Below are 72,089 nucleotides of genomic sequence, written 5' to 3' on the forward strand. Positions count from 1 at the left end.
TCAATAGAGAAAAAGGCAATGAAAACTTCCCAGATTTTGGGAGGAATCAACTATAGGATCTATATGTAACAGGACCCGACCTAAGGGGTTGTATGAATACTCGGTCCTAATAGGCAGTTAGATAGTGAGAGTTTTCTCAACCTTCGGCTAATAATATAGTCATACAGAGACTCGGTTAGGAAGTAAAGAGGAAGAAATAACTGGGTTTTCAAATTAATCTCTGAGGGAGAGGTGGGATAATAAACTATCTATGTTAGATCCCCATTTCTCAATGTCTGCTCTATATCAACCTTCACCTTGTAGTTAGTATAACCACAAAAAGTAAGTCCCTTTGAGGAGTACTCGCACCCTAAAATCATTTCTAGGCTAGCTTAGAACAACCAGGTTACGCAGCTAAGGCTGTTCCTGGACCTAGAGGGCTAGGACCACGTTAGCTAAGCTAAATAGTAGATGGAAGCATAACACCTGGCTGTATGAAGCTTAAGTTCTTGTGTAGTGGCACAGCATATGCTTTCCTGCCCCCTCCATGAATATCATATTTGCTATGTCTAATGTTGATGTACTGTGCAAAAACTGTCAAGTCATCGTGCTATGTGTATTGCGCAGCTGCAGCACGTGATGGGTTAACTGTTTGCATGAGACTGGGATATGACTGTCCCTTAAAAGTAGCAATTTATGTCCTGTCACATGGTGTGTCTGAGATTATAAATGTGTGTGATTGCGAGCGGGAAAGTTAGTTCCATTCAGGGTTCATCTTCCTAGTCTAGGAGAGGAATGCACAGAGCAACATGGGGGTACCTTTAACCCTAATGTGGTGAAGATGGAAGAGGAGGAGAGGTTTCCCATTGTGAAAGGACCATGAATGCTAGAGGAGTGATCCCCAAAGAGAGAGAAAGCATGAGCTGAACATGAGACTAATTGTCCAAGGCCCAGTGCAGAGGTACTCTAGTTATTTCTGAACTTCCTACATGAGCCTCCTAAAGTCTGGGATCACCACGTAGAGCTACTCTTCTTCAATTGTTCACACCTGAGCGTCCTGAAGTCTGGGACCACTGGGTGGAGGTACACATCTTCAATTGTTAACACACAGGTGTTCTGAAGTCTGGGATCGCTGTGTGGAGGTACTTCTACTCAAGTCTGTCTTAATGCTTGCACTTGGAATATTTTTTTTTGCCTTGTACTGATGGAAGTTCATTTCAAGTAAAGTTTCGTCAAGCCCTGACTGTTCCCATGGACCTGAGGTACATTATATCTGTCTGTGGCTCATTTATTCTCTGCCAAACGTCATTCCAGTGTGTAACGGAAAAGTAGTGTCATCCATGACAACACCTCAATCACTGTTCGCTATGTTTATTGGGCATCCCTTCCCAAGGAGTGTCCGGAAGAAGCCCAGCAGTGCCCTGGCTGTGGCTACATGCAGTCCTCTGGAAGGGAGCGTGGTAAGTGCCGCCGTGACAGGCCAGCACCTTGTCGTCTCAACTCCTTAACGTATGCCCTGTGTCCAGGATCTAGATAAATATGATTTAAAAATAATAAAAGATGAGACGTGACCTGTAGCCCTGATGGTGGACTATAGGCAGGGGCATAACTATAGGGGATGCAGTTGCACCTAGGCCAAGGAGCATTAGGGGGCCATAAGGCAATATAGAAAGCCCAATACTATAAATAAAGCATTATAGTTATGGGGCCCTGTTACAGTTTCTCGTGCGGACGGTGCGCTGAATACATGAAACACATGCTTCTTTAGGCACTCAGTGCATACTCCCATCCTCTGTGTGCCTCGACAGAAATGTATGCCTGTTCCCAACAGGCCCACATTTCTGGCATAACTTAGGCCAGTGTCTGGGATAAATTATTCATAAGTTTCTTGGTACACCCTCCAAACAAGCTGCACCCACTTTTCAAAGAAGGTTGCAGGGCTGACGCAGAAGGCTTAAAAGTCACGACATTTTTGTGCAAACGGCCCTTGCAGAAAATGTTCCCCATTGTGTCTGGCTATAATTGTAACTTAGATACAACCAGACCACATTTTATAATCAGTGCAGAAATGTATGGGCTTCATTTACTGTTTCTTCCATCTGTAGTTAGGGTCCAAGAGCGGAGGTTCTGCCCTATGTGTGGGCTAGGCTGCTATTTCATACCATCAATCATTTCTATTTCTTTTGGTTTTCCATTAGATTCTAGGCTATTTATTTGGCATTAATACTTGTTTTATATCATTACTCTTTATAGATCAGTTATGGGGCAACAAGTTCTGTTTTAAATGATCGACATCGCTACCCAACTTTTTACAGGACCAGTCAAAGTGCCCAGATCAGTTGTTTGGTGTTATCCAAGATAATGAAGTTCTTTAGATGGACATGGGTTGGGATTGTATCTTCAGACGATGACAGCGGTAATGAGGAGATTCGGATTTTGACACAATATCTGACCATGAATGAAATCTGTGTGGCCTACACCATAAAAGTAAAGCGTGTGAGCTTAAATGCTATACATGAGATAGAAAGAAAAAACATGGAGATCATCAGCAAGTCATCAGCCCAGGTTATCATACTCTGTGGGACGTATTCTGTATACCTTGCAGATTGGTTACACGCATTACGAATTGTGTTGCGGGATAAGACTCTGGTCTTCGGTCCTCCATTTGCTTTAATGGCAGCTCTTATAGAACATCACAAAGAAGCATTAAATGGGAGTTTGGCTATTGAACCTTCTCGGCTGCCTCTTCCAGATATGAGCAGCTTCTATGAAAGTTTCCAGACTGTAAATCATCCAGAAGACATGTTACTGGTTCATATTTGGCTGGTAAATGTCCACTGTCTATCAAGACATCCCCGAATGAATGAATTACATCAGTTTGCATACAATAAATCTCTTCATAACTGTACAGGGACAGAAAGGGTCACAGACTTTTATAACTTCCAAGACCCTGGTCTCTCCGACCGAGTCTATAAAGCTGTGTACATATTGGCTCAGGCTCTACATGATCTACGCCTCACCAGGAACTGTCAATCTGCAGAGATAAATTATAAGTACAGTCACCTGGTAAGTGCAAAATGCGAGTGCCCATAAACATCTTATGGTATAACTGATATGTATGCCCAACTGTACTGTGAATAGTTGATCGTTGGCACATTCGCCGGCGTTGTGTACCTACTGCCATTATATTGCACTGCTAATGATGTTCTCCCTCTCCTAACATTCACTTTATTCACAAGCTGTTGGCAGAGATATATGTACGATGTACATACTCCGTGATGGTAGTAATTGTACACAGTAAAGGCTCTCATACACATTAGTGTTTAGTCATCCAATCCACCTATTACAGCTGGGCCAGACAAATCTCTAATTTCTATGTGGGATGCTCAACTTCCTCTGACAGATGAGTTTGGAGAAAAAAAGTATCAGGGACCTTGATGTCTGAGCCTTGTGTGGTGCAGAGTGTAAGCTCTCACCTACAATTAGAAGGTTGCAAGTTCAATCCTTGTGTGGTTCAGGTGGCTGGCTCAAGGTTGACTCAGCCTTCCATCCTTCTGGGGTCTGTAAAATAAATAAATAATTACCTGAAAGTGCTGCAGAATACGTTGGTGCTATATAAATAGCAAGATTTTTTTATTTTAATGCTTGATCCTTTTGTTCTCTTGAAGAAAGTTTGTATGGCTGTGACCTATCCCCCCTAAAGATGTAAACACCCAGCCAAGCCCAACAGAGCTGAGGGACACAATGATCATTCAGCCAACAGCTGTTGAAGGTGTGTGGGCACCTTTAATTTAACCCCTTGGTAACCAAGCCTACTTGTACCTTAATGACCAGGCAAATTTTTGGAAACCTAACATGTGTAACTGTAACATAGAATAACTCCGTAAAGGTTTTGCATATCCAAGTGATTCTGACATTACTTTTTCGCCACATATTGTGCTTCACTTTGGTCGTAAAAATAGACTGATATAACTTGTGTACATTTGTTAAAAGCAACACAATTGGGAAAATTGGGGAAAAATTGTCTTTTTTTTTTAATTGCAATATCTCAAATATGTGCAAACATACTGTCCAGATTTTTGATAAGATATATACTCCATGTGTTTAACTTTATTCTGGAAGCGCATTTACAAAACTTTAGTTTATTTTTTTTTAGCATTTAAAGGTGAATATCCACTAGCGTTTTTCCACTCGCGAATTCGCTGCGTTGTTTTTTTTTCCAGATGTCAATGGGACTTTGTAATGTTAAAATCTCAATGCAGTTGACGTTTTTGCTGCGTTACCATTTTAACATTAGAAAGTCCCATTGATATTTGAAAAAAAACAAAAACGCAGTGAATTAACAGCGGGAAAAAAATGCTAGTGGGTAGTCACCCTTAGAGACATACAGATTTAACATTCATTATTAAAATTTTGAGGAACATTTTGTTTTCCTGCACGAAGCCAAGTTTGCAAACGCTCAGAGGTGTCAGAATGATAGATACCCACACAAATGACCCTATTTTGAAAAATACACCCCTTAACGACCGCCAATATGCCTTTTGACGGCCTCCCAAGCTGGCTCTCTCCTAAACCCCCTGCCCCTCCCCTGCACCCCCTGCCCCTCCCCTGCACCCCAAAGCAAAAAGTTTTAGTGCACCTGGAAATATAGAAAGCTGCCAAATCCATATTTTGTAAATAGAAACTACCAGGGACCCTTGTGATTGGTCCATGGAGACATGGATGGCTGTGATAGTCATATCACAGCCATAGATGGCATGTGTTTTGAGAATTATGCACAAGATTAGTGCTGTATGATGCTCTGCCCTCTCAGAGCGTTTTCTGGGAGGAGAGAGAGAACACGTTCTTCTTGCGCTGTGACGTGCCGTGCTAAGCTAACCCACGAGAAAAGGTTAGCAGAGGCAGGCGAGGGCCCCCGCCTCTACCTTGCCCAGCTTCTCGGAGGGGGTGCCCAGGCTTGGGGCAGTCACCTCATTCTCACACCACTGCATGGGAGAGGGGATCACAGAGAGTCAGACGGTGGAGACGGGCAGGCCCCCGCCTCTACTTTGCCCAGCTTCTCGAAGGGGGTGTCTAGGCTTGGGGCGGCCGCCTCATCCTTGCACCGCAGTGTGGGAGAGGGGCTCGCAGGGGCTCACATGGCAGAGGTGGGCGAGGGCCACCGCCTCTACCTTGCCCGGCTTCTCAGAGGTTGTGTCTGGGCTTGCGGCGGTCACCTCATCCTCGCACCACTGCGTGCGAGAGGGGCTCACATGGGGGTCACACGGCGGAGACGGGCAGGCGCCCACATCCACCTTGCCCTGCTTCTCAGTGGGGATGCCCAGGCTTGGAGCGGTCGCCTCATCTTCGCACCGATTGCGTGGGAGAGGGGCTCACAAGGGGTCACATGGCAGATATGGGCAGGCGCCCACCTCAGCCTTGCCCGACTTCTCGGAGGGGGAGCCCAGGCTTAAAATGGCCACACGTTGGCCCCACGGCCAGACAAGCAGAGTGGGGACTTGGCAGGGAAGAGGGGGACTCAGTCGCTCTGCCCCAAGGGAGGCAGCGGTGGGGGAAGGCTGTGGTGCATTGACTGAGTGCGTCCCCACTCCTCAGCACTTTGAGAAAATGTGTCAAAGACCACAGCTCTTTCCCATTGGCCCCGACAAGGTGCTCGTTGTGACATTTTGCGAGTCCTTACTTTACCGACGTCGGCTCTATCAGGGGAAACTCGCCTGCTCCTTCCGCTTTCTGGGAAACGCTGCTCGGCCCGGAGCGCCCAGGATTTTCCTCATTCCACGTTACCATCATTAGCGTTACCATCCCACTGCTTTGCCTTCTGAGAAGTTTGCTGCTAAGCATAAAGGCCAACGCTTTGTGGTTGGAACAGGAGACGGGGATGACAGTATGTCGCTTAATAGCCAGACCACCCTCATGTCTATATTTCAGTGCGGTTTGGAGGAGGAGGGGGAGGAGGAGAAGGAGGAGGGGTAAGAGCCTGCTGGCCACACTGCAGAGGGTACCCATGCTGCTTGCCTCTCATCTGTTCAGCACGTATGGGCTAGTGAGGACAGCGATGTGTTGCGTACTGGTACCCTGGCACACATGGCTGACTTCATGTTAGGCTGCCTTTCCCGTGACCCTCGCGTTAGACGCATTCTGGCCAAACATGGATTACTGGGTGTACACCCTTCTAGACCCACGTTATAAGGAGAACCTTTCCATTTTCATTCCCGAAGAGGAAAGGGGTACGAGAGTGATGCAATACCACAGGGCCCTGGTGGAAAAAGTGATGCTAAAGTTTCCATCTGACAGCGCTAGTGGCAGAAGACGCAGTTCCGAGGGCCAAGTGGCAGGGGAAGCGCGGGGATCAGGCAGCATGTCCAGCACAGGCAGGGGAACACTCTCCAAGGCCTTTGCCAGTTTTATGTCTCCCCAGCAAGACTGTGTCACCACTCCCCAGTCAAGGCTGAGTCGGAGGGAGCAATGTAAAAAGATGATGAGGGAGTACATAGCCGATCGTACCACCATCCTCCATGATCCCTCTGCTCTATACAACTATTGGGTGTCAAAGCTGGACATGTGGCACAAACTTGCACTGTACACCTTGGAGGTGCTGGCCTGCCCTGCCGCTAGCGTCTTGTCAGAGAGGGTGTTTAGTGCAGCTGGGGTATCATCAGGGATAAGCATACCCGCCTGTCAACTGCCAGCGCCGACATGCTTACACTCATAAAGATGAACAAAGGCTGGATTTCTCCAGACTTCTCTTCTCCACCGGTGGAAAGCAGTGGAACCTAAAGATTCTTTTAGCTGCAACAGGAGAAATATGCATCCTCTCTCTAACCCCCAAAAAAGGAAGAAGTAACTCGGTCTATCCCTTTCGGAACTTCCTCCTCCTCCTAAAACAGCATGTCATTGTGCTGAAACGCCAATTTTACGGGGGTTAAAACAAATGTTGTCGGAGGGCTGTCTCCAGGCTCTGTTGCAAATAAAGCGACAGCTACATTAAAAAAAAAATGTTTATGGCTTTTACCTGCTTTCAGGGTTAAGCAATTTTTCAGGGGTACACTTGTACTCTTGGTACACCGATTTTTCAGGCCCTCGCCTATACTCTTACCCAACAAATTTTTCTTACCCTCGCCTATACTCTTGGCAAACAAATTTTTTCAGGTGTTCGCTGATACTCATGGTACACCAATGTTTGAGGGGTTCGCCTATGCTCATGGTACACCAATGTTTGAGGGGTTCGCCTGTACACTTGCAAAAGAAAAGTTTCAGGGGTCCGCCTATACACTTGCTACTAAGAGGTTTGGGGGGTCCGCCTATACACTTGCTACTAAGAGGTTTTGGGGGTCTGCCTATGCACTTGCTACTAAAAGGTTTGACGGGTTCGCCTATACTCTTGCAAGAGAAAATTTTCGGGGGTCCACCCATACACTTGCTGCTAAAAGGTTTGGGTGGTCCACCTATACACTTGCTACTAAAAGGTTTGAGGGGTTCTCCTATACTCTTGCAACAGAAAAGTTTCAGGGGTCCGCCTATTCACTTGCTACTAAGAAGTTTGGGGGGTCCACCTATACACTTGCTACAGAAAGGTTTGATGGTTTCGCCTATACACTTGCTACAAAAAGGTTTGAGGGGTCCGGCTATACTCTTGCAACAGAAAAGTTTCAGGGGTCGGCCTATACACTTGCTACTAAGAGGTTTGGGGGGTCTGCCTGTACACTTGCTACAGAAAGGTTTAAGGGGTTTCTGGGGTTTACCTATACATTTGCAACAGAAAAGTTTCAGGGGTCCGTCTATACATTTGCTACTAAGAGGTTTGAGGGGTTCGCCTAAACACTTGCTACTAAAAGGTTTGGTGGGTTCTCCTATACACTTGCTACTAAAAGGTTGGATGGGTCCGCCTATACTCTTGCAATGGAAAAGTTTCAGTGGTCCGGCTATACACTTGCTACTAAGAGGTTTGGGGGGGGTTCACCTATACACTTGCTACTAAAAGGTTTGAGGGGTTCGTCTATACTCTTGCAAAAAAAAAAAAATCAGGGGTTCGCCTATACACTTGCTACTAAGAGCTTTGAGGGGTTCACCTGTACACTTGCAACAGAAAATTTTCAGGGGTTCACCTATACTCTTGTTACAGAAATGTTTCTGGGATTTGCCTATACATTTGCAACAGAAATGTTTCAGGGGTCTGCCTATGCATTTGCTACGAAGCGGTTTGGGGGGGTCTGCCTATACACTTACTACTAAGAGGTTTGGGGGGTCTGCCTATACACTTGCTACTAAAAGGTTTGATGGGTTTGGCTATACTCTTGCAACAGAAAAGTTTCAGGGGTCCGCCTATACACTTGCTACTAAGAGGTTTGGGGGGGTCCGCCTATACACTTGCTACTAAAAGGTTTGAGGGGTTCGGCTATACTCTTGCAACAGAAAGGTTTCAGGGGTCCGCCTATACCCTTGCTACTAAGAGTTTTGGGGGGTCCGCCTATACACTTGCTACTAAAAGGTTTAAGGAGTTCGGCTATACTCTTGCAACAGAAAGGTTTCAGGGGTCCATCCATACATTTGCTACTAAAAGGTTTGGGGGGTCCACCTATACACTTGCTACTAAAAGGTTGGAGGGGTCTGCCTATACACTTGCTACTAAGAGGTTTGGGGGGGTCCGCCTATACACTTGCTACTAAAAGGTTTAAGGAGTTCGGCTATACTCTTGCAACAGAAAGGTTTCAGGGGTCCATCCATACATTTGCTACTAAAAGGTTTGGGGGGTCCACCTATACACTTGCTACTAAAAGGTTAGAGGGGTCTGCCTATACACTTGCTACTAAAAGGTTTGAGGGAGTCGCCTATACACTTGCTACTAAAAGGTTGAAGGGGTTCGCCTATACAATTTCTGCTTAAAGGTTTGAGGGGTTCGGCTATACTCTTGCAACAGAAAAGTTTTTCAGGGGTCTGCATATACACTTGCTACTAAGAGGTTTTGGGGGTCCGCCTGTGCACTTGTTACTAAAAGGTCTGAGCGGTTCGCCTATACCAGTGATGGCAAACTTTTTAGAGATCGAGTGCCCAAACTGCAACCTAAAGCCTACTTATTTATTGCAAAGTGGCAACACATCAGGGGGCGGGGCTTATGACGACATATGATTTTTACCTCCATCGTTCTTAAAAGAACAGGGCCGTTTGGAAATAGACCAGGTGCAGATTTTGACTTCTTTTGGATGCGGAAATGCTGTGGAATTTGCCATGGTAATTTCCGCTGAGGACATTCTGCAGCATTTTCACCTCGTGTAAACATATCCCAGCAGTGATAGTGACCCCCCAGAGCGGCCCCAGTGGTAATAGTGACCCACCCCAGTGCAGCCCCAGTAGTAATGGTGACACCCCACAGCGGCCCCCAGTAGTAATAGTGACACCCCACAGCGGCCCCCAGTAGTAATAGTGACACCCCACAGCAGCCCCCAGTAGTAATGGTGACACCCCACAGCGGCCCCCAGTAGTAATGTGAAACCCCACAGTGGCCCCCAGTAGTAATGGTGACACCCCACAGCGGCCCCCAATAGTAATGGTGACATCCCATAGCAGCCCCAGTAGTAATAGTGAGACCGAGACCTATATACTTACCCCCTCCTACTCTGCTCGGCGCTGCTGCTGGCGCCCATTCCGGGTGCACACTGTGATGACAGTGTGCTTCAGGACGCCTCAACCCCCTGCTCCCGTGGAACCTAAGAGAGACAGCAGGGGAGGGGTATCCCGGCTGCACATTGACGACACTGTGTGCGCCGGGATCAGCGCTGCTGAGTGAACGCTGGCAAGGGAGCTGCGGCCCCTGCCAGTAATCACTAACGTGGTGAGCGGCCGAAGGTGGCACGTGCCATCAGGGAGGGCTCTGCGTGCCGCCTCTGGCACACGTGCCATAGGTTCATCATCACTGGCCTATACTCTTGCAACAGAAAATTTTCAGGGGTCCATCTATACTCTTACAACAGAAAAGTTTCAGGGGTCTGGCTATACACTTGCTACTAAGAGGTTTAGGAGGTCCACCTATACACTTGCTATAGAATGGTTTGGGGGGTTCGCCTGTACACTTGCTGCTAAGAAGTTTGGGGGTCCGTGTATACACTTGCTACTAAAAGGTTTGAGGGATTCTCTTATACTCTTGCAACAGAAAAGTTTCAGGGGTCCGCTTATACACTTGCTACTAAGAGGTTTGCGGGGTCCACCTATACACTTGCTACTAAAAGGTTTGAGGGGTTCGCCTATACACTTGCTACTAAAAGTTTGGTGGGGTCCGCCTATACACTTGCTACAGAAATGTTTCAGGGGTCCGGCTATACACTTGCTAATAAAAGGTTTGAGGGATTCGCCTATACTCTTGCAACAGAAAAGTTTCAGGGGTCCGCCTATACACTTGCTACTAAGAGGTTTGAGGGGTCCGCCTATACAATTGCTACAGAAAGGTTTGAGGGGTTTGCCCCAACTGTGGGTGCACAAAGGTTTCCCATAGCTGTGTTCAGCTGTCTGGCATGAATACACAGAATGACTAGGGCAAAGGTGTGGGCCGAGATTCTGGGTGGGGTGAAACTCTGCCATGTGTGGTCACTCTGATTTCTTCATGTGTAATACTGTTTTTGAGCTTCATGGGCTCGCCTATGCTGTGGGTGCACAAAGACTTCCCATTGCGGAGTTTTACCTATTTGGCAAAAATACACTGACTGACTAGGGTAGGGTGCAGAGTGCAGATGGCTTTCCCATTGCGGTGTTTAACTATCTAACACCTACACAGAATGAATTGTGTGAGGACACATGGATTTCCCATAGCTATGTAACTCACGGCACCTTGCGTCACACAAGGTGGATGCTGGAACTGAGCCTGACCCAGGGCCCGCTCACGTGCTTCCCACACAAAGTATTGTGGCTCCTACCTCGGTCATGGTTTCTCGGGCTTATTATGCCACCTCCCCCTGCTGCTTGGGGTCTGGGGATCTGCGTTGGTCGGCATGTATTATCTCTCGTGCTACAAATTACCACAGTTATCCGAGATACTGGATTGGAGCATCCACAGGAAGCGTTAGTGATTTCATGAGACTTTCACAGGGTCACTGTATACCTGTGGTGGCTACTTTTGCGACACCTCCTGCTGCAAACCAATCTTTGGTGTTAGTATGTGCTGCTGCATTGTGGAGATGTGTAGACGTACTGGCACCTGAGTCCCCTTTATGCCCACGTTAGCGGTTCCGGACAATTTTGTGACGGAGGTGGCACGGGATTGGAATGATGATCGTACGCAATTTATCATCAATTCTCAACAGCATTGTGGGCTATCGCCCGCACTTTCGAAGAGGGTCGCTGCCTAGCCATGCCAACCCTCTGTAGTGTTAGTCTCCGGTTCCTCCTCATCCAGTACGCACTTATAAATAGACATGAGGGTGGTGTGGCTATGCAGCCAGCGTGTGGCATGAGGGCAGCTGAACGCTGCGCAGGGAAAATTTGTGTGTGCTGTGGACGCAGGGTTGTGCGGGGGGTTGGGCAGCATGTAACCCAGGAGAAGAGGCAGCGGTGTCACCCGCAGACAGTGATTGTCCTTGGTTGCAGGTAGTGTGGTGCTTAGCTGAGGTGTGCCTTGTTAATGAGGGTTTGTCCGATGTAAATTCTTAGGGGGGTGACCGCCAGACTCTTGCCCCTATTGTGGCTTAATGTGGGACCTGGGAGACTCAGATGCAGCCATGCATGCTGCCCCTGCCCTTCCCTATCCGTTTCTGTGGTGTTTCCATGACTTTCTGAGGTTTTCTGGTGTTTCACAAATCATCCCCTATGCGGAGCATCGGTCCCATACAAAAATGCTCGAGGCCCCGTTTGACTTCAATAGGGTTCGTTACTCGAAACGAGCTCTCGAGCATTACGGAAAGTTCGACTCGAGTACTGAGCACCCGAGCATTTTAGTGCTCGCTCATCTCTAGTCTTAACTGATTCAAGCTGGCTCTCCGGTATACCACTGGAACATCGGGTTACTGATATATGCGTTCTTGGATGTTGGGTGGCGGTGGGTCCCCTTGGGCAGGGTGTGTCTCATCTGGCACCTGGTAAGTCAATCTACCACCTCCTTTCTTTTTTTTCTCTTATTGGATTTCTAAACTATGGAGCACTATTTCAAGTTTTGTTTTGCCTCAAAGTTTGGATTTTATGGCTGCGGTCAAGATCTAAAGAATTGAATGACACAAAAGTCCTAAGGTGAGGCAGACTGGTCAAAGTGCGGTGCAAGAAAAAGCATGTAGGCTTATTTATATTAGATATAGGGTGATTATGAGGGCATCTCAGTGGTCCTGGGATAATTTGCTTTGTTCTTAAAGGGGTTGTCCCGCGGCGAAATGCAATTTTTTTTTCAACCTAACCCCGCATTCTGCACCGTTAAAATCAATACCGTTTGTAATTAAAAAAAAAAAAATCGCTTACCTCCTTCCCAGTTCGCGCAGCATCTTCTTTTCTTCTTTTAAAGATGGCCGCCGGTACTTTCCCAATGATGCACCGCGGTTTTCTCCCATGGTGCACCGCGGGTCTTCTCCCATGGTGCACCATGGATTGTCTTCTCCTTCCTTGCGTTCCACTGCCAATACAGCCACCTAATTGGCTGATCGGCACCACGTGATGGAGGCTGAGCTACGATGACGACGCGCAGACCAGCTCTATGGCGCGAGCGTGCCGGAGCGGCCCCATTCACCAGGCAGAAGACCGCACAGCGCAAGCGCGTCTAAAGAAGCCAGAAGACACAGAAATTAAACGGAGCCATGGAGACGGGGACGCCAGCACCGGAGGGGGTAAGTGTATAACTTCTGTATGGCCAATATTTAAAGGGGTTGTCCCGAGGCAGCAAGTGGGTCTATACACTTCTGCATGGCCATAATAATGCACTTTGTAATGTACATTGTGCATTAATTATGAGCCATACAGAAGTTATAAAAAGTTTTATACTTACCTGCTCCGTTGCTGGCGTCCTCGTCTCCATGGTGCCGACTAATTTTCGCCCTCCGATGGCCAAATTAGCCGCGCTTGCGCAGTCCGGGTCTTCTTCTTTTCTGAATGGGGCTCCGTGTAGCTCCGTGTAGCTCCGCCCCGTCACGTGCCGATTCCAGCCAATCAGGAGGCTGGAATCGGCAATGGACCGCACAGAAGCCCTGCGGTCCATGGAGACAGAGGATCCCGGCGGCCATCTTCAGCAGGTGAGTATGAAGACGCCGGACCGCCGGGATTCAGGTAAGCGCTGTGCAGGTGGTTTTTTTAACCCCTGCATCGGGGTTGTCTCGCGCCGAACGGGGGGGGGGGGGGGTTTAAAAAAAAAAAAAAACCCGTTTCGGTGCGGGACAACCCCTTTAATGCACGATGTATATTACAAAGTGCATTAATATGGCCATACAGAAGTACTTAACCCCACTTGCTTTCGCAGGACAACCCCTTTAACAGGAGACAAACAGCAGATGGACTTTAGTGTGTAACACTGAACCACCATGTACCCAAACCTCATGTGGAATTTCAGCAGTTCTTGCTGCCTTGCCACTTTTCAGCTGTTTGCTAGCCTTGATGTCTCCTCCAAGGTGGGGATCTCATTAAGTTCTGTTTCCTCTGACTGTTTTGGGATGCAATGTATTGCTGAGTCCTGTACCATGTGTTGGTGCTGACCACTGATTTAGGATAGATGTCTTGTCTTCTAGAAGTGTTAGACCATCTACACCGTGCAAGGGACTTTGAATTCTGTGTAAAAAAACCTATATATCATCTTCAGAGCCTCATAAAACACCATGCATTCATCAATCTCTGTGAGGAGCTGATTTTTCTCTGCAAGATTGGTCCACAATTCTTTTTGGATAACTCACAGTCTATACTACAAGTAATGGGAAGTGTTTGTGCACCCACAGCATATCCAAGCCCCTGGATCCCAAGAAAAGTATTACACATGAATAAATCAGAGTGCCCAAACATGGCAGAGTTTCACCCCCGCCAAGGGCCTCGGCCCACATTTCTATCCTAGTCAGTCAGTGTATTTGTGCCAGACAGGAAAAACACCGCAATGGGAAGTCTTTGTGCACTCACAGCATAGGCAAGCCCAAGGAACTCAAGCATGGTATTACACTTGAGGAAATCAGCGTGCCCAAACATGGCAGAGTTTCACCCTGTTAAGAGCCTCTGCCTACATTTCTACCCTAGTCAGTCAGTGTGTTTGTGCCAGACAGGTAATACAACGCAATGGGAAGTCTTTGTGCACCCACAGCATAGGTGAGCCCAAGGAAATTAAAGATGATATTACGCCTAAAGAAATCACAGCACCCAAATATGGCAGAGTTTCCCCCTGCTAAGGGCCTCGGCCCACATTTCTATCCTAGTCAGTCAGTGTATTTGTGTCAGACAGGAAAAACACCGCAATGGGAAGTCTTTGTGCACTCACAGCATAGGCAAGCCCAAGGAACTCAAGCATGGTATTACACTTGAGGAAATCAGCGTGCCCAAACATGGCAGAGTTTCACCCTGTTAAGAGCCTCTGCCTACATTTCTACCCTAGTCAGTCAGTGTGTTTGTGCCAGACAGGTAATACAAGCAATGGGAAGTCTTTGTGCACCCACAGCATAGGTGAGCCCAAGGAAATTAAAGATGATATTACGCCTAAAGAAATCACAGCACCCAAATATGGCAGAGTTCTCCCCTGCTAAGGGCCTCGGCCCACATTTCTACCCTAGTCAGTCAGTGTATTTGTGCCAGACAGGTAAAACACAGCAATGGGAAGTCTTTGTGCACTCACAGCATAGGCAAGCTCAAGGAACTCAAGCATAGTATTACACATGAGGAAATCAGAGTGCCCAAACATGGCAGAGTTTCACCCTGCTAAGAGCCTTGGCCTCGGCCCACATTTCTGCCATAGTCAGTCAGTGTGTTTCGGCCAGACAGGTAGTACAACTCAATGGGAAGTCTATGTGCACCCACAGCATAGACGAGCCCCTGGAAACCAAGGAAAGTATTACACATAAAGAAATCAGAGCACCCAAACAAGGAAGTTTCACCCTGCCAAGGACCTCCACCTCGGCTCACACCCTCAGTAATCGTGGTCATAAAGCGGACTCGGATGCTAGTGTAGCTGTGACCGTCTCATTAATGCAGTAACGTTCCTTTTGTTTGGCCCAAACCAGTTCCTCAGATAACTGTGGTAACACAAGGGAAAATGCATGTTGCCCAGTGCTGATCCCCTGACCCCAAGTAAGAGGAGGAGGTGGCCTTTCAAGGCCAAGACACCATGACCAAGCTAGGACCCGCAATAGTCTGTGTGGAAAGTACGTGAGTAGACCCTGGGGCAGGCTTGGTCCTAGCTTCCACCTTGTGTGACCCAAGGTGCCAGGAGTTACATAGCAATAGGAAATCCATGTGTCCACACACTATTCATTCTGTGTAGGTGTCAGATAGCTCAACACCGCAAGGGGAAGTCTTTGAGTTACTTGGGCTCGCCTATGCTTTCAGTCCACAATGATAGTATTATATAGGATGAAATCAGAGTGCCCAAACATGGCAGAGTTTCACCCCGCCAAGGACCTTGGACTCAGCCCACATTTCTGCCCTAGTCAGTCAGTGTACTTGTACCAAATAGGTAAAACACCGCAATGGGTAGTCTTTGGGCATCCACAGTATAGGCAGACCCCTGTAACATTTCTGTAGTAAAAGTGTAGGCGGACACCAGTAACATTACAGTAGCAGAAGTATAGGCAGACCCCTGTAACATTCCTGTAGCAGAAGTATAGGCAGACCCCAGTAACATTCCTGTAGCAGAAGTATAGGCAGACCCCTGTAACATTCATCTAGCAGAAATATAGGCAGACCCCTGTAAGATTTCTGTAGTAAAAGTATAGGCAGACCCCAGTAACATTCCTGTAGCAGAAGTATAGGCAGACCCCTGTAAGATTTCTGTAGTAAAAGTATAGGCAGACCCCAGTAACATTCCTGTAGCAGAAGTATAGGCAGACCCCAGTAACATTCCTGTAGCAGAAGTATAGGCAGACCCCTGTAAGATTTCTGTAGTAAAAGTATAGGCAGACCCCAGTAACATTCCTGTAGCAGAAGTATAGGCAGACCCCAGTAACATTCCTGTAGCAGAAGTATAGGCAGAGCCCAGTAACATTCCTGTAGCAGAAGTATAGGCAGACCCCAGTAACATTCCTGTAGCAGAAGTATAGGCAGACCCCTGTAACATTCCTCTAGCAAAAGTATAGGCAGACCACTGTAACATTTCTGTAATAAAAGTATAGGCAGACCCCAGTAACATACCTGTAGCAAAATTATAGGCAAACCGCTGTAACATTTCTGTAGCAAGAGTATGGGTGGACCCCAGTAACATTCCTGTAGCAGAAGTGTAGGTGGATCCGAGTAACATTCCTGTAGCAGAAGTGTAGGTCGACCCGAGTAACATTTCTGTAGTAAAAGTATAGGCGGACCCCAGTAACATTCCTGTAGCAGAAGTATAGGTAGACCCCTGTAACATTCCTGTGGCAGAAGTATAGGCAGACCCCTGTAACATTTCTGTAGCAAAAGTGTAGGAGGACCCCTGAAACATTGGTGTACCAAAACTATAGGCAGACCCCAGTAACATTTCGGTAGCAAAAGTATAGGCAGACCCCTGTAACATTTCTGTAGCAAGATTATAGTTGGACCCCAGTAACATTTCTGTAGTAAGAGTATAGGCAGACCCCATTAACATTTCTGTAGCAAGAGTATAAGCGAAACATTGGTGTACCAAGAGTGTAGGCGAACACCTGAAAAAATTTTGTTACCAAGAGTGTAGGCGAAGGCCGGAAAAATTAGTTAGATAACAGTATAGGCAAGGGCCAGAAAAATTGGTGTACTAAGAGTACAAGTGCACCCCTGAAAAATCGCTCAACCGCGAGGGCAGGTGAAACCCATAACTCGCTGTTGCGTAATTTGTAACAGAGCCTGGAGGTAGCCCTGTGAAAAAAAATACGTTTCTGTTAAAGTATCAATACTTTTGAAACTTTTAAAAATTGTAAAAAAATTTATAAACAGAGCCTTTTGGGCCTCAGAAAAATTGGCAGTTCAGCGTGATGACATGCTGTTTTAGGAGGAGGAGTAGGAGGAGTAATAATATCCGAGAGTGATTGACAAAGCTTATACCCCCTTTTTTCTGGTGATAGAGAATGGTTTTTTCTCCTGTTGCAGTGAAAAGAATCATTAGGTTCCGCTGCTTTCCGCCAGTGAGAAGAGAAGTCTGGGGAAATCCAGCCTTTGTTCATCGTTTTGAGTGTAAGCATGTCGGCACTGGCAGTTGACAGGCGGGTACGCTTATCCGTGATGATTCCCCCAGCTGCAATAAACGCTCTTTGACAAGACACTAGCGGCAGGGCAGGCAAGCACCTCCAGGGCGTACAGCGCAATTTCATGCCACATGTCCAGCTTTGACACCCAATAGTTGTATGGAGCTGAGGCATCACGGAGGACGGTGGTACGATTGTCTACATAGTCCCTCACCATCTTTTTACAGTGCTCCCTCCAACTCAGCCTTGACTAGGGAGTTGTGACACAGTCTTGCTGGGGAGCCATAAAGCTGGCAAAGGCCTTGGAGAGTGTTCTGCAGCCTGCGCTCGACATGATGCCTGATCTCCGCGCCCCCGCTGCTACTTGGCACTCGGAACTGCACCTTCTGCAACTAGTACTGTTAGATGGGAAGTTTAGCATCACTTTTTCCACCAGGGCCCTGTGGTATTGCATCATTCACGTAGCCCTTTTCTCTTCGGGAATGAAAGTGGAAAGGTTCTCCTTAAACTGTGGGTCGAGAAGGGTGTACACCCAGTAATCCGTGTTGGCCAGAATGGTGAGGGTCATGGGAAAGGCAGCCTAACATGAAGTCAGCCATGTGTGCCAGAGTATCAGTACGCAACACATCGTTGTCCTCACTAGGAAGATGACTTTCGGGATCCTCCTCCTCCTGTTCTACTCTACGGCCCATACACGCTGAACAGATGAGAGGCAAGCAGTATGGGTACCCTCTGCAGTGTGCCCAGCTGTCTCTTCCTCCTCCTCCTCCTCCTGCTCCTCCCTCTCCTCCAGAACATGCTGAGATATAGACATGAGGGTGGTCTGGCTATGAAGTGACATACTGTCACCCCCTGTGTCCTGTTCCAACTGCAAAGCGTCGACGTTTATGTTTTGGAGCAAACTTCTCAGCAGGCAAAGCAGCGGGATGGTAACACTAATGATTACCGCACTGCCGGTCACATCTGGGTAGACTCCTCAAAGTTTCCAAGGACCAGGCAGATATCTGCCATCCATGCCCACTCCTCAGTAAAGAATTGCAGAGGATGACTACCACTCCACCGCCCATGTTACGGCTGGTTTTCCCCTATTGCTCTACGCTGCTTGTACATTGTGGCCAACATGTGCAGCATAGAATTCCAGCAAGTGGGCACGTCACACAGCAGTCAGGGCTCTGACAGATGAAACCGATGTTGCAGGGTCCTCAGGGTTGCAGCGTCCCTGGTAGACTTGCGGAAATGTGCGCAGACGCGGCACACCTTGCTGAGCAGTTCAGACAAGTGGGGGTAGTTTTTCAGAAACCGCTGAACCACCAGATTGAAGACGTGGGCCAGGCATGACACGTGTGTGAGGCTGCCGACCTGCAGAGCCGCCACCAGGTTACGGCCGTTGTCTCACACGACCATGCCCGGTTGGAGGCTCAGCAGCGAAGGCCAAAGGTCGGCCTGCTCTGTCTGAATCTGCAACTGCTTGGGGGCCGTGTGCCTCTTGTCACCTAAGTTGATTAGTTTCAGCATGGCTTGATGGCGCTTGCCCACCGCTGTGCTGCCGCGCGCTACCGACTGTTGGCGACGTGCTCACACGTCTTAATTGAGAGGTAGAGGTGGCAGAGGAGGAAAAGGGGGAGGGTTTGGAGGAAGTGGCATAAAACGCAGCAGACACCAGCACCGAGGTAGGACCCGCTATTCTGGGTGTGGGTAGGAGGTGAGCAGTCCCAGGCTCTGATTCAGTCCCAGCCTCCACCAAATCCACCCAATGTGCCGTCAGGGAGATATAGTGGCCCTGCCCGCCAGTCCTTGTCCACGTGTCCATGGTTAAGTGGACCTTCCCAGTAACCGTGTTGGTGAGGGCACAATTTATGTTGTGGGAGACGTGCTGGTGTAGGGCTGGGACGGCACACCAGGAAAAGTAGTGGCGACTGGGGACCGAGTAGCGGGGGACCACTGCCGCCATCATGTTTTTGAAAGCCTCCGTTTCCACAAGCCTGTACGACAGCATCTCCAGGCTAATTAATTTGGCTATGTGCACATTTAAAGCTTGTGCGTGAGGGTGGGTGGCGCCGTGTTTGCGCTTTCGCTGCAATGCTTCTGTTAGCGACAGCTAAACGCTGCACTGAGAGACATTGCTGGATGGAGTGGAGGACAGTGGAGATAAGGGTATGGGTGCAGGCCCGGAAGCGCTCGTGCCTGTGTCCTGGGAGGGGGATTGGATCAGTGTGGCAAGCTGGGGCACAGGGGAAGAGGCAGTGATGTGACCCGTAGATGGTTAATGGCCTTCGTCCAAGTCCCAGGGGTGCTGGGGGGTGGTGAGGCTGGTACTGGTGGCTTCCTGGCTGATCTTCGTGCGACACAGGTTGCACACCCCTGTTCGTCAGTCGTCCGCACTCTCACTAAAAAACATCCACACCTTTGAACACCTAGCCCTCTGCATGGAGGCTTGGCGCGAGGGGGTGCTTTGGAAAACAGTTGGGGGATTCTTCATTCTGTCCGTGCCTCTACCCCTGGCCACTCCACTGCATCTTCCAACCTGTCCTGCTGCTGCACTTGCCTCCCCCTCTGAAGCCCTGTCCTTGGTATGCTTAACAAACCAGGTGGGGTCAGTCACCTCATCGTCCAGCTGCTCTTCCTCTGAATCCTATGTGTGCTCCTCCCTTGGACTTACTGCCCTTACTACTACCTCACTGATAGACAACTGTGTCGTCATCCACAAAAAGCTCTTGAGACAGTTGCCGGAGATCCCCAGCCTCATCACCCGGACTCCGGGAACTTTTCAAAGGTTGGGCATCGGTCACGACAAACTCCTCAGGTGTGAGAGGAAACATTTTTTCCCACTCATGGCAGGGACCCAAGAACAGTTCCTGGGAGTCTGCCTGCTCATCAGAATATGTCATTTTCATGGAGTGAGGAGGCTGGAAGGAAGGAGGAGCAGCAGCCAGAGGATTCACAGTTGCAGTCCCTAGGCCAGGAGTAGTAGACTGCGTAGAAGACTGGGTGGTCGATACATTGCTAGAAGCATTTCCTGCATTCCACGACAGGACCTGCTCACACTGCTCTGTTTGCAATAAAGGTCTGCCACGCGGACCCGCAAATTGTGATATGAAGCTGGACAGCCCAGAATCTTGCCTCTCTCCTAATCCCGCAGCAGCCGGCAGTGAATCACCACGACCATAAACTCAGCCTGTACCCACACCTTCACTTGGACGTCCACATCCGCATCCACGTCCACATCTTCGACCCTTACCCCTATTCCTCATCATGGCGGATTAAGAATATAGCAGGGGCCAAATAAATTACCCCACTGTAAAGCACTGACAACTGTGGCTTAATTCACCGCACACAGAGACTTGTAGATAGCAGGGGCTCTATGCTGTGACTAGGAAAAAGTAACCCGCTGTCTTGCGCTGATACCTAGGGGCAATTTACTGCTCGCAGGGACTTGTAGATTATAGAGGCTGTGTGGAGTGGGAGAAGACTCTAAAGCCAGTGGATAGTGCTGGTAACTGCGGCTATTTCAACCCCACCAAGGAAAAGGTATTGTGGAACACTCTGCACAGCGGCAGAGCTGAAATACTTTGCAGTGGCCCAGGAAATATTACAGTACTGTTTAGCGGTGAGACCTCTGTCTAATGCACTGCAGACACAGAACGGTATAAATGAAGTCACTTGCAGTAGGCTAGGAGATGTTAGAGTGCTGTTTCATGGTGAGAGCTGGTTGTATGGCACTGCAGCCTGAGAACGCTATTACTAAAAGGCTGGGAACTGGCCTAGATGCGTAATACAAAATTTGATGCACTACTACTCCCAGCAAGCCACAAGTATAATGCACACGGTCAGATGTAGCCCTAAGAAGGAGCTTTGGGGTATTTGGTACGGAGGATCAGGACTGTATAGTGTATATCTTTCCCTATAAAAGTGGCTGTGCCCCAACACTCTGTGTTGCTCTGTGTGCTCCCAGCCAGCCACAACAGTAATGCACACTATGAAGCATGAGTAGCCCAAAGAAGGACTGTTGGGGTTCTTGAAGACTGGATCTTACTTTAACACTTTCCCTATGTCAGCAGCAGCACTTTCTCTAACCTCTGCCAGCATGCGTCTGAGGCGAGTCGCGGGCGGGACCGCTTTAAGTACTCGCGGTCACTTGATCTCGCCAGCCACTCACTACTGTGGGGTGGGATAGGGCGGGCAAGTCACAGCAGGAAGTGGTAATGGCTACCTCACATGTCTATTAGCTAGAAAATGGTGCTAAACATGCGGGGAAGGAAATGCAATTGGCTCAAGTACCGCGTGGTGCTCGTGTCGAATAACGAGCATCTCGAGCACCCTAATGCTCGAACGAGCATCAAGCTCGGACCAGTGTGTTCACTCATCTTTAATTATAAACTCTAATAATAAACTTGTCATCTGCATGGAATCTTTATATATGATATAGAGACACAAATTAGGAAGAGCGCCTTGCACATGGGTAAAATAATAGATAGTGAATCCACTCCACTTACCCGGTGTTGGGCGGAACAGCAAAAAAAAATTTTTTGTGTCCCGCCTACACCTGGAATGCAAGTAAGCCTTCAATAGGTATCTTTAGTCAGGATCCTCCGTATCATCCAAAAAATATATGTGTGTCTGATATCCTACACAATATAAACTTTTTTGGAGAGCAGCAGCTCTAAAGAAAACCCCAATTCTCTGACAGAAAAAATTGGGATAGTACAGTATAGTAAAAAAAGGAAAAAACCTTTATCCAGCTGTACTCTGTCGCAGGACCTCAAGAGCATATAGGGAATAAGCTTCCACAATAGTAAGGCAAGTTAAATCCCATAAAAATAGAACAGAATAATAACAGGTTTATAGTACCTCTACTATCGGGTAAGCAACGCGTTTCTGCGTCATCTGACGCCTTTGTCAAGCATATAATCCTTATACCCAATCATATATATATATATATATATATATATATATATATATATATATATATATATATATATATATATATATATATATATATATATACAAAACATACCCTAATCAAAGATCCATATGGGGGACATCTGATTCCATCCCTTAACCACGCCAAACGCCATCAAAGCGTGTATGGGTGAAGGGTGGAAGCTAAAGTGGTTCCGCTTTCATCATCCAATGGATGCTGAAGCGCACCTGCGTTCCACATAGATAGCCTTCCATGCAATGTAAAAAAGATCCACGTAATGCGTCATCACGCTGTAGGGGAGACGCATCGTGGATGAAATAATCACGCTCCTGAAAGGAGCGCGCGGGGCTTGTCAATGCTCTGTGTAAATAACAACGTGCCGCGTCATCACGCTCTGCTCCGAGGTCCGCAGTGACTTAATTTCACTATATATATATTTTATTAGAATAATCTATTGATCACCCTTTGCATGGGAACCAGGAGTTGCCATTTGGGAGATAGGGTTTGTAAGTATGGTATTAAGTTAATGTATCACCAGCTGTTGAAAGAGATAATTGACATATAATGTGGGCAATTCCCAAACATCTGTAACGTATGGGAATAGATCCAGGGTGTTTTACAGACTGACATGCATCGTGTGCTCCATCTATGATCAATTAACTAAACTGTCAGTCTATAGCGTGCATTGACACGCTCCGTGCGTTCCATCTGAAGCGTGACTAATTAAGTCACTGCGGACCTCGGAGCAGAGCGTGATGACGCGGCACGTTGTTATTTACACAGAGCATTGACAAGCCCCGCGCGCTCCTTTCAGGAGCGTGATTACCTCATCCACGATGCGTCTCCCCTACAGCGTGATGACGCATTACTTGGATCTTTTTTACATTGCATGGAAGGCTATCTATGTGGAACGCAGGTGCGCTTCAGCATCCATTGGATGATGAAAGCGGAACCACTTTAGCTTCCGCCCTTCACCCATACACGCTTTGATGGCGTTTAGCGTGGTTAAGGGATGGAATCAGATGTCCCCCATATGGATCTTTGATTAGGGTATGTTTTGTATATATATATATGAGATTGGGTATAAGGATTATATGCTTGATAAAGGCGTCAGATGACGCAGAAACGCGTTGCTTACCCGATAGTAGAGGTACTATAAACCTGTTACTATTCTGTTTTATTTTTATGGGAGTAAACTTGGCTCATTATTACCGGCCGTTGTGGAAGCTTATTCCCTATATGCTCTTGAGGTCCTGCGACAGAGCACAGCTGGATAAAGGTTTTTCCCTTTTTTTCTATACTATATATGATATAGACAGTTCACAGCTTCTTCACTGCTTGTCATGTCACACTATGTCTTAGGGTCCTCTCACACATGAACGTAACATCGACTCTTTGCGCTTCTTCAGAAGAAACATTATCCCCTCAGATCCACATCCAAGGCCTCTCACACAGGCAACCAATATCCTGCTCTGCACTGACAAGGCACAAACTCCAAAACAGTCTGTCTGCAGAAAGGCATCTTTCCTATCTGGAGAAGTTTCTTCTTTGGCTTGTATCCAACACATTATATACAACACAAATAGACATTACACATATGTGAAGGGATTCCTGGAAATAACCAGATACATTTCCCTCCTTCATTCTTCCAGCTTCACCGATACCTGGGAAGTCAGAAAGATAATACTGGAAATCTGTTATTCCACGACAATGGAGATTTCATCTCCCAATATTCCATCGTGAATTGGCTGAGTTCACAGAATGGATCGAAGCTCATAAAATATATTGGTTCTACAACAACAAAACAAAATGATGCTGCATTTAATATCAAAGTGGATCAGATCTTGTGGAAGAACAGGGTCAGCGAGGTGAGACTATGGTAATCTGGGCAAGAAATGTAGGATCGCCAGTGAAAAGAGAGAGGAGGGAAGTTGGACTGGAAGACTGAGCTAATAAATCCTGAAAAATCCTCTGGTCCTGGACTTGTGGTCGCAGTTATAGGTTACTTACTAGAATGATATAATCAGCCATCTTCCGGGTCAACCACAAAACATTTCTCTTGACTCACCATATGGTCCTATATGATGGAGGCGAAAATGAACCCATCGTGTCAGACAGCAGTATATGTTATATTAAAGTAGAGGTGCAAAGTATCTCTGACTAGTTAGTGAGGAGATCCAACACACCAGAACTGAGTATACGGTTGCTGAGAGCTAGTATATAGGAGAGCTACTGTGCTAAAGAGTAAAACTTGGAAACTGAAGTAAGAATGACCCTTACGGCTTATCTCCCCTTATCTACCGCTTTTTATTTCTCTTTGAAGGGTAGAAATTTTTGGAGTCACATCGGAATCACCAAGAAATGTTGTGGAATATCATCCACAAGTCTTTAGGAAGTAGTTTATTCACAATGGTCCCATAGCAATAACAATTTAAGCACATGTACAAATATATGTGTGTTTTTAGTTTAGTCCGATTTTGTCCATAATTGTGACTTAATTAACTATAAGATGACATTTTATTAGTAATCAATGTGGAGATCTAGGGGTGTACAAAGGGCTCACTTACTTTTTCTTGCATCCATAAATGTATGCAGCTGTGAGGGGTCAGCGTTAATGTTAGAATCAGATGGAGGCACAAGGACATCAACATAAAGTACAAGTGGCTGGTTAAAACCTGTGAATAATGCAAAAGCAGAGTATGTTGTGGTAGGAAATACTCTCTCTTACACTCATAGTGGCATAGAAGGTTTAGGCAGGAATCATCAGCCAGGTTTGGCATACTTAATTGAGAGACTGTAAATTTAGTTTACGGTGCCCTTCTAGAGACTGTAATTATTACATTTGCAAAGAGAAAAAAGTCTGGAATTGTGTTAGCAAAATATGACTGTTCTCAGCAAGAGAAACCAAGTAATCTTGTAGATGTGAGACCTTTTAATGGCTAACAAAAATACATGATGTTACAGCAAGCTTTAAAATTTACATAGGGTTCTTTCTCAGGCTCAATGGAACAGATCCGAAGAGGCATAAATATTTATACACATACACATGAAAGTGCACAGACATGGTGTGATTAATTTGCACTTAAGTCAATACCAGAACAGGATGAGTAGATGAGTAAATACTTAATTAGTCCACTAATAAGGATGTGAAAGTTTTATACTATCTGTCACATAGCAGACCAGAGGAGCCTCTGTCCTCGATCATTCTAACAGTATTGCAAACTTGAAGTCATTAGAATACTGTCTAATTTATACCCAGCTTTCCCAGGCTTAGGGTGGATTCAGACGAACGTATATCGGCTCAGTTTTCACGCCGAGCCGATATACGTTGTCCTCGGGTGCAGAGGGGGGAGGATGAAAGAGCCAGGGCCAGGAACTGAGGCTCCCGCCCCCTCTCTGCCTCCTCTCCGCCCCTCTGCACTATTTGCAATGGGGAGAGGCGGGACAGGGGCGGGGCCAATTACCGGACTTTAGCCCCGCCCCCGGGGAGCCTCAGTTCCTGGCCCTGGCTCTTCCATCCTCCCCCCTCTGCACCCGAGGACAACGTATATCGGCTCGGCGTGAAAACTGAGCCGATATACGTTCGTCTGAATCCACCCTTATGCACACATGCAAAGCGAAAGCTCAAATCATCCACCTATTCCATTCTAACGCACTCCACATCTCTACAATGCTCATACAAATACACACTGCCACCACCAGTTTTGATATCTGTAAACTGAAACACGATCTATGAATTATGAACACAATCTATGAAGTTATGATTCATTTTTAAAATGCACAAGGCTGACTTCTAAATTGCAGATTTAATCTAGAAAAGGTCTATCAGGGCAAGATATCTGATATGTACAAGGATATACAAAAAAGTTTGTAACATGGGAGCATAAGGAAATGCAGTATGAATACACAACAAGGCAGATTTTTAAAATAAGCAGGGACAAAATAAAAGAAAGATATCAAATTTGTATATTGGTCCAATGCTCCAATACGTGCAGAGTCACTGAAGCAAATGGGACAGCCTTAGCCGAAGAGTATCTCTGTAGGATCTGACAATTTGGAGCCTGTGGGATCCCAAATTATAAAGCGTCTCCAGCTTTGACACCCAATAGTTGTATGGAGCTGAGGCATCACAGAGGACGGTGGTACGATCGGCTTAGTACTCCCTCACCATCTCTTTACAGTGCTCCCTCCGACTCAGCCTTGACTGGGGAGTGGTGACGGAGTCTTGCTGGGGAGCCATAAAGCTGGCAAGGGCCTTGAAGAGTGTTCCCCTGAACATGCTGCCTGATCCCCGCGCTTCCCCTGCTACTTGGCCCTCGGAACTGCGCCTTCTGCCACTAGCGCTGTCAGATAGGAAGTTTACCATCAGTTTGTCCACCAGGGCCCTGTGGTATTACATCACTCTTGAACCCCTTTCCTCTTCGGTAATGAGAGTGGAAAGGTTCTCCCTAAACCGGGGGTCGAGAAGGGTGCACACCCAGTAATCCGTAGTCGTCAGAATGCGTCTAACGCGAGGGTCACGAGAAAGGCAGCCTAACATGAAATCAGCCATGTGTGCCAGGGTGCCAGTACGCAAGACATGGCTGTCCTCACTAGGAATATCACTTTCAGGATCCTCCTCCTCCTCCTCCTCCTCCTCGTCCACAGGCCATACACGCTGAACAGATGGGAGGCAAGCAGCATGGGTACCCTCAGCAGTGGGCCCAGCTGTCTCTTCCCCCTCCTCCTCCTCCAAAACGCGCTGAGATATAGACATGAGGGTGCTCTAACTATCAAGCGACATACTCTCTTCCCCCATCTCCTGTTCCGATCGCAAAGCGTCAGTCTTTATGCTTTGCAGCAAACTTCTCAGCAGGCATAGCAGAGGAATGGTGATGTTAATGATTGCAGCATTGCCGCTCACCATCTGGATAGACTCCTCAAAGTTTCCGAGGACCTGGCAGATGTCTGCTATCCAGGCCCACTCCTCAGTAAAGAATTGGGGAGGCTGACTCCCACTATGCCACCCATGTTGGAGTTGGTATTCCACAATTGCTCTATGCTGCTCATAGAGCCTGGCCAACTTGTGGAGCGTAGAATTCCACCATGTGGGCACGTCGCACAGCAGCCAGTGCTCTGGCAGATTAAACCGATGTTGCAGGGTCCGCAGGGTGGCAGCGACCGTGTTGGACTTGCGGAAATGTGCTCTGACCCGGCGCACCTTGCCAAGGAGGTCTGACAAGTGTGGGTAGTTTTTCAGAAACCACTGAACCACCAAATTAAAGATGTGGGCCAGGCATGGCACGTGCGTGTGGCTGCCGAGCTGCAGAGCTGCCACCAGGTTACGGCCGTTGTCACACACGACCATGCCCGGTTGGAGGCTCAGCGGCGAAAGCCAGATGTTGGTCTGCTCAGTCAGACCCTGCAACAGCTCGGGGGCCATGTGCCTCTTGTCACCTAGGCTGAGTAGTTTCAGCACGGCCTGCTGACGCTTGCCCACCGCTGTGCTGCCGCACTCTACCGACTGCTGGCGACGTGCTGTTAACATTTCTTAATTGAGAGGTAGAGGTTGCGTAGGAGGACGAGGAGAGGGTTTAGATGAGGTGGCATAGACCGCCGCAGATACCAGAACGGAGGAAGGACCCGGAATTCTGGGTGTGGGTAGTACGTGTGCGGTCCCAGGCTCTGACTCGGTCCCAGCCTCCACCAAATTCACCCAATGTGCCGTCAGGGAGATATAGTGGCCCTGCCCACCAGTACTTGTCCACGTGTCCATGGTTAAGTGGACCTTCCCAGTAATCGCGTTGGTGAGGGCACGATTGATGTTGCCGGAGATGTGCTGGTTTAGGGCTGGCACGGCACACCGGGAAAAATAGTGGCGACTGGGGACCGAGTAGCGTGGGACCGCCACCGCCATCATGTTTTTGAAAGCCTTCATTTCCACAAGCCTGTATGGCAGCATCTCCAGGCTGACCAATTTTACAATGTGCACGTTTAAAGCTTGAGCGTGCGGGTGCGTGGCGGTGTATTTGCGCTTGCGCTACAAGGCTTGCGCTAGCGACAGCTGGATGCTGCGCTGAGAGACATTGCTGGATGGGGCCAAGGACAGTGGAAGTGAGGGTAAGGGTGCAGGCCAGGAGGCGCTCGTGCCTGTGTCCTGAGAGAGGGGTTGGATCTGAGTGGCAGGTTGGGGCCCAGGGGAAGAGGCAATGGTGTGACCCGGAGGCGGTGAACCGCCTTCATCCCACCTCGTGGGGTGCTTGGCCATCATATGCCTGTGCATGCTGGTGGTGGTGAGGCTGGTACTGGTGGCTCCCCGGCTGATCTTTGCGCGACACAGGTTGCACACCACTGTTCATCGGTCGTCAGCGCTCTCACTGAAAAACATCCATACCTTTTGAAGACCTAGGCCTCTGCAGGGTGACTTAGCGCGAGGGGGTGCTTTGGGAAATAGTTGCGGGAGTCTTCGATCTGGCCCTGCCTCTACTCCTGGCCACCCCACTGCCTCTTGCAACCTGTCCTGCTGCTGCACTTGCCTCCCCCTCTGAAGACCTCTCCTCAGTTGGCTTATCGAACCAGGTGGGGTCAGTCACCTCATCGTCCAGCGGCTCTTCCTCCGAATCCTCTGTGCGCTCCTCCCTCGGACTTACTGCCCTTACTACTACCTCACAGATAGACAACTGTGTCTCATCATCATCGACCTCCTCACCCACTGAAAGCTCTTGAGACAGTTGCCGGAAGTCCCCAGCCTCATCACCCGGACCCCGGGAGCTTTACAAAGGTTGGGTATCGGTCACGACAAACTCCTCAGGTGGGAGAGGAACCATTTTTTCCCAATCAAGGCAGGGGCCCGAGAACAGTTCCTGGGAGTCTGTCTGCTCATCAGAATGTGTCATTTTCATGGACTGAGGAGGCTGGGAGGAAGGAGGAGCAGCAGAGAGAGGATTTAGAGTTGCAGCAGTGGACTGCGTAGAAGACTGGGTGGTCGATACATTGCTGGATGCATTTTCTGCTATCCACGACAGGACCTGCTCACACTGCTCATTTTGTAATAAAGGTCCAACACGTGGACCCATAAATTGTGATATGAAGCTGGGGACCCCAGAAACTTTCCTCTCTCCTAATCCTGCAGCAGCCGGCTGTGATTCACCTGGACCAGGAACTCGACCTGTGCCCACACCCTCACTTGGACCTCCGCGTCCTCGCCCGCGTCCACGGCCACATCCTCTGGGCCTACCCAGAATGCAGCAGACACAGAGTGGTGTAAAAAATTAGGCAATTATTGGCCTGCACTTGGAGGCTGACAGCGGATATGTTACGCACACTGTAGGCCAAAAAAATTATACGCTTGCCTGCAGAAAGGCCTAGCTGGCTAATAGTGAGCAAGTACAACTCCTAGCTGCCACGCAGTAAACTGCACACGCTCACAGGTAGCCCTAGGGAGTGTTTTGTTCAGTTTTTTTTAAAAAAACAGCCGCCTAGATAGCGTGTATATGTCTTTCGCTCTATCAGCGGCTGTTGCTGAACGCTGTGCGTGAAGTTGACGGGACGCACACAGCGGTGTAAAAAAATTGGCAATTATTGGCCTGCACTTGGAGGGTCACAGCGGTTATGTAACGCACACTGTGGTCCGAAAAAATTATACGCTGGGCTACAGAAAGGCCTAGCTGGCTAATAGTGAGCCACTACGACAGTAATGCACACACTTACAGGTAGCCCTAAGGAGGAGCTTTTTTGGGGTACTTGTTGACAGAATTGTACACTACCACTGTCCCTGCCTGACCAGCACTGCCCCTATACTCTGCATAATAGACTGCAGACTGAGAACGCTATAGCTGTAATGGCCTGCTCAGCCCGAGATGAAAAAAAAAATTGTGCAAAACTGCTCCCAGCCAGCCACAACAGTAATGCACACGGTCAGATGTGGCCCTAAGATGGACCGTTGGGGTTCTTGTAGACACTAACACTCTCCCTATAGCAGCAGCACTGTCCCTAATCTCTCCCAGTGTGTGTCTGAGGCGAGCAGCGGGCGGGACTGCTTTATATACTCGGCGGTCACTTGATCTCGCCAGCCGCTCACTGCAGGGGGGTGGGATAGGGCTGGCACGTCACAGGAGGAAGTTGTAATGCCTTCCCTGCATGTCTATTGGCCAGAAAATGGTGCAAAACATGCAGGGAAGGAAATTGAATTGACTCGAGTACCGTGTGGTGCTCGTCTCGAGTAACGAGCCTCTCGAGTACCCTAATACTGGAGCGAGCATCAAGCTCGGACGAGTACATTCACACATCTCTAGTTATAAACCTGTACTACAAAATTCTTCTATGATATTGATATTTGAAGATACCTTTTAATATACTAACTTTCATGATATATCTATTTGCCAAAAGAGGAAATAGTTGTGTTTGAGGATGAACAACACACAACCTTTTCTTATTTTGAAATATAGATATTCCTGCAACTCACTGGAACTGTCATGGGCAGTAAAATGGCACCGCAATATGCCAACTTTTTCATGGCAAAACTGCTGAGTGACCTTCTGGCTTCCTGCTCCATCAAACCATTTGTCTACTTCTGCTACATTAATGACATCATAATCATCTGGACCAGCTCTGACCAAGAACTAATACAATTCCATGAGATGTAAGGCATTCCATCCCATGACAAACCTGACATTAAGCTACTCACCATAAAACACCACCATAAAAATTTGAAACAACTCAGTACAAACATCCCTGTGCCGAAAACCTATTGATCCGCCCACATACCTCAGATGGGACAGTTTCCATCCTAAACACATCAAAAAGTCGATTGTCTACAGCCAGGCTATCAGATACAAATGGATCTGCTCCAACCAAAAAGACAGAGAAGTACATCTATACCATCATAAAAAAAAAAAAAAAAACATTTTTAAATCGGGGCTACCATCCCACATCAATTGATGACCAAATCACAAGAGCCACCAGGATACCCAGGAATCAATTGCTCTAATACAGAGAGAAGGAATGAAATGACTGTGTACCTCTAGTTGTGACCTACAATCCGTAGCCGGAGGTACTAAGGAAAACACCAAAGAAACTTCATCATACCTACACCAGAATGACCATCTGAACACTATATTCCTGGACTCTCCCCTCTGTGTTACAGGCAACCTGCAAATTTGAGTAGCTTTATAATCAGGAGTCCATTGTCATCCGACACACAAAAAGCAACTTATCACTGCAATGTAAGGAGCTGTAAGATCTGCTGACATGTACGGACCGCGGATACAAATCCCCAACACACAGCAGCACTACAAAATCCAAGGGACATTCACATGTTCCACGTCCAATGTTGTATACCTGATCCTGTGCAATGAATGCCCTCTTGGGGAGCCGTTGTGTTGGCGAGGATGAGATCTCATCACCACACAATTAGAGAAGGAAAGACTGAATTACCTGTGGCGGAGCACTTTACTAGCCACAGACACAACATAGAATATATGAAGGTTACTGTATCAAAAGGCAACTTTAAATCTCAATGTCCCAGATGAATTTTGGAGTGCAAATTTATAGCCATCTTTGACACTCTGAAGACAGAAATCCACATTGTAAGTGGCTTCATGGATTATTGGAGAATATGAGAAATCTATAGCAGAGATAACACTCTGGCCTGGTGACCCCCTAACACCAATTTAGAGACCATAAAATTTTCACCCCTAATCAGCAGGCGAGTTAAATATTTACTCAGCTACTCATCCTGTTTTAGTATTGTTTTAATTAATTGTTTTTATTAATCACACCATGTCTGTGCCTTTTCATATGTATGTGTATATATATATATATATATATATATATATATATATATATATATATATATATACGTATATATACATATATTGGATTGCAAAGGGTTAAAAGATATATCTACAAGACTATGTGGTTTCTATTGCATTTGTGTGCTTCCACACGCAAATAATAAAAATTTCTGTTTACATCAACGAGTATTTGAGACATTCCAGCATGGTGTACAATCCCTTACACGCCCATCATAGAAAAGTATTGGATATGGTTATATGGACTGTGAGAAATTATTGCACAGGGAACATAGATCATTCTAGAAGTTTACTCATGCAAAGTAAATTGTCTTTCTCCCAAGATCCCTGAATCTCAATGTTCAGAGAACTGTTTACCAGGAACTCGTAAAGTCTCCCACTCCAAAATCCATACCTGCTGCTATAATTGTGTCCAGTGCTCCTCAGGAGAAATCTCCAACATTACAGGTATGAAAACCTTACGCATAGGTGTGCTCCACTGATGATTATGGACTAACGATATATTGACGATTCTTCAGATACTGAATATTTATGGTTTTTATTTTTTGATTTTCCAGACAGTGAAACCTGCATGAAATGTACATACCTTGATTGGCCCAACAAGAAGAAGGACCGTTGTGTGCCAAAGCAGCTGGAATTTCTCTCCTACACAGATGACACAATGGTCCTGGTTATTTCCCTGGTCTCTTCTATATTTTCTTTCCTTACATTCATGATTCTTGTTGCTTTTATTTTGCACCAAGACACGGCCATGGTGAAGGCCAATAACAAGAACCTGAGCTTCCTCCTTCTGGTCTCCATCATGCTGAGCTTCTTCTGTGTCTTCTCGTTCCTTGGACATCCCGTGGACCTCACTTGCATACTACGTCAGGTCTCATTTGGAATCCTCTTCACAGTAGCCGTTTCTTGTGTCTTGGCCAAGACCATCATGGTTTCCATTGCTTTCAGAGCCACCAAGCCTGACAGTTTCTGGAAACACTGGATTGGAAGCAAATGGACTAATTTTTTGGTGGTGTTTTGCACATCCATCCAAGTAATAATCTGTATGGGTTGGTTGGCTCTAGCGCCCCCCTTCCTGGAGCTGGACACTCATTCCTATCAGAGAAAGATCATTGTGCAGTGTAATGAAGGTTGTGTTATTGGGTTCTACTCTGTCCTGGGTTATATGGGGGTCTTGGCGGCTGTTAGCTTTATTATGGCTTTTTTAGCTCGGACATTACCGGACAGTTTTAATGAGGCCAAGTACATCACCTTCAGCATGCTGGTGTTCTGTAGTGTCTGGATTGCCATGATCCCAGCTTATCTGAGCACCAGAGGGAAATACATGGTGGCTGTGGAGATATTTGCCATATTGACCTCATGTGCTGGACTTTTAGGGTGTATATTCTTCCCAAAGTGCTACATTATCCTATGGAGACCGGACCTCAACACAAGAACACGTTTACTGGAGGGAAGAAGCAGATGAGAGATTTACATAGTAACAAAGTATGTTAGGCTGAATGAAGACAATGTCTATCTAGTTCAGCCTGTTTCAACCCCCCACCCCACTTTGTTGGTCCAGAGAAAGGCAAAAAAAAAACAGCAAGTCAATTAGTTCCTATGGAGGGAAAAAATATCCTTCCTGACTCCATAATGGCAGCCAGAGTAATCCCTGGATCAATATTTGTGATCAACAACCCTGCTAGTTATTTAATGTCTATATCCTGTGATATAGTGTTTTAGAAAGACATCTAATCCCTCTTAAACTCTATGGATTTTTACATCACCACGTCCTCAGGCAGAAAGCTCTACAGTCTCACTGCACTTACAGTAAAGAACCCCCTCCTGTGTTGGTGATGAAACCTGCTTTCTTCTAGACGTAGAGGATGCCGTCTTGTTACCGTCGCAGTCCTGAGTATAAACAGATCATGGAGAGATCCTTGTTTTGTCCCCTAATGTATTTATACAGTTATTTGGTCGCCCCTTAGCCGTTTTTTTCCAGGGTGAATAATCCCAATTTTGATGCCTCTCTGGGTATTCCAGTCCTCTCAGTTATTAGTTTAGTTGCCCTTTTTTGAACCCCCTCCAGCACTGCAACATCTTTCCTGAGCATCGGTGTCCAGAACTGTACACAGTATTCCATGTGGGGCCTGAAAAAAGCCTTATGTAGTGGAAAAATAATGTTCTCGTCCCTCACCCCTATACCTCTGTTAATGCTCCCCAGAGCTTTATTAGCTTTTGCACCAGGTGACTGGCATTGAGTGCTCCAGTTAAGTCTACAATCCACTAGTAGCCCCCGATCTTTTTCTTTTTTTTTTCAAATCAAATTTTTATTAAAGATTTTTGATACATACAAGGGGTACAAGACATAGGTTGATCCTTGGCTTACCTCATCCAGAGAAAACTAGAGAGGTTACATAGAAATAATGAGACATTATCATACGTCATCTCTCCATGACTGCCGATGAGGTCAGTTGGTGTGCTACATAAATGACCATGACAAAAACTAAGGGTCATTCTTTGCGTCTATGCATAACTTGGAAGCCTCAATCAGGACAAACAGGGGGGGGGGGCAACAGAGACAAAGATACACTAGGGAGTACAGACATAGGAGGGAGGGGGGAGGGGGCGTGGGGTATTAGGGTGTGTATAATGGGCATCCTTCCAGGGGCAGACGGGCACCGTCTCATTCGTCCCAGCATACCAGTCGCCTAAATCTCATCCATGGCGCCCAGATTTGAGTGAATTTATCGTGGGAGTTTGTAGACCAACTGTGTAGCTCTTCTAAATTATAGAGGTTATCAACTTTTTCTTTCCATTGTCTGAGCGAGGGGTGTGTGTTTTGCATCCAAAGAGAAGGTATTAAGGACTTAGCTGCATCAAATAGAAGGGCTAATAGTTTGTCCTTCAGTGGGTGAAACTGGTGTGACGGTCTCCACAGGAGGACCATGTCTGGTGAGATGGATAAATTTGGGGACAGTTTCTGAATAATTTTCTCTACCTCTTTCCAAAAGGAGGTTATTAATGGGCACGTCCACCACAGGTGTAAGTATGATCCAATGTCCCTCCCGCATCTCCAACAAGAACCCTGGGTTGCGAGGTTGTGGTCATGTAGCCATTGGGGGGGTCCGGTACCATCTGGCTAATAGTTTATAATGTGATTCCTGAGCGAGTATGCAAGGAGATCTCCCGAAGGAGGTTTTTAGGATCGCCTCTACCTCGCTTGCTGAGAGTACAATATTCAACTCCCTTTCCCACGAGGTAAGAAATGCTGGTTTACAAAATGAGAGGGGAGTTATACAGTTTTTCCGCAGAAAGGAGATTTTCCTGAGGGAGGCTTTATTTTCGGTCAGGGCCTTCTCAAAGGCGGTTCGTGACCTAGTGGATCTAAATGTTAGGAGGAATTTCTTGAATATCCCCAGTACATGGGCTCTCTGTAGAAAGGAGAATTTTTCAGATGGTAATAGCCTGTTTAAAATGATTGCTGGCTGAAGATTGCTAGCTAGAGCTTGGAGGTCAGCTATCGTGGATGATTTGAATCTTTTCCAGACCGAGGCAGTACTCAGGTCCGGTGGGAGACCTAGCGTGTTGATAATATTTTATAATGGAAGGATGGGAGAGGGGAGCGGCGCAAGGTCCACCCTCAGCTCGTCCCACACCCCACAGGGACCTCTGAGTAACGGGTTGAAAGCTTTCGTTTTATAGCGGGACCCCGACAGGAGCCAAAGGTCCTTCGACAATGTGGCGCCACTGTAACCCTCCACCAGCGTGGACAAAAGAGTGTCTCTGCGGCCCTGAGAAAAGTCTATCCAGTAACATAGTTGAGACGCTCGGTAGAAGTCGTACGTATCCGGGAGATCAATACCTCCCTCGGCGCTCCTCTTAGTCAGCAGTTTATGTGCCAGTCTCGGTCTCCTCTGTCTCCACACAAAGCTCGAAAAAGCCGAGCGTATTGTCTTGAAGAAGTTGGCTGGGAGGTGAATTGGGAGCATTCTAATTTTATATAAAATGATAGGTAGTATATATGATTTGATAATATTTTTCCTGTCAAACCATGATATGAATGGCACATCATAGGATTTGAGGAGATGTTTAATTTGGCTCAGCAGGGGGTAAAGTTTTCTTTGTATAGGTCCTCTGCATGCTTGGACAGCTTAATGTCGAGGAAGTCCAACGAGGAGGACGACCATGTAAATGGGGAATTGGTTCTTAAAAGCCTACATTGGTTCTCGGGAATAGATACATTCAGCACTGTTGATTTCGCGAAGTTGATCCTAAAGTTGGATACGGCACAAAACTCCTCCAGTAATTCTATAAGACGCGGGAGGCTCTTATGTGGGTCAGTTACTAGAAAGACGATGTCGTCAGCAAATGCCGCTGTGTGAAGGGATTGGCCGTCAGGCGACAGTGCTCAGATTGTCTGGTCCTGTCTGACCTTCAATAGCATTGGTTCCAATGCCAGAATAAAAAGGGAGGGAGAGAGGGGGTAGCCCTGCCGAGTACCATTTCTTATATCAAAGGGGGGAGAGAGGATATCATTGATTTTGAGTCTAGCATAGGGGCACGCATAGAGAGAGAACACTGCTCGGATAAACTCCGACGGGAAGTTAAAATGATATAAGACGCTTTCCATATATCGCCAGTCTACTCGATCAAAAGCCTTTTCCGCGTCCGTGCCTACTAAGGCTAGTGGAATCTTATGGTGTTGTGCATAGCGGGTTGCATGGAGTAATCTAATGCAGTTGTCTCTCCCCTCCCTTTCCTTGACAAAGCCCACCTGCTCAGTATCAATCAAACCAGGCATGAGAGGCTCAAGTCTTCTGGCGAGTAGCTTGTCCCATAATTTCATATCTAAGTTGATCAGGGATATTGGGCGATAGCTTCCACATAACTCTGGGTCCTTATTTTCCTTATGAATCAGGGTTATGTGGGCCTCTTGAGATTGTCTCGGCAGGGCTGCCCCATCTAATAGATTATTGAATAGGTCCGTTAGTCTTGGTTTTAAGACAGGCATGAAGGCTTTATAATATTGGATGGGAAGGCCATCCGGGCCGGGGCTTTTGTTTGGGGGGCATGAAGCTATCAATTTCTCTACTTCGGGTTGGGTGACCCGAGCAGTCAAGGCAGATGCATCTGCAAGATTTAGTTTGGGAATGTTAAGATGGCATAGGAGCTTGTCTATCAGGGAGACTGGATCATCCGGAGCCCCGGATTGCGGGGGACCCTTCAAATTATACAGGTTGGAGTAGTAGCTCTGAAATTCTAATGCTATGTTCTTGGATGAGGTCATTGTTAAACCAGAGGTAGATTTGATGGAGCTAATCTGATTCCTCGCCCTGGTCTTTTTAATCAGCGCGGTCATCAGCTTGCTCCCTCGGTTGCCCTGCGCATACACCTTATGCTTAAACTGCATTTGTTTTTTTATTAAATCTTGTTGTTAGGATGAATCTCAATTCTGCCCTTAGAGCCGACAGATTATTCAAGTTCTGTTTTGTTTGGGAGAGTTTCGCTGTCAGTTCCATTTTTGCTATCTGCGTTAATTTGTCGTCGATTTCCTTTTGTAAGCGTTTTTTGATGCGTGTCCCCAGGGCAATCAGGAGGTCCCGCATGTAGGCTTTGTGAGCCTCCCAAACCTTTGGTGTCTCTATCTTGTCTGATGAATTCAAGAGGAAGTATTCCTCAAGTAATTTGGATAAATGCTCCCTCTCCTCGTGTGAGTCCAGTAAAGAGGCATTAAGAGACCATCTCCACTCCCGAGAGAGCGGGGTTGGCGCTCTGAGGGTCGCGTGTACTGGCGCGTGGTCAGAGATTGACATCGTATCGATGTCAGCCTTAATCAGGTAAGTGAGGAGATCAGAGGAGACCGGAACGTAGTCCAATCTCTGGAACGTAGAGTGCACCGGGGAGAAAAATGAGTAGTCTCTCATTGACGAATGTAATGTACGCCAGGCGTCAACTAGTCCCATTTCCTGCAGAGTCCTACAGAGTTTTCTTAGTCTAGACTGTGAAGTCTGGGAACGACCGGAAGATGAATCCAGCGCGGGGTTGAGGGTCACATTAAAGTCGCCCGCCAAAATTGTCTGGCCTGTTCTAAAGTGCTTTAATATCTCCAACTGTTTTAAAAGCCAAGGTACCTGTTCGGCGTTCGGGGCGTATATGTTAGCTAGTGTCAGTTTAACGTTGTTTAGAGACCCTCCGATGAAAAGGACTCTACCCTCGTCGTCTCTGAATTGAGCCTCCTCTACGAAATTAATCGATTTGTGAAAGAAAATGGAGACTCCCTTCGAGGCCAATGAGGGGTGAGTGCTATGGAAGGCCTTAGGGAATTGTTTTCATGGTAAGTCCATGTGTTTGTGGCCCTTGAAATGCGTTTCCGGTGTGAAAAGAATTTTGGTGTCATACCTTTTCAGAAGAAGCGCCAGGTTATGCCTTTTGAGTGGTGCATTCAGGCCCCTGATATTAAAGGACGTGAGACGGAGTCCGTTCATACTGATGTTCTTGAGCTATAGATGAGGGAGATAAAATGTCAGATATAGTTACAGTGAGTTGCGTACCAAGAGCGGTGTGGACAGCTGACAATCACCCCACGCAGCACCCAAGGGTATCAGGAGGGGACGGGTTAGAAGGGGTAGAGGAAGGAGGGGGTAGGAAAAAATTAAGACACAGAAGGGTACAAATAAAAGATAATTAGCAAAACAATAAGTAAACAACACTAAGTCAGCAGAAAAATACCACTGATCAATTTAAACAGGCGTGGGCCAGGGGGGGTCAGAGGACCCAGTACCCCGGACCACTTGAGGGCAGATTACTGAGATCCTACAGAGTCATAGACCTTGCAGAGATGTCAGAATATTTTTTCACTGCCTGCACAGGCAGGCAGCACCCTCGACCCACAGGGGGGAGAGCGAAAGTGACTGGGTGGGCTCCCCAGTCGTATTCTGCTATGGCAGATAGGTTCAACAAGGAAGAAATCGTGTAGAACATCATATAGAACAATTTATACACTACTAGAAGAGAAAGAAAAAGTTAGCGGGCACAAAGCGAGGAAACAAAGGAGTGTAATTATTCGGGTGAATCCCCCGAGGGGGGAGGGGGGGGGAAACGTATAGTCTCCAGTTCGCTTCCGGAGGAGTGGTACGGCCTGGGTATTTAAGTGTCCTCGGGGCTTCCAGGGTCTCCTCTGTGGGGTAGTAAAACTGGGTAGGGGAGCATGTCACTCCATCATTACGGGGCCCGAGGTAAATTGGACCACTCCGGGTGGGAGACGAACGGTGTCTAGTCTCGCCGGATAACAGATCTGTCGTCTCACATTCTCACGGTTCTTCCTTTGCCTTTTTCTTCTTCCCTTTTGGGGATTTAGAGCTACCCGCAACCAGCCACCTCCCCGGGTTCCCCAGATGGGGTAGCTGAGGAGGTTCAGGGAGCGATTGCCAGCTCGGGAGCTCTATGGGATCAATGTCCAGCAATTTCAACAGGTTCTGAAGATCTTCGGGCGTACGCACGCTCACTCTTTTGCCGCTGTGCATAATGCTAAGTCCGAAGGGGAAGAGCCACGCATACTTTATCTCCATGGATCTGAGGACCTCCAGCAGTGGGCGTAGAACGCGGCGTTTTGCTAATGTGGAGGGTGCCAAATCCTGGAAAATTTGTATCGGGGTCTCCGCATATTTTAAATCTTTGTGGGTTCTGGTAGCTCTCAATACAGCTGCTGTGTCAGGAAAGGCTAGCAGTTTGCAAATGACGTCTCTAGGTGGTTCAGACGTACTAGGTGGGGGCCTGAGAGCTCTGTGTATTCTTTCAATGCATATCATGGAAGCTCTATCTGCGCCTAGTAACGTGTCGAAAATTTCTTTCGCAATGTTAGGTAGGCACTCACCCGTGAAGGTTTCCGGAAGACCCTTGATGCGCACATTGTTGCGGCGATTTCTATTTTCCAGGTCTTCCTGCATCAATAGCACCCTATTCAGGTGTGCGTGAGTGCTGGTCCTTCACCACTTGCTCGAGCTGCATGGCATGGGTAGAGATAGCTGCAGAAGTAGATTCCAAATCTTCAACTCTGTGTCCCATCTGCCTGAACTCCTCTTTGATTTCAGCCAAGTCAGAGCTGATGGGGCGCAGGGCTTGTGTTATCAGCTCCTTCATAAAGCCTCTGGACACCCCTTTGCTGTCCTCCTCTGACAGGGTCTCTTCTTCATCTCCTCTGCTAGGAGCGGGAACAAGCTCACGAGCCGGCGCCATCTTGGAGGGGGGCGCGGGGACCGAGCGCTCCGGTCTCTGAAGAAATGCTGCATATCCACTTGCCCCTTAGACGTCCGGAGGGTTCCCTGATGTTCTGCAGCCTTGTCTTTTGCGATTTTGCCCTTGTTGCTGTCTGTCTGGCACTGCTATGGGTCTCGGGAGAAGCCTACTATCGGGAGCGCTGTTCTCACACTACCATGCCGCTCGGCGTCCAGGCTCCGCTGCCCCCGATCTTTTTTCATATCACTTTTCCCTAGCAATACCCCATTTAGTGTATATTGGAGACATCTGTTTCTCCTGCCCATGTGCAGAACCTTACATTTATCCACATTGAACTTCATTTGCCCTTTTTCTCCCCAAGCCCCCGGCTTATCTAGGTCCTTTTGTAGCCGCACATTGTCCTCTGTTGTATTAATTGTCTTATATAATTTTCTATCATCTGCAAATATTGATTTTTTTTTACTGTGAAGCCCCGCTATCAGGTCGTTGATAAATATATTGAACAGAATGGGGCCTAATACTGAACCCTGTAGCCCCCCACTGATGATGGTGGCCCAATCAGAACCATTTATTACTCTCCTCTGTTTTCTATCTCTGAGCCAGTTTTTTACCCATTTTCACCCAGTCCGAGCTTCTCATTTTATATATCAGCCTATTATGCGGCACAGTGTCAAATGCTTTAGAGAGGTCCAGAAATACAGGATCAACAGACTCTCCTAGGTCCAGCCTAGAACTTACTTCATTGTAGATGCTGATCAGATTGGTCTGACATGATCGACCCCTCATGAACCCATGCTGGTAAGGAGTTATTCTGTTGTTCTCCTTGAGGTATTCTAGGATGGCATCTCTCAGAAACCCCTTGAATATTTTTTCTAATTATTGAAGTAAGACTTACCAGCCTGTAGTTACCAGGGTCCCTTCTTGATCCCTTTTGCTATATTGATATATTTGATTACATACACACACACACATATATATATATATATATATATATATATATATATATTTCCCTAAACATGTAGAATGTATAGCTAATATACTATGTACCAAATATAACTAACGGCAAGAACATGGATCCCTAGTGTTAACCCTATCATGTTGTGATCAATGTACAGTAAAACATTCGCAGAGTGCTACCTTTGTGACACCATTGACCCTTTGCGATGTAATCCCAGAGGTCCAATGGGTTACTACAGAAACTGTATGCCAGTCAATGGCGTCCAGGAAGCATATACCTATATTACACTCAAGTTCATCACCAACAAATAGAGATGAGCGAGCACCAAAATGCTCGGGTGCTCGTTGCTTAAGTCGAACTTTTCGCAATGCTCGAGAGCTCGTTTCGAGTGACGAACCCCATTGAAGTCAATGGGCGTCTCGAGCATTTTTGTATGGGACCGATGTTCCGCATAGGTCATGACTTGTGCAACACCAGAAAACATCAGAAAGTCATAGAAACAACACAGAAACAGATAGGGAACGTCAGGGGCAGCATGCATGGCTGCATCTGAGGCTCCCAGGTCATACTATTAAGCCAAAATGGGGGCAAGAGTCTGGCATCACCCCCCTAACAATTTACTTTGGACAAACCCTCATTAGCAAGGCACATGTGCTCATACATCTTACTCAAGCACCACACTAACTGCAACCAAGGACAATCACTGCCTGCGGGTGACACCGCTACCTCTTCTCCTGGGTTACATGCTGGCATTGCTGTCCACGCATGACCCTGCATCCACAGCGCACACAAAAGTTTCCCTGCGCAGCGTTCAGCTACCCTCATGCCATACGCTCACTTATAGCCACACCACCCTAATGTCTATTTATAAGTGCGTACTGGATGAGGAGGAACCGGAAGCACAAACTGCAGAGGGTTGGCAGGACTAGGCAGCGACCCTCTTTGAAAGTGTGGGCGATAACTCACAATGCTGTTAAGAATTGATGATAAATTGACGTACGATCATCATTCCAATCCTGTGTCACCTCCGTCACAAAATTGTCAGGAGCCGCAAACGTGGGCATAAAGAGGACTCTACACAACTTCTCCACATCTCCACAATGCAGCAATACTGTGCGTGGGAAGCACGTGAGCGGTCGCAGGGCCAGGCTCGGTCCTAGCCTCCACCTTGTGTGACCCAAGTTGCCAAGAGTTACATAGCAATGGGAAATCCATGTGTCCCCACACAATTCATTCTGTGTGGGTGTCAGATAGATCAACATCGCAATGGGAAGTCTTTGAGTTCCTTGGGCTCGCCTATGCTGTCGGTGCACAAAGATGGTATTACACAGGAAGAAATCAGAGCGCCCAAACATGGCAGAGTTTCACCCCGCCAAGGTCCTCGGCCCACATTTCTACCCTAGTCAGTCAGTGTATTTGTGCCAGACGTGTAAAACACCGCAATGGGAAGTCTTTGTGCACCCACAGTATAGACAGATCCCTGTAACATTTCTGTACCAAGAGTATAGGCAAAACCTAGTAACATTTCTTTAGCAAAAGTATAGGCAGACCGCAGTAACATTTCTATAGCAAAAGTATAGGCAGACCCCAGTAACATTTCTGTAGCAAAAGTATAGGCAGACCCCTTAAATCATTCAGTAGAAACTGCATCGGCGGACCCCTGTAACATTTCTGTAGTAAGAGTATAGGCGAACCCCTGAAACACTGGTGTACCTAGAGTATAGGCAGACCCCAGTAACATGTCTGTAGCAAAGTATAGGCAGACCCCTGTAACATGTCTGTAGCAAAAGTATAGGTGAACCCCTCAAACCATTCAGTAGAAACTTCATAGGCGGACCTCAGTAACATTTCAGTAGCAAAAGTATAGACGAACCCCTGAAATATTGGTGTACCAAGGGTATAGGCCGACCCCAAGTAACATTGGTGTACCAAGAGTATAGGCCGAGCCCAGTAACATTTATTTAGCAAAAGTATAGGCAGACCCCAGTAACATTCCTGTCGCAGAAGTATAGGCAGACCCCTCTAACATTTCTGTAGCAAGAGTGTAGGTGAACCCCTCAAACATTGGTGTACCAAGAGTGTAATCAGACCCCATTAACATTTCTGCAGCAAAAGTATAGACGGATCCCTGTAACATTTCTGTAGCAAACGTATAGGCGAACCACACAAACATTGGTGTACCAAGAGTATAGGCGGACCCCAGTAACATTTCTGTAGCAAAAGCATAGGCAGACCCCTGTAACATTTCTGTAGCAAAAGTATAGGTGAACCCCTCAAACCATTCAGTAGAAACTTCATAGGCGGACCCCAGTAACATTTCAGTAGCAAAAGTATAGACGAACCCCTGAAATATTGGTGTACCAAGGGTATAGGCCGACCCCAAGTAACATTGGTGTACCAAGAGTATAGGCCGAGCCCAGTAACATTTCTGTAGCAAAAGAATAGACAGACCCAAGTAACATTTCTGTAGCAAAAGTATAGGCAGACCCCAGTAACATTTCTGTAGCAAAAGTATAGGCAGACCCCAGTAACATTTCTGTAGCAAAAGTATAGGCAGACCCCAGTAACATTTATTTAGCAAAAGTATAGGCAGACCCCAGTAACATTCCTGTCGCAGAAGTATAGACGGATCCCTGTAACATTTCTGTAGCAAAAGTATAGGCGAACCACACAAACATTGGTGTACCAAGAGTATAGGCGGACCCCAGTAACATTTCTGTAGCAAAAGCATAGGCAGACCCCTGTAACATTTCTGTAGCAAAAGTATAGGCAGACCCCAGTAACATTTATTTAGCAAAAGTATAGGCAGACCCCAGTAACATTCCTGTCGCAGAAGTATAGGCAGACCCCTCTAACATTTCTGTAGCAAGAGTGTAGGTGAACCCCTCAAACATTGGTGTACCAAGAGTGTAATCAGACCCCATTAACATTTCTGCAGCAAAAGTATAGACGGATCCCTGTAACATTTCTGTAGCAAAAGTATAGGCGAACCACACAAACATTGGTGTACCAAGAGTATAGGCGGACCCCAGTAACATTTCTGTAGCAAAAGCATAGGCAGACCCCTGTAACATTTCTGTAGCAAAAGTATAGGCAGACCCGAGTAACATTTCTGTAGCAAGAGTGTAGGCGAACCTCTGAAACATTGGTGTACCAAGAGCATAGGTGGACCCCAGTAACATTTCTATAGCAAAAGTATAAGCGGACCCCAGTAACATTTCTGTAGTAAAAGTATAGGCGAGACCCAAGTAACATTTCTGTAGCAAAAGTATAGTATGATAGAGGATGCATTTTTCTCTTGTTGCAGCAAAAGGATCATTAGGTTCAGCTGCTTTCCGCGGTGAAGAAGAGTAGTCTGGGGAAATCCAGGCTTTGTTCAACTTTATGAGTGTTAGCATGTCGGCACTGTCAGTTGATAGGCGGGTATGCTTATCCGTGATGATTCCCCCAGCTGCACTAACCACCCTCTCTGACAAGACGCTAGCGGCAGGGCAGGCCAGAACCTCCAGGCTGTACAGCACAAGATCGTGCCACGTGTCCAGCTTTGACACCCAATAGTTGTATGGAATAGAGGCATCACGTAGGACGGTGGAATGATCGGCTACGTACTCCCTCACAATCTTTTTACAGTGCTCTCTCCGACTCAGCCTTGAGTGGGGAGTGGTGACACAGTCTTGCTGGGGAGCCATAAAGCTGGCAAAGGCCTTGGAGAGTGTTCCCCTGCCTGCGCTGGACATGTTGCCTGATTCCCGCTACTCCCCTGCTATTTGGCCCTCTGAACTGCATCTTCTGCCACTAGTGCTTTCAGATGGGAAGTTTAGCATCACTTTTTCCACCAGGGCCCTGTGGTATTGCATCACTCTCGTACCGCTTTCCTCTTTGCGAATGAGAGTGGAAAGGTTCTCCCTATACCGTGGGTCTAGAAGGGTGTACACGCAGTAATCTGTGTTGGCCAGAATGCATCTAACGTGAGGGTCACGGGAAAGGCGACCTAACATGAAGTCAGCCATGTGTGCTAGGGTCTGATTACGCCATACATCGCTGTTCTCACCAGGAGTATGACTTTCAGGATCCTCCTCTTCAGCCCAAACACGCTGAACAATTGAGAGGCAAGCAGCATGACTACCCTCTGCAGTGTGGGCAGCAGTCTCTTCCCCCTCCTCCTCATCCTCCTCCTCCTCACCCTCCCCTCCTCCTCCTCTTCCAAAATGCGCTGAGAAATAGATATGAGGGGGGTCTGGCTATCAAGCGACATACTGTCATCGACCTTAATGTTAATCAGCAAATTTCTCAGCAGGCAAAGCAGGGGGATGGAAACGCTAATGTTGGCCGCATCGCCGCTCACCATTTGGGTAGACTCCTCAAAGTTTCCAAGATCCTGGCAGACGTCTGCCATCCATGCCCACTCCTCTGCAAAGAACTGCGGAGGCTGACTACCACTGTGCTGCCCATGTTGCAGCTAGTATTCCACAATTGCTCTATGCCGCTTGTACAGCCTGGCCTACATGTGCAGAGTAGAATTCAAGCGCGTGGAAACGTTGCACAGCAGTCGGTGCTCTGGCAGCTGAAACCGACATTGCAGGGTCCTCAGGGTGGCAGTATCCGTGAGGGACTTGCGGAAATGTGCGCAGATGCAGCGCACCTTGCCGTGCAGTTCAGACAAGTGGGGGTAGATTTCAGAAACCACTGAACCACCAGGTTACGGCGGTTGTCACACACGACTATGCCCGGTTGGAGGCTCAGCGGCAAAAGCCAGAGGTTGCTCTGCTCTGTCAGACCCTGTAGCAGCTCGGGGGCCGCTTGACCTAAGCTGATTAGTTTCAGCACGGCTTGCTGACGCTTGCCCACCCCTGTGCTGCCACACTACACGCTACCGACTGCTGGCAAGGTGCTAACACTGGGACATGTGGACAAGTACTGGCAGGCAGGACCACTATATCTCCCTGACGGCACATTGGGTGAATTTGGTTGAGGCTGGGACTGAGTCAGAGCCTGGGACCGGTCATGTCCTACCCACACCCAGTATAGCGGGTCCTACCTCGGTGCTGGTATCTGCTGCGTTTTCTGCCATCTCCACCAAACCCTCCCCCTCCTCCTCCTCTGCCACGTCTACCTCTAAATTAAGAAGTGTGAGCACGTCGCCAGCAGTCGGTAGCGCGCGGCAGCACAGCGGTGGGCAAGCGTCAGCAAGCCATGTTGAGACTAATCAGTTTAAGTGACAAGAGGCACACGGCCCCCGAGCTGTTGCAGGGTCTGACAGAGCAGACCGACCTCTGGCTTTCACCGCTGAGCCTCAAACCAGGCATGGTCATGTCAGTTTCAGCTGCCAGAGCACCGACTGCTGTGTGATGTGCCCACACGCTGGAATTCTACACTGCACATGTTGGCCAGGCTGTACGAGCAGCGTAGAGCAATAGTGGAATACCAGCTGCAACATGGGCGGTGGAGTGGTAGTCAGCCTCCGCAATTCTTTACTGAGGAGTGGTCATGGGTGACAGATATCTGCCAGGTCCACGGAAACTTTGAGGAGTCTACCCAGATGGTGAGCGGCGATGCGGCAATCATTAGCGTTATCATCCCGCTGCTTTGCCTGCTAAGAAGTTCGCTGAAAAGCATAAAGGCCGACGCTTTGCGGTTGGAACAGAAGATGGGGGATGACAGTATGTCACTTGATAGCCAGACCACCCTCATGTCTATATCTCAGCACATTTTGGAGGGAGAGAGGGAGGGGGAGGAGAGGAGGAGGAGGGAGAAGGGACAGCTGGGCACACTGCAGAGGGTACCTATGCTGCTTGCCTGTTCAGCGATGTGTTGCGTACTGGGACCCTAGCACACATGGCTGACTTCATGTTAGGTCGCCTTTCCCGTGACCCTCACGTTAGATGCATTCTGGCCAACACAGATTACTGCGTGTACACCCTTCTAGACCCACGGTATAGGGAGAACCTTTCCACTCTCATTCGCAAAGAGGAAAGGGGTACAAATGTGATGCAATACCACAGGGTCCTGGTGGAAAAAGTGATGCTAAAGTTCCCATCTGACAGCGCTAGCGGCAGAGGACGCAATTCCGAGGGCCAACTAGCAGTGGAGGCGCAAGGATCAGACAGCATATCCAGCGAGGCAGGGGAACACTTTCCAAGGCCTTTGCCAGTTTTATGGCTCCCCAGCAAGACTGTGTAAGCACTCCCCAGTCAAGGCTGAGCCGGAGGGCGCAATGTAAAAGGATGGTGAGGGAGTACATAGCTGATCGTACCACAATCCTCTGTTATCCCTCTGCTACATACAACTATTGGGTGTCAAAGCTGGACACGTGGCACAAACTCTCACACTGGAGGTGCTGGCCTGCCCTGACGCTAGCGTCTTGTCAGAGAGGGTGGCTAGTACAGCTGGGGGAATCATCACGGATAAGCGTACCCGCCTGTCAACTGCCAGCGCCGACATGCTTACACTCATAAAGATGAACAAAGGCTGGATTTCCCCAGACTTCTCTTTTTTGCACCAGTGGAAAGCAGCGGAACATAATGGTTCTTTTAGCTGCAATACAAGAAATATGCATCCTCTTTCTAAGCCCAAAAAAAGGGGAAAAGTAGCTTTGTCTATCCCTTTCGGAACTTACTCCTCCTCCTCTTCCTAAAACAGCATGCCACCACGCTGAACTATCAATTTTTTTGCGGGCCAAAAGGCTTTCTTAAAACCAATGTTTTCAGAGGGCTGCCTCCAGGCTCTGTTACAAAAAAAGTGACAATGAGCTGCATCTTTAAAAAATGTTTATTGCTTTCATCTGCCCTCGAGGTTAAGCAATTGTTAAGGGGTACACTTGTACTCTTGGTACACCAATTTTTCAGGGGTACATTAGTACTCTTGGTACACCAATTATTCAGCTCCTTGCCTATAGTCTTAGCCAACACAGTTTTCCTGGCTTCGCCCATACTCTTGGCAAACAAACTTTTTCAGGTTTTCGCCTATACTCTTGGTACACCAATGTATAAGGGGTTCGCTTATACTCTGGCAACACAAATGTTTCAGGGCTCCGCCTATAAACTTGCTACAGAAAGGTTTGAGAGGTTCGCCTATTCTCTTGCAACAAAAAAGTTTCAGGAGTTCGCCTATACTCTTGCTACAGAAATCTTTCGGGGGTTTGCCTATACACTTGCTACAGAAAGGTTTGAGGGGTTCGCCTATACTCTTGCTACAAAAAATAATCAGGGGTTCGCCTATACTCTTGCTACAAAAAATGTTTCAGGGTTCGACTATACCCTTGCAACAGAAAAGTTTCATGGGTTTCATGGGTGCGCTGCGGAATATGTTGGCGCTACACAAATAAAGTTTATTATTATTATACACTTGCTACTAAGACGTTTGGGTGTTCGCCTATACACTTGCTACTAAGACGTTTGGGCGGTCTGCCTAAACACGTGCTACTAAAAGGTTTGAGGGGTTCGCCTATACTCTTACAACAGAAAAGTTTCAGGGGTCCGCCTATACACTTGCTACCAAAAGGTTTGAGGGGTCCGCCTATACACTTGCTACAGAAATGTTTCGGAGGCTCGCCTATACACTCGCTACAAAAATGTTTCGGGGGTTCGCCTATACTCTTGCTACAAAAAATGTTGCGGGAGTTCGCCTATAGTCTTGCAACAGAAAAGTTTCATGGGTCCGCCTATACAATTGCTACTAAGAGGTTTTTTTTTTGGGGGGGGGGGGGTCCGCCTATACACCTGCTACTGAAAGGTTTGAGGAGTTCACGTATACACTTGCTACTAAAAGGTTTGGGGGGAGGGTCTGCCTATACACTTGTTACTAAAAGGTGGTTTGAGGGGTTCACCTATGAACCCATACACTTGCTACTAAAAGGTTTTAGGGGTTCACCTATACTCTTGCTACTAAGAGGTTTGGGGGGTTCCGCCTATACACTTGCTACTAATAGGCTTGAGGGGTTCGCCTATACTCTTGCAAAAGAAAAGTTTCACTTGTTCGCCTACACTCTTGCTACAGAAATGTTTCGGGGGTTTGCCTATACTCTTGCAGCAGAAAATTTTCAGGGGTCCACCAAGACACTTGCTCCTTAAAGGTTTGAGGTGTTCACCTATACTCTTGCAACAGAAAAGTTTCAGGGGTCCACCTATACACTTGCTACTAAGAGGTTTGGGGGGTCCGCCTATATACTTGCTACAGAAAGGTTTGAGGGTTTTGCCAATACTGTGGGTGCAAAGTTTCCCATAGCGGCGTTCAGCTATCTGGCAGAAATACACAGAATTACAGAAGTGTGGGCCGAGGTCCTTGGCGGGGTGAATCTCTGCCATTTGGGCACTCTGATTTCTTCATGTGTAATACAGTTTTTGAGTTTCATGGGCTCGTCTATGCTGTGGGTACACAAAGACTTCCCATTGCGGTGTTTTACCTATATGGCAAAAATACACTGAATGACTTGGATAGGGTACAGAGTGCAGAAAGATTTCCCAGCCCGGTGTTTAGCTCTCTGACACATACACAGAATGAAGTGTGTGGGACACATGAATATCCCATTGCTATGTAACTCACGGCACCTTGGGTCACACAAGGTGGAGGCTGGGACCGAGCCTGATCCAGGGGCCGCTCACGTGCTTCCCACATAGAGTATTGCGGGTGCTACCTCGGTCATGGTTTCTCGGGCTTATTATGCCACCTCCTCCCCCTTCTTGGAGTCTGGGGATCAGTGCTGGGCACTATGTATTATCTCTCGTGTTACCACAGCTATCTGAGACACTTGTTTGGACCAATCAGAAGAAGCGTAACTGAATTAATGAGACGTTCACAGTAGAACTGGCATCCGAGTCCGCTTTATGTCCACGATTGTTGAGAGTATGGGCAGAGGCCGAGGTCCTGGGTGGGGTGAAACTCTGCCATGTTTGGGCACTGTAATTGCTTCATGTTTAATACTTTCCTTGGGTTCCAAAGGCTTGCCTATTCTGTGGGTGCACAAAGACTTCCCATTGCAGAGTTTTACCTGTCTGGCACAATTACACTGACTGACTTGGCTAGGGTCCAGATGGCCTTCCCATTATGTCGTTTTACCTATCTGGCACTAATACACTGAATGACTTGGACAAAAGTGCTAGCTGAGGTCCTGGGCAGGGTTTGGGCACTCTCTTTTCTTCATGTTTAGTACTGTCTTTGAGTTTCAAGTTCTCGCCTATGCTGTGGGTGCACAAAGACTTTCCCATTGCTTTGTTCAGCTATCTGACACAAACACAGAATGAATTGGGCAGAAATGTGGGCCAAGGCTGAGGTTCTTGGTGGGGTGAAACTCTGTCATGTTTGAGCACTCTCTTTTCTACCTGTTTAATTCTGCCCCTGGGTTCCAGGGGCTCGCCTATACTGTGGGTGCACAAAGGCTTTCCCATTGCGTTGTTCAGCTATCTGACACATACAAAAAATGAATTGGACAGAAATGTGGGCCGATGCTGAGGTCCTTGATGGGGTGAAACTCGGCCTTGTGTGGGCACTCTGATTTCTTCATGTGTAATAGCGTCTTTGAGTTTCATGGGCTCGTCTATGCAGTGGGTGCACAAAGATTTTCCATTGCGTTGTCTGTCTATCTGTAACTATCTGTCACCTACACAGAATGAACTGTGTGGGGACACAAGGATTTCCCATAGCTATGTAACTCACGGCATCTTGGGTCACACAAGGTGGAGGCTGGGACCAAACCTTACCCAGGGCCCACTCACGAGCTTCACACACAGAGTATTGCGGGTACTACTTCTGTCATGGTTTCTCGGGCTTATTATGCCACCTCCTCCTCCTGCTTGGGGTCTGGATATCAGCGTTGGTCGACATATATTTGCTCTCGTGTTACCACAGTTATCTGAGACACTGGTTTGGACCAATCAAAAGAAGCATAACTGAATTAAGGAAATGTTCCCAGCTGTGCTAGCATCCAAGTCCATTTTATGCCCATGATTGCTGAGGGTGTGGGCAGAGGCTGAGATCCTGGGGTGGAAGGGGGGGAATGCAACTGTGCCAGGTTTGGCCTGTGGAACTTCTTTGTGGTTCATCTAGTCTTTAGAGCGATGAAAGCAACTGTAACTGATTTAATGAGAAGTTTACAGCTATACTAGCATCCGAGTCTGCTTTATGCCCAAGATTGCTGAGGGTGTGGACAGAGACCGAGGTCCTGGGGGGAATGCAACTGCACCAGGTTTGGCCTGTGGAATTTCTTTTTTATTAGTACCGGCGGCTCTCGGGTCTCCGTTCCCGCACCACCGGTCCTATCACCCGAGCTAATCAGGTGCGGCGAAGGGGAGCCCTGGTCTTGGTGACCTCCTCTGGCCATCGGGGTCCTGGACACTGGCTCCGGACGTATGCTCCTGTGCTCAAGGGGCGGTGCTGGGGCAGGAGTTCTGACAGCATTTAAACGTGCTTGTTTCCTTCCAGCATTGCCAGTGTATGTTTGCCTCCAAATCTGAAGCATTCACAGGAAGCGAAACAGATTTCATGAGACTTTCACAGGGTCACTGAATAAGTGTGGTCGCTACTTTTGTGATACCTCCTGCTTCAAACCAGTCCTTGGTGTTAGTATGTGCTGCTGCATCATGGAGATGTGTAGAAGTGCTGGCACCCGAGTCCCCTTTATGTCCACGTTTGCGGCTCCTGACAATTTTGTGACGGAGGTGGCACGGGATCGGAATGATGATCGTACGTCAATTTATCATCAATTCTCATCAGCATTCTGGGCTATTGCCCACACTTTCAAAGAGGGTTGCTGCTTGGTCCTGCCAACCCCCTGCAGTGTATGCCTCCCGTTCTTCCTCATTGCAGATGCACTTAGAAATAGACATGAGGGGGGTGTGGCTATAAAGTGAGCGTGTGGCATGAGGCCAGCTGAATACTGTGCAGGGAAAATGTTGTGTGCACTGTGGATGCAGGGTTGTGCCGGAGGTGGGACAGCAATGCCAGCATGTAACCCGGGAGAAGAGGCAGCGGTGTCACCCGCAGGCAGTGGTCGTCCTTGGTTGCAGCTAGTGTGGTGCTTAGCTAAGATGTGCCAGTGCGTATGCCTTGTTTCTTATGGTCTGTCCCAAGTAAATTGTTAGGGGGGTGACCGCCAGGCTCTTGCCCCCAATTTGGCTTAATAGTGGAACCTGGAAGCCTCATATGCAGCCATGCATGCTGCCCCTGCCCTTCCCTATCCTTTTCTGTGGTGTTTCTATGACTTTCTGATGTTTTCCGATGTTTAACAAGTTATCAGCTATGCGGAGCATCGGTCCCATACAAAAATACTCGAGTCGCCCATTGACTTCAATGGGGTTCATTACTCGAAACGAGCTCTCAAGCATTACGGAAAGTTCAACTCGAGTACCTACCACCCAAGCATTTTGGTGCGCGCTCATCTCTAATTAAAAACTTTTTATTAGCACACTTTCCTCTTTTTGTGTTTAAAAAATTTTAAATATAAAAAATGTGTATGCTCATTATCATCACATCTGTAATATCCCGTGCAATAAATGATACATACTTTTTATTTTTGCGAGCATGCACTAAAAAAAGCTGAAAAAAAGCCAAGCAGCTTTTTTGTTTATTTTTGCCTCCCAAAAAATGCTATAAAATTTACCATATAAGCTACACGTACCTGAAAACAGTAGTAGTACTAATTACAGCTCGTTACTGAAGAAAACAAGCCCTCGCAGACCTCCATCCATGGAAGCATAAAACAGTTATTGGGCTTTTAATGCAGCGACTTGAAAAAAATACTTACCGATGAAAGTGTGTTTATTATTAGAGATGAGCGAACCTACTCGTTTCGAGTAATTACTCGATCGAGCACCGCGATTTTCGAGTACTTCCGTACTCGGGTGAAAAGATTCGGGGGGCGCCGGGGGGCGGGGGGAGGCGTGGCGGCGCGGGGGTAGCAGCGGGGAACAGGGGGGAGCCCTCTCTCTCTCCCTCTGCCCCCCACTCCCCGCTGCAACCCCCCACTCACCCACAGCTCCCCCCGAATCTTTTCGCCCAAGTAAAGAAGTACTCGAAAATCGCGGTACTCGGGCGAAAAAGGGGCGTGGCCGAGTAGGTTCGCTCATCTCTATTTATTATGTAATAGTGGAAAAATCTAAAAAAAAACATGATAATCGTACAGAGCTGCAGAAAAAATGAATCATGTCATTTATGCTGTATGCTTAGTTCTGTAAAAATGGCAGAATTGATGTTTTCTTCTTGCCCTTCAGAAAAATATAATGAAAGTTCTTCAATACATTGTATGTATGCAAAAAAGGTAAAACGACAGTTCGCCAAGCAAAAACCAAACGCTGAGATGGCACCAAACCCGTTTTCTTACGTCCAAATTAGGCTGTGTCACAAAAGGGTTAACAGTAGAGATGATCGAGCCTACTCTGCCACGCCCCTTTTTCGCCCGAGCACCGCGATTTTCGAGTACTTCCGTACTCGGACGAAAAGATTCAGGGGGCGCCGTGGGTGAGTGGGGGGTTGCAGCGTGGAGTGAAGGGGAGAGGGAGAGAGAGAGGGCTCCCTCATGTTCCCCGCTGCTACCCCCTGTGCCACCACGCCTCCCCCCACCCCCCGGTGCCCTCCGAATCTTTTCACCCGAGTACTGAAGTACTCGAAAATCACGGTGCTCGATCGAGTAAATACTCCAGCTACACCAGCAGACCTTATGTGAGGGGAATTCTGTCATGAGCCTCTCTAGGAGGGAAAGAAGGGGAGAAGACTACATCTCCCATCATCCTCAGGGAGTGAGACAGGAAGTTGGAGGGGCCAACAATGGGAGGGGAACTGGTGGTAAAAACCATTACTCAATGCTGTGAGAGAAGAATCCTGAGGGAAACGTGAGGAAATGTGGAGACAAGTTACCTAAAGACGTAATACCAAGGAGCTGCCCAGCGGAGCAGTCAGAGGAAAATACAGATGTAACGCTGCTTTGGGGAGGGTATGAGTAATGACTAGAGATGAGCGAGCACCAAAATGCTCGGGTGCTCGTTGCTCGAGTCGAGCTTTCCGCGATGCTAGAGGTTTCGCTTCGAGTAGCGAACCCCATTGAAGTCAATGGGCGACTCAAGCATTTTTGTATATGGCCGATGCTCCGCTAAGGTTTTCATTTGTGCAAATCTTCAAAACCTAGGGAAGTGATGGAAACGACACAGAAACGGATAGAGCAGGCGAGGGGCTACATGCAGGGCTGCATCTCAGGTTCCCAGATCCCACTATTAAGCCACAATAGCGGCAAGAGTTGCCCCCCTAACAATTTTTACTTCTGACAAGCCCTCATTAGCAAGGCACACCTTAGCTAAGCACCACACAACCTCCAACCAAGCACAATCACTGCCTGCGGGACACACCGCTGCCTCTTCTCCTGGGTTACATGCTGCCCAACCCCCCCGCACGACCCTGCGTCCTCAGCGCACACAAAAGTGTCCCTGCGCAGCCTTCAGCTGCCCTCATGCCACACGCTGGCTGCACAGCCACACCACCCTCATGTCTATTTATAAGTGCGTCTGCCATGAGGAGGAACCGGAGGAACACACTGCAGAGGGTTGGCAGGGACCAGGTAGCAACCCTCTTTAAAAGGGGCGGGGCGATAGCCCACAATGCTGTAGAGAATCGATGAGAAATTGACGTTCGATCTTCATTCTAATCCTGTGCCACCTCCGCCAGGAGCTGCAAACGTGGGCATGAGTTACATAGCTATGGGGAATCCAGGTGCCCACACAGTATTCATTCTGTCTAGGTGTCGTATAGCTCAATCGACACCGCAAGGGGAAAGCCAGCTGCGCTCTGCCTCCTACCCAAGTCAGTCAGTGTCTTTGTGCCAGACAGGTCAAACACCGCGATGGGAACTAAGTGTGCACCAACAGCATAGGTGGGTCCTAGGCAACCCAAGATATGAACAATTAATAAATCATAGCGGCCAAACATGGCAGACTTGCACCACGCTGACGACATAGGCCTCAGCCCACAGCATCAGCAATCGTAGGCATGAAGCGGACTCCGATGCTAGTTCATCTGTGACGGGCTCATTAAATCAGTTAGCTTTCCTTTCAACGCTCCAATGACTGGATTAGCAGGAAAAAGCTCCACAGCCCCAACCTGGCGTACTTGCACTTCCCCCGAGACATAGGACTCAGCCCACACCCTCAGCAAATGCGGGCATGAAGCGGACTTCGATGCTAGTTCATCTGTGACGGGCTCAGTAAATCAGTTACCTTTCCTTTCACCGCTCCAATGACTGGATTAGCCAGGAAAAAGTTGCACAGCCCCAACCTTGCGCAGTTGCATTTTTCCCGGGACATAGGCCTCAGCCAACAGCTTCAGCAATCGTAGGCAGGAAGCAGACTGTCACTGCACCCAGGACATGCCTCTGCACAAACCCTCAGCAATCACGGGCCTAGAGCGGACTCCAATGCTAGCGTAGCTGTGAACGTCTCATTGGCGCTGTATTGCTCCTCTTGTTTGTTCCAATGCAGTGCTCCGGATAGCTGTGGTAACGTGAGATAAAGTACAGGTGGGCTTCGGCCAACACTGCATGCCCTAGTCAGACTGGGTTTTTTTTATTAACAGTCACAGGCAGGTACAACTCCGCTATGGGAAGTCTGTGTGCACCCACAGCATGGGTGGCTCCCTGGAACCCACCGACGGTACGTAAATAAATCTCATTGCAGTGCCCCGGACTGCTGAGCTAACGTCAAATAAAATAGAGGTGGGCTTCGGGCAAATACTGCATGCCCTAGTCAGACTGGGTTTTTTTTATTAATAGTCACAGGCAGGTACAACTCTGCTATGGGAACTCTGTGTGTTCCTACAGCATGGGTGGGTCCCAGGAAGCCACCGACGGTACATAAATAAATCCCATTGCAGTGCCCCGGATAGCTGAGCTAGCGTGAGACAAAGTACAGGTGGGCTTCGGCCAACACTGCATGCCCTAGTCAGACTGTTTTTTTTTAAAATAATAGTCACAGGCAGGTACAAGCCCGCTATGGGAAGTCTGTGTGCACCCACAGCATGGGTGGCTCCCTGGAATCCACAGACGGTACATAAATAAATCCCATTGCAGTGCCCCGGACAGCTGAGCTAACGTAAGATACAATACAGGTTGGCTTCAGTGCACACTCTATGCCCTAGTCAGTCTGGGTTTTTTTTTTAGGGCCAGATATGTAAAACACCGTAATGGGAAAACTTAGTTCACCCATACTATGCACAGACCCCTGTAATATTCCTGTAGGTATAAGCTGACCCCACTAACAGTTATGTTGTAGAAGCCTAGGTAGACCCCAGTAACATTTCTGTAGTTACAGTATAGAAAGGGAAAAGGGGGTCAGCACTACCCATTGGACATATATCCCAATAGAAATGTATAGGTGCACGTTAAACCATGGCTGCAACACACAGTAGAAGCAGAAACCAAAAATGGCAACAGCACTCATAATAAATTTACTATCAGAGGTATACGTACCTATTATCTAACCACATTAAATAATGCAAGGTTCTTAGTATATAATTTGATCAAATTACATTGGCCCATCTACCAACGTCCAGGTGACCAAGCTCTCAGATGGGTCCTAACATTAATACCAGGTGGTATATCTTAACCTGGGAAAGCTGAGTTCCTACCTCTATAAATGCTCCTCTCTTGGGACTAAACCTGCAAATAAAACCAGGGAGGGTAGGATACCATATAGATGTTCCAATAGGAGGGACAGGAGGTAAATGGGCGGCAGGTGTGCACGACCCAGTGAAGGCAGCCAAAACTTCACAATATTTGTACAGAAAGGGAAAAAGGGGTCAGCACTAACCATGGGAAATATATCCCAATAGAAATGTATAGGTGCACGTTAAACCATGGCTGCAACACACAGTAGAAGCAGAAACCAAAAATGGCAACAGCACGCAAAATAAATTTACTATCAGAGGTATAATACCTATTATCTAACCACATTAAATAATGATCAAATTATATACTAACAACCTTGCATTATTTAATGTGGTTAGATAATAGGTATTATACCTCTGATAGTAAATTTATTATGAGTGCTGCTGCCATTTTTGGTTTCTGCTTCTACTGTGTGTTGCAGCCATGGTTTAACGTGCACCTATACATTTCTATTGGGATATATTTCCAATGGGTAGTGCTGACCCCTTTTTCCCTTTCTGTACAAATATTGTGAAGTTTTGGCTGCCTTCACTGGGTCGTGCACACCTGCCGCCCATTTACCTCCTGTCCCTCCTATTGGAACATCTATATGGTATCCTACCCTCCCTGGTTTTATTTGCAGGTTTAGTCCAAAGAGAGGAGCATTTATAGAGGTAGGAACTCAGCTTTCCCAGGTTAAGATATCCACCAGGTATACTAGAGATGAGCGAGCATACTCGTCCGAGCCTGATGCTCGTTCGAGTATTAGGGTGCTCGAGATGCTCGTTACTCGAGACGAGCACCACGCGGTACTCGTCTCGATTAAACGAGCACTGACCATTGAATTCAATGGAGCCGGCAATACAGCCGGCTCCATTGAAAGCAATGGGCTGCCGGTGTACGTGGGATGAATTGTCGGGAAGGGCTTAAATATATAAGCCCTTCCCTGCAATTCATCCAGAAATGTGTAAAAAAAAATATATATATACTCACCTTGTCCCGGCAGAACGATGTTAGCCCATTGAATTCAATGGAGCCGGCAATACAGCCGCTCCATTGAAAGCAATGGGCTGCCGGCGATCGCAGGATGAATTGTCGGGAAGGGCTTAAATATATAAGCCCTTCCCTGCAATTCATCCAGAAATGTGTAAAAATAAAAAAATATATATACTCACCTGGTCCTCGTAACATTTCAGTTGCAGCAGTATAGGCAGAGCCAAGTAACATTTCAGTAGTAACAGTATAGACAGACCCCAGTAACATTTCAGTTGCAGCAGTATAGGCAGTGCCCAGTAACATTTCAGTAGTAACAGTATAGACAGACCCCAGTAACATTTCCATAGCAGCAGTATAGGCAGAGCCCAGTATTAGTAACATTTCAGTAGTAACAGTATAGACAGACCCCAGTAACATGTCAGTTGCAACAGTATAGGCAGAGCCCAGTAACATTTCAGTAGTAACAGTATAGACAGACCCCAGTAACATTTCAGTTGCAGCAGTATAGGCAGACCCCAGTAACATTTCCGTAGCAGCAGTATAAGCAGAGACCAGTATTAGTAACATTTCAGCAGTAACAGTATAGACAGACCCCAGTAACATTTCCGTAGCTGCAGTATAGGCAGAGCCCAGTATTAGTAACATTTCAGTAGTAACAGTATAGACAGACCACTATAACATTTCAGTTGCAGCAGTATAGGACGAGCCCAGTAACAGTTCAGTAGTAACAGTATAGACAGACCCCAGTAACATTTCAGGTGCAGCAGTATAGGCAGAGTCTAGTAACATTTCAGTAGTAACAGTACAGACAGACCCCAGTAACATTTCAGTTGAAGCAGTATAGGCAGAGCCCAGTAACATTTCAGTAGTAACAGTATAGACCGACCCTAGTAACAGTTCAGTTGCAGCAGTATAGGCAGAGCCCAGTAACATTTCAATAGTAACAGTATAGACAGACCCCAGTAACATTTCAGTTGCAGCAGTATAGGCAGAGCCCAGTATTAGTAACATTTCAGTAGTAACAGTATAGACAGACAGCAGTAACATTTCAGTTGCACCAGTATAGGCAGAGCCCAGTAACATTTCAGTAGTAACAGTACTAGACAGACGTCAGCAAAAGCATTTGCCAAGAATATTTTCATTGTTGGAGGACAAGGAGGGGGAGGGTTTAGAGGAAGTGGCATTACAAGGCCAAGACACCATGACCAGGACGCACTATGGTCTGTAGTCTAGGGAGACCCTAGTAACATTTCTGTAGTTACAGTATAGACAGACTCCAGTAACATTTCCGTAGCAGTAGTATAGGCAGAGCCCAGTAACATTTCAGTAGCAGCAGTATAGGCAGAGCCCAGTATTAGTAACATTTCAGTAGTAAAAGTATAGACAGACCTCAATAACATTTCAGTCGCAGCAGTATAGGCAGAGCCCAGTATTAGTAACAGTTCAGTAGTAACAGTATAGGCAGACCCCAGTAACATTTCAGGAGCAGAAGTATAGGCAGACCGAAGTAACATTTCTGTTGCAGAAATATAGGCAGACCCCTATAACAGTACTGTGGCAGAAGTATAGGCAGGCAGACCTGAGTTACATTTCTGTAGAAAGAGTGTAGGCCAACCCCTGACACATTGGTGTACCATGAGTGTAGGTGAGGGCCAGAAAAATTACTTGGATTACAGTGTAGGCGAGGGCCCCAAAAATTAGTGTACCAACAGTACAAATGTACCGCAGAAAAATTGCTCAACCGAGAGGGCAGGTAAAACCCATTAATATTTTAGCTTACTGTGGCTTAATTTGTAACTGAGCCTGGAGGCAGCCCTGTTAAAATTGGTTCATGTTGAAGTTTCAATGCTTTAGCTAGAAACGTAGGAATATTGTTTGAAAAAAATTATATGAGCCTTTTGAGTCGCAGAAAAATTGGCAGTTCAGCGTGATGACATGATGTTTTAGGAGAAGGAGCAGGAGGAGGAGGACTAATATCATACACAGATTGACAAAGGTAAATGTCCCCATTTTTTACGGTGATAGAGAACAATGCTTGCATCCGTTGTTGCAGCAAAACGAATGTTTAGGTAACACTGCTCTCCGCTGGTGGAGAAGAGAAGTCTGGGGAAATCCAGGCTTTGTTCAACTTTATGAGTGTTAGCATGTCGGCACTGTCAGTTGATAGGCGGGTACGCTTATCCGTGATGATTCCCCCAGCTGCACTAAACACCCTCTCTGACAAGATGCTAGCGGCAGGGCAAGCAAGCACCTTCAGGCCATACAGCGCGAGTTCGTGGCACGTGTCTAGCTTTGACACCCAGTAGTTGCACAGAGCAGAGGCGTCACGGAGGACGCTGGTATGATGGGCTATGTACTCACTCACCATCCTTTTACAGTGCTCCCACCGACTCAGCCTTGACTGAGGAGTGGTGACACAGTCTTGCTGGGAGCCATAAAGCTAGCAAAGGCCTTAGAGAGTGTTCTCCTGCGTGCGCTGAACATGCTGCCTGATCTCGGCGTCTCCTCTGCTACTTGGCCCTCGGAACTGCGCCTTCTGCCACTAGCGCTGTCAGATGGAAAGTTTACCATCAGTTTGTCCACCAGGGCCCTGTGGTATTGCATCACTCTCGAACCCCTTTCCTCTTCGGGAATGAGAGTTGAAAGGTTCTCCTTATACCGTGGGTCAAGCAGTGTGTACACCCAGTAATCCGTAGTGGCCAGAATGCGTCTAACGCAAGGGTCACGAGAAAGGCATCCTAACATGAAGTCAGCTATGTGTGCCAGGGTACCTGTACGCAACACATGGCTGTCCTCACTAGCAAGATCACTTTCAGGATCCTCCTCCTCTTCCACAGGCCATACACGCTGAACAGATGACAGGCAAGCAGCATGGGTACCCTCTGCAGTGGGCCCAGCTGTCTCTTCCCCCTCTTCCTCCTCAGGCTCCTCCCCTTCCCCCTCCTCCTCCAAAACACGCTGAGATATAGACATGAGGGTGCTCTGACTATCCAGCAACATACTGTCTTCCCCCGTCTCCTGTTCCGACCGCAAAGCGTCTGCCTTTATGCTTTGCAGGGAACTTCTCAACAGGCATAGCAGGGGAATGGTGATGCTAATGATTGCAGCATCGCCGATCACCATCTGGGTAAACTCCTCAAAGTTTCCAAAGACCTGGCAGATATCTGCCATTCATGCCCACTCCTCGGTACGGAATTGAGGAGGCTGACTCCCACTACGCCGCCCATGTTGGAGTTAGTATTCCACTATAGCTCTACGCTGCTCATAGAGCTTGGCCAACATGTGCAGCGTAGAGTTCCACCGTGTGGGCACGTCGCACAGCAGTCGGTGCACCAGCAGATTAAAGTGAAGTTGCAGGGTCCGCAGGGTGGCAGCGTCCGTGTTGGACTTGCAGAAATGTGCGCTGACCCTGCGCACCTTGCCGAGGAGGTCTGACAAGTGTGGGTAGTTTTTCAGAAACCGCTGAATCACCAAATTAAAGACGTGGGCCAGGCATGGCACGTGCGTGTGGCTGCTGAGCTGCACAGCTGCCACCAGGTTACGGCCGTTGTCACACACGACCATGCCCGGTTGGAGGCTCAGCGGCGAAAGCCAGCGGTCGGTCTGCTCTGTCAGACCATGCAACAGTTCATGGACCGTGTGCCTCTTCTCTCCTAAGCTGATTAGTTTCAGCACGGCCTGCTGACGCTTGCCCACCGCTGTGCTGCCGCGCCACGCGACACCGACTGCTGGCGACGTGCTGCTGACACATCTTAATTGTGGAGGAGGAGGGGGAAGGTTTAGTGCCGATGCCGCAGATACCATCGCCGAGCTGGGGACCACTATTCTGGGGATGGGTAGGACGTGAGCGGTCCCAGCCTCCACTAAATTCACCCAATGTGCCGTCAGGGAGATATAGTGGCCCTGCCCGCCTGTGCTTGTCCACGTGTCTGTTGTTAAGTGGACTTTCCCAGTAACCGCGTTGGTGAGGGCGCGTACAATGTTGCGGGAGACGTGGTCGTGCAGGGCTGGGACGGCACACTGGGAAAAATAGTGGCGACTGGGGACCAAGTAGCGCGGGGCCGCCGCCGCCATCATGTTTTTGAAAGCCTCCGTTTCCACAAGCATGAACGGCAGCATCTCCAGGCTAAAATATTTGGGTCAGAAGCGGCGCTCCAATGGTGTATGGAAAGATGGAGGGCAGAACTTATGTAGAAAGACACTCACCGCAACTGATCCGGTCCTATGGTTAAGTGACCGGTCAGTTTGTTGGTCCAAAGTTGCCTTTCAAAATATGGAGTGATATACGTTGGCGGTCCTAGAACATCCCCTCAGGGAGAGCAGCCACGGGCGACTCCAAAACAACCGTGTTGAGGAGGAAAGAAATGTGTATTCAAAAGTAGGAACTATAAATAGAGACCACTTGTCAATTGCTTTTATGCTTGAAAAAGGCTTGACAGAAGCCGAAACGCGTTGCAGCGCCAATTTAATCATTTTATATGTAATAAACCGACCTATGAAGAATACGCCTGCTCCATTGGAGTTTTTTCTGCTTCCTTGGATATTGGGGGTGCCAGGAGTCCAGGCACCCCTTAACAAGTAAGATTCCTCTATTCTGATACGGTTGACGGAGCGCATAAAGTGAGTTTTTTCCTACTTTTGAATAAGCATCTCCAGGCTGATGAATTTGGCAATGTGCACGTTTAAAGCTTGAGCTTGCGAGTGCGTGGCGGCATATTTGCGCTTTCGCTCCAATGCTCGTGCTAGCGACAGCTGGATGCTGCGCTGAGAGACATTGCTAGATGGGGCCAAAGACAGCGGAGGTGAGGGTGTGGGTGCAGACTGGGAGACGCTCGTGCCTGTGTCCTGAGAGGGGGGTGGGATCTCAGTGGCAGGTTGGGACACAGGGGAAGAGGCAGTGGTGCAACCCGGAGGCGGTGAACGGCCTTCGTCCCACCTTGTGGGGTGCTTGGCCATCATATGCCTGCGCATGCTGGTGGTGGTAAGGCTGGTAGTGGTGGCTCCCCGGCTGATCTTGGCGCGACACAGGTTGCACACCACTGTTTGTCGGTCGTCCGCGCTCTCAGTGAAAAACTGCCAGACCTTTGAGCACCTTGGCCTCTGCACGGTGGCTTAGCGCGAGGGGGTGCTTTAGGAAACAGTTGGGGGATTATTCGCTCTGGCCCTGCCTCTACCCCTGGCCACCCCACTGCCTCTTGCAACCTGTCCTGCTGCTGCACTTGCCTACCCTCTGAAGACCTGTACTCAGTTGGCTTATCAAACCAAGTGGGGTCAGTCACCTCATCGTCCAGCGGCTCTTCCTCCAAGTCTTCTGTGCGCTCCTCCCTCAGACTTACTGCCCTTACTACTGCCTCACTGATAGACCAATGTGTCTCATCATCATCATCGACCTCCTCACCCACTGAAAGCTCTTGAGACAGTTCCTGTAAGTCCCCAGCCTCATCACCCGGACTCCGGGAACTTTCCAAAGGTTGGGCATCGGTCACGACAAACTCCTCAGGTGAGAGAGGAACCAGTTTTTCCCAATCATGGCAGGGACCCAAGTACAGTTCCTGGGAGTCTGCCTGCTCCTCAGAATATGTCATTTTAATGGAGTGAGGAGGCTGGGAGGAAGGAGGAGCAGCAGCCAGAGGATTTAGAGTTGCAGTCACTATGCCGGGGGAGTAGTAGACTGCGTAGAAGACTGGGTGGTCGATACATTGCTGGACACATTTTCTGCCATCCACGACAGGACCTGCTCACACTCTTATGTTTGCAATAAAGTTCTGCCACGCGGACCCGTAAATTGTGATATGAAGCTGGGGACCCGAGAAACTTGTCTATCTCCTAATCCTGCAGCAGCCGGCTGCGATTCACCACGATCAGGAACTCTGCCTGTGCCCACACTCTCACTTGGATGTCTGCGTCTGCGTCCACATCCACGTCCTCGATCCTTACCCCTACTCCTCATCATGGCGGGTTAAGGATAGAGCAGGGCCCAAATAAATTACCCCACTGTACAGCACTGACAACTGTGGCTTAATTCACCGCACACAGAGACTTGTAGATAGCGGAGGCTCAATGCTGTGACTTGAAAAAAGTAACCCGCTGTCTTGCGCTGATACCTAGGGGTAATTTACCGCTCGCAGAGACTTAGATAATAGAGGCTGTATGGAGTGGGAGAAGACTCTTAAGCCAGTGGATAGTGCTGGTAACTGTGGCGATCTCAACCCCACCAAGGAAAGGGTATTGTGAGATGCTCTGCACAGCGGCAGAGATGAAATACTTTGCAGTTGCCCAGGAAATATTACAGTACTGTTTAGCTGTGAGACCTCTGTCTAATGCACTGCATGCACAGACAGTATAACTGAAGTCGTTCGCAGTAGGCTAGGAGATGTTAGAGAGCAGTTTCACAGTGAGAGCTGGTTGTACGGCACTGCAGCCTGAGAATGCTATTACTGAAAGGCTGGGAACAGGCTTTGATGCGTAATATAAAAATTGATGCACTACTACTCCCAGCAGGCCACAACTAAAATGCACACGGTCAGAAGTAGCCCAGCGAAGAAGCTTTGAGGTTTTTGCACGGATGATACGGACTGTATAGTGTATATAACTTTCCCTATAGAAGTGGCTGTGCCCCAACACTCTGTCTAATTCACTGCAGACAGAGAATGGTATAAATGAAGTCATTTGCAGCTGGCTAGGAAATATTTGGGTGCTGTTTCACGGTGAGAGCTGGTTGTATGGCACTGCAGTCTGAAAAAAACTATTACTGAAAGTCTGGCAACAGAACTAGATGCGTAATACAAAAATGGATGTACTACAACACCCAGCCACAAGTATAATGCACACGGTCAGATGTAGCCCTAAGAAGGAACTTTGGTGTTTTTGTAGACAGGATCCTAATCTAACACTTTTCCTATATCAGCAGCAGCTGTTTCCCTAAACTCTGTATAATACACTGCAGACTGAGAACGCTATAGATGAAATGGCCTGCACAGCCTGGGATGAAAAACAAATAAATGGTGCACTACTGGTCCCAGCCAGCCACAACAGTAATGCATGCGGTCATATGTAGCCCTAAGAAGGACCGTTGGGGTTCTTGAAGACAGGACCTACGCTAACACTATCCCTGAATGAGCAGCAGCACTTTCCCTAACCTCTGCCAGCTTGTGTCTGAGACGAGCCATGGGCGGGACCGCTTTAAGTACTCGGTCACTTGATCTCGCCAGCCACTTACTGCTGGGGGGTGGGATAGGACTGGCACTAGAGATGAGCAAGCACCAAAATGCTCGGGTGCTCGTTGCTCAAGTCGAATTTTCCACGATGCTCGAGAGTTCGTTTAGAGTAACGAACCCCATTGAAGTCAATGGGCGACTCAAGCATTTTTGTATATGACCCATGCTCGCTAAGGTTTTCATTTGTGAAAATCTGGAAAACCCAAGAAAGTGATGGGAACGACACAGAAACGGATAGGGCAGGCGAGAAGCAACATGCTGGGCTGCATCTCAGGCTCTCAGGTCCCACTATTAAGTCACAATAGTGGCAAGAGTGCCCTCCCCCCTAACAATTTTTACTTCGAATAAACCGTCATTAGCAAGGCACACCTTAGCTAAGCACCACACTACCTTCTACTAAGCACAATCATTGCCTGTGGGACACACCACTTACTCTTCTCCTGTGTTGCATGCTCCTCAACTCCCCCATACGACCCTCATGTCTATTTATAAGTGCGTCTGCCATGAGGAGGAACGGGAGGCATACACTGCAGAGGGTTGGCAGGGCCAGGTAGCGACCCTCTTTAAAATGGGTGGGGCGATAGCCCACAATGCTGTACAGAAGTAATGAGAAATCCAATCCTGTGCCATCTCCGTCAGGAGCTGCAAACGTGGGCATAGCAGTGGGGAATCCATGTGCCACACACTATTCATTCTGTCAAGGTGTTGCATAGCTCAATCCACACTGCAAGGGGAAAGCCGTCTGCGCTCTGCCCCCTACCCAAGTCAGTCAGTGTCTTTGTGCCAGACAGGTCAAACACCGCGAAGGGAACTAAGGGGCACCAACAGCATAGGTGGGTCCTAGGAAACCCAAGACATGAACAATTAATTAATCTGAGCGGCCAAACATGGCAGACTTGCACCGCGCCCACGACATAGGCCTCGGCCCACAGCTTCAGCAATTGTAGGCAGGAAGCGGACTTTCACTGCACCCAGGACATAGGCCTCTGCACAAACCCTCAGCAATCGCGGGCCTACAGCAAACTCCAATGCTAGTGTAGCTCTGAACGTCTCATTAGGGCTGTATTGCTCCTCTAGTTTGTCCCAATGCAGTGCCCCGGATAGTAGAGCTAACGTCAGATTAAATACAAGTGGGCTTCGGCCCACACTGCATGCCCCAGTCAGTCTGGGGTTTTTATAAGTAGACACAGGCAGTTACAACTGCCCTATGTGAATTCTGTGTGCACCCACAGCATGGGTTGGTGCCAGGAAGCCACCGGCGGTACATAAATAAATCCCATTGCAGTGCCCCGGACAGAAGAGCTAACGTCAGATAAAATACAGGTGGGCTTCGGCCCACGCTGCATGCCCCAGTCAGACTGGGGTTTTTATAAGTAGACAAAGGCAGGTACAACTCCGTGTGGACCGACAGCATGGGTGGCTCCCTGGAACCCACCGGCGGTACATAAATAAATCCCATTGCAGTGCCCTGCACAGCTGAGCTAACGTCAGATTAAATACAGGTCAGCTTCGGCACACACTGCATGCCCCAGTCAGACTGGGTTTTTTTATAAATAGACACAGGCAGGTACAACTCCCCTATGGAAATTCCGCGTGGACCCAGCGCATGGGTGGCTCCCTGGAACCCACCGGCGGTACATAAATAAATCCCATTGCAGTGCCCTGGACTGCTGAGCTAGCGTCAGATTAAATACAGGTGGGCTTTGGCCCACACTGCATGCCCCAGTCAGACTGGTTTTTTTTCATAAATAGTCACAGGCAGGTACAACTTCGCAATGGGAATTCCGTGTGCACCCACAGCACGGGTGGCCCCCTGGAACCCATCGGCGGTACACAGATAAATCCCATTGCAGTGACCCGGACAGCTGAGCTAAGGTCAGATAAAATGCAGGTGGGCTTTGGCCCACATTAAATGCCCCATTCAAACTGTTTTTTTTTTATAAATAGTCACAGGCAGGAACAACTCCGCAATGGGAGTTCCATGTGCACCCACAGCATGGGTGGCTCCCTGGAACCCACCGGCGGTACATAAATAAATCCCATTGCAGAGCCCCGGACAGCAGAGCTAACGTCAGATAAAATGCATGTGGGCTTCGGCCCACACTGCATGCCCCAGTCATACAGTTTTTTTTTATAAATAGACACAAGCAGGTATAACTCCCCTATGTGAATTCTGTGTGCACCCACAGCATGGGTTGGTCCCAGGAAGCCACCGGCGGTACATAAATAAATCCCATTGCAGTGCCCAGCACAGCTGAGCTAACGTCAGATTAAATACAGGTGGGCTTCGGCCCACACTGCATGCCCCAGTCAGACTGGGGTTTTTTATAAATAGACACAGGCAGGTACAACTCCCCTATGTGAAGTCCGTGTGGACCAACAGCATTAGCGGCTCCCTGGAACCCACCGGCAGTACATAAATAAATCCCATTGCAGTGCCCTGCACAGCTGAGCTAACGTCAGATTAAATACAAGTGGGCTTCGGCCTACACTGCATGCCCCAGTCAGACTGGGTTTTTTTTATAAATAGACACAGGCAGGTGCAACTCCGCAATGGAAAATCCGTGTGCACACACAGCATGGGTGGGTCCCAGGAAGCAACCGGCTGTACATAAATAAATCCCATTGCAGTGCCCTGGACAGCAGAGCTAACGTCAGATAAAATACAGGTGGGTTTTGGTCCACACTGCATGCCCCAGTCAGACTGGGGTTTTTATAAGTAGACACAGGCAGGTACAACTCCGTGTGGACCCACAGCATGGGTGGCTCCCTGGAACCCAAGGGCGGTACATAAATCCCATTGCAGTGCCCTGCACAGCTGATCTAACATCAGATTAAATACAGGTGGGCTTCGGCCTACACTGCATGCCCCAGTCAGACTGGGTTTTTTTTATAAATAGACACAGGCAGGTGCAACTCCCCTATGGGAAGTTCGTGTGGACCCACAGCATGGGTGGGTCCAAGGAAGCCACCGGCGGAACATAAATAAAAACCCATTGCAGTGCCCAGGACAGCAGAGCTAACGTCACATTAAATATAGGTGGGCTTCGGGCCACACTGCATGCCCTATTCAGTCTGGGTTATTTTTTTTGGGTCATGTACATTGAACACCGCGATGGGAACACTTAGTGCAACCATAGTATGCACAGGCCCCTGTAATACTCCTGTAGCTAAGGTATAAGCTGACCCCACTGACAGTTATGTTGCAGAAGTCTAGGGAGAGCATATTAACACTTCTGTAGTAACAGTATAGACGGACTCCAGTAACATTTCGGTAGCTGCAGTATAGGCAGAGCCGAGTATCAGTTACATTTCAGTAGTAACAGTATCGACAGACTGCTGTAACATTTCCGTAACAGCAGTATAGGCAGAGCCCAGTATTAGTGGGATTTCAGTAGTAACAGTATAGACAGATAGACAACACCTATGTGGAAAAGCTAGTATTTTCTGAGACAAGAGAGTGGCATTTGATTGCAATGAAAAGGATATTCGATGCACTGGAAGCCTGCACTCCTCATCTCAAGCTGAAATATGGAAAGGCTTCATTCCTATGGTTTCCGTTATCCATTTCAAAGTGTTAGCAAATAGCAATCCAAGTTTCCGGCTACTACCACGCATCTTTCTTAGGAATTACCAAAGATGATCATAAGTAAAGGCCTCATCATTGGTCAGTCCAAAATCATTCAAGAAGTACGTGGTTCTCAGCTGGCCTGCTTCCACCAAGGATCGGTGCCTGCTGCTACTCTGTCCCTTGCCCTGCAGGGATGCTGTGTTCTATAGTCACCTGTATTCTGACCTCAGCTGTACGCTTATCTTTGGACTTAGCATTACCAACAAGTTGGAAGCCACCATTGCTCTACCAGTCGGCTGAAAGCTTCAGCTAGGGATAACGGACTACTATCGCGGTTTTATTTAGTTAATTTTCGGAATGTGGCCAGGATTAAGTGGGCCATAGGGGGGGGGGGGGGGAGGTTGGGGGCATTCTTATTGTGTCGTTTAAGGTGAAAGTCTTGAACTGCCGCCAGATGGACCACTGCGAAAGCATTTGCCAAAAATGTTTTCATTGTTGGAGGAGGAGGGGGATGTTTTTAAGGCAGTAAGTGTCCAGTGCACGTCTCCGTGGTTTTATGCACCTTCCCTGTAACTGCGTTGGTGGAAAATTGTCGCGACTGTGGACCTAGTAGCGCGGTTTTATTTAGTTGGTTTTCGGAATGTGGCCAGGATGAAGTTGTGGAGTGTGGACATAGTAGCGCGGTTTTATTTAATTGGTTTTCGGAATGTGGCCAGGATTAGGTGGGCTGTGGTGGGGGGATTGGTGGTGGGTGGCTTTCTTATTGTGTCATTTAAGGTGAAATTCTTGGACTACTGCCAGATGGACCACTGCGAAAGCATTTGCCAACAATGCTTTCATTGTTGGAGGAGGAGGAGGAGGAGGAGGAGGGGGATGATTTTGAGGCAGTACGTGTCCTGTCAACGTGTCCGTGGTTATATGCACCTTCCCAGTAACCACATTGCTGAAAAATTGTCGCTCCTGGGGACCTAGTAGCGCGGCCTCGCCGCCATCATGTCTTTGGGAAGCCTCCGTTTCCACAACCCTGTAACATAGCAGTAGCTGCAGTATAGGCAGAGCCCAGAATTTGCAACATTTCAGTGGTAAGAGTATGGACAGACCCCAGTAACATTTCTGTAGCAGTAGTATAGGGAGAGCCCAGTATTGGTAACGTTTCAGTTGTAGCAGTATAGACAGGCCCCAGTAACATTTCTGTAGCAGCAGTATAGGGTGTGCCCAGTATTAGTAACATTTCAGTAGTAGCAGTATAGACAGGCTCCAGTAACATTTCAGTAGTATCAGTAGGACAGACCCCAGTAGCATTTCAGTTGCAGCAGTAGGGACAGACCCCAGTACCTTTCCAGTAGTATCAGTCGGGAAAGACCCCAGTACCATCTCAGTTGCAGCAGTAGGGACAGACCCCAGTAACAGTTCAGTAGTATCAGTAGGGACAGACCCCAGTATCATTTCAGTTCCAGCAGTGCATACAGACCCCTGTAACATTTCAGTAGTATCAGTAAGGACAGACCCCAGTAACATTTCAGTAATAACAGTAGGGAGAGACCCCAGTAACATTTCATGGGCAGCAGTACGGACAGGCCACAGTAACATTTCAGTTCCAGCTGTGCAGAGAGACCCCAGTAACATTTCAGTAGTAACAGTAGGGACAGAACCCTGTAACATTGCATTGGCAGCAGAAGAGACAGTCCCCAGTAACATTTCAGTAGTATCAGTAAGAACAGGCCCCAGTAACATTTCATTGGCAGCAGTAGGGACAGACCCCAGTGACACTGCAGTAGTATCAGTAAGACGGGCCCCAGTAACATTTCAGTTCCAGCAGTGCAGACAGACCCCAGTAACATTTCAGTGGTATTGGTAGGAACAGACCCAAGTAACATTTCAGTAGTATTAGCAGGGACAAACCCCATTAATATTTCAGTACAAACAGTAGGGAGAGAACCCAGTAACATTTCAGTTCGAGCAGTGCAGTCAGACCCCAGTAACATTTCATAGGCAGCGGTAGGGTCAGACCCCAGTAACATTTCAGTAGTATCAGTAGGGACAGGCCCCAGTAACATTTCAGTAGTAACAGTAGTGCAGACCCCAGTAACATTTATTTGTAGCAGTACAGACAGACCCCAGTAACATTTCAGTAGTATAAGTATAGACAGACCCCAGTAAGAGCTCAGTACTAACAGACCCAAGTAACATTTCAGTAGCAACAGTATGACAGACCCCTGTAACATTTCAGTTGTATCAGTAGGGAAAGACCCCAGTAACATTTCAGTGGCAACAGTATTGACAGACCCCAGTAGCAGTTCAGTAGTAAAAGTAGGGAGAGACCCAAGTAACATTTCATTGGCAGCAGTAGGACAAACCCCAGTAACATTTCAGTAGTATTAGTAGGGACAGACCCCAGTAACATTCCATTTGCAGGAGTTGTAGTGGAAACCCAATATTTCTATATTTTGGACTGTAGGTCTTTGGTAGTGGACATTTGTGAATTAACATTCTGTATAACATGTTTGCCTTCTGTTCTGATACAAATATAGAAATGTTCTTACATCCATGCAATTTCTCTACTTCCTGTAATGAAACTTCTGTTCTCAAAACACTGACAAGATAATATATAATGTAAACACGTTACATTTTCAATCTGTTTTGTAAAGAAATCAGACATAGATAACCGCAATCTGAAACAGCTACTACAATAATTACCCAAGCAATTTTACTGGAAACGTATGCAAATAACATGGGAGATTTAGGCAATTACTAATTCATAATGTAACATCCAATCATATCGAAGGAACCACACGTAGGTCCAAGGCACTCATCTCGTCCACCACCTGATGGCCAATCACAGATGACCGGAGGATGGAAGAATTGCAAGATGCTAATCCAATAACTAAACAATACGTTGTATCTATGTAATCTTTGACCTGCCCAGATGGGCAGATATGTTAAACTCTTTTAAAAGAGGCTACGCGCCCAACAATAAAGTAGAATTGAGGAAGCTTATACATGCTGAACCTGTGTCAGTGTGAAACCTTCTTATGAGCATATAATTAATTCAGAATTAATCTGGAAGGGTGTAGACATTCCTAATTAATCAAGTCAGTGTACACAAAAGGAACTCCACGACAGCTGGTGGCCCGTACGGGGAGTGATTGATTGGCTCCACAGAGATCGGATGCAAGGCACGGACATAGGCAACCTTGGACTTGGCGGGCCCAACAAATCATCAGAACACGGTAAGATAAATTAATTATCTATACCTGTGTGGCTGACTCCAAGCTCGCCTATGTGCCCTGTCAAGGCTGATCGATTTGGATCCGCACGGCAGGTATTTTTAAGTCTCGATCACTCGATAAGAACCTGTCATAAGATATAAAAGGAATGTTTGCATGCCTGTTGTCTTGAGAGTACTGGTCGCTTGGCGAGGTCAGTAAGTTGCCCTAAGGGAAAGGAAGACCCTGGACAGGCGTCCCTGCTCGGGTCAGGTTTGGTGACGAAAACCTGAGAGTAAGGGATCTGTCAGGGTAGTTTGACCAGGTGTTCCTGC

General features: G+C 47.7%; 1 protein-coding gene across 1 annotated transcript; it reads left to right on the forward strand.

Moving 5' to 3' along the window:
* Nucleotides 1-1,346: 1,346 nt before the first annotated feature.
* Nucleotides 1,347-33,435, forward strand: LOC136584156 (vomeronasal type-2 receptor 26-like). Its single transcript, XM_066584290.1, has 5 exons — nt 1,347-1,439; nt 2,233-3,045; nt 23,832-24,047; nt 32,294-32,417; nt 32,528-33,435. Exons 1-5 carry the CDS (start codon nt 1,347-1,349, stop codon nt 33,433-33,435), a joined length of 2,154 nt encoding a protein of 717 aa, XP_066440387.1.
* The last annotated feature ends 38,654 nt before the right edge of the window (nt 33,436-72,089 follow it).

Source organism: Eleutherodactylus coqui, chromosome 1 (genome assembly GCF_035609145.1).
Source record: "Eleutherodactylus coqui strain aEleCoq1 chromosome 1, aEleCoq1.hap1, whole genome shotgun sequence".
Taxonomy (NCBI): Eukaryota; Metazoa; Chordata; class Amphibia; order Anura; family Eleutherodactylidae; genus Eleutherodactylus; species Eleutherodactylus coqui.

Bases quoted from the DNA above. Each gene is read 5' to 3' on its own strand.
- LOC136584156 (XM_066584290.1), top strand. From the start codon at position 1,347: ATGTTTATTGGGCATCCCTTCCCAAGGAGTGTCCGGAAGAAGCCCAGC. The intron at 3,046-23,831 runs GTAAGTGCAAAA...TCATTCTTCCAG, and splicing joins ATTATAAGTACAGTCACCTG to CTTCACCGATACCTGGGAAG. The intron at 24,048-32,293 runs GTGAGACTATGG...CTTTCTCCCAAG, and splicing joins GGAAGAACAGGGTCAGCGAG to ATCCCTGAATCTCAATGTTC.